Below are 72089 nucleotides of genomic sequence, written 5' to 3'. Positions count from 1 at the left end.
TTTTGGAGTTTTTGAAAGATGCACTCACAGGCTTTTTCGTTCCCCAATTCTTTTATTGCAATCACATCAAGGTTGAGGAGACAAACCGACACATTTCGCTATCCCTTATAGCTTGTTCATGGTTCAAGTTGGATACATTCATCTCAACTAATAAAAACAGTTGAAAGCATCATGTGACTTTTGGTGGTCATTTTGGTTTACATAGTGTGTTGTGGGAGATTATGTCTCCTCAACCTTGATGTGATTGCAACAAAAGAATTGGGGAACAAAAAAGCCTGTGAGTGTCTTTCAAAAATCCAAAAGGAATTGTTGTGGAAAATGTATATATATATGTATAGATAGATATATTACCTACTGGTGGTCGCCAGTAGGTAGTTATAGTTAGGACCTAGTTACCATAGGAAAATCGCAACATTCTATTCCCAATAAGTTTGGTGTCGAAATTTTCAAAACTTATGGCCCCCTTCGGTCCGCTCCTATCTTTAAGTTTTGGGGTGATTCGGCAGGCGGGCCAGAGAAAAAAGGGGGGTCCCAAAACATGTTTACCCCATGCCATTTTTCATAGGAAACTTTAGACACGGCTACAGCCCGAACTGCTGAACGGAATTACACCACATTTGGCAGAAGGGTATCCCTTGGTTCAGAAAGAGCCCTTTTTGGTAAATGATGTAAATTCATTGAGTGGTTTTTCAAATAATAATGGAAAAAGAAATAGATATAACTGGGCAGAGCCTAACCACACATCTCATTGTGAGATCTGATTGTCTTTGAGCACATGATCCAAGAAGTATTGTAGTGTTCTAATCTAGGACCCTGATCGATACTGTGACCTTATGCCCCTATAAGGCTATAAATCCATTTATTCCCTATATTGGCATAACTGATCAAATGCAATATTCAGAAACTCGTATCTGGCCTCACACGAACAGAGCCACATTTCAGAATCGCTTTCTCTGCCACTTCCTTTGCAGCCCATTAGTGCAATGACATAGCAGAAGTTACTATCTAAGATTCCTAGATTAACACTCTGAGTTCTTCAACAAGATAAAAACTCAGCAACCTGGAAAACCCTGCTTGCTATGTTTTGATTAGTAATAGAACTCTAATGGGCACTGATAGACGATCACTTCCTAGAGAGATCGTTTCTCCTGAGGCGGAAGCCGGGAGGTATAGGCAACAAGCACTGCTAAATTCTAAATTTTAATCTTTGAGAGTCACTTATTGATTTACTTGCTTTTAAAACTGTCACGAGTGTATGTGTGTGTGTTGAACAAAAACCTCACCATCCACATTTACAGCTTCTGGGCCACAGCCTCGCAGCGGATCTTAGCGCTGCCGAGGACACTCCGTTGAAACACATCTTGCCGCCATTCCCCGCCGCACCCCAGGCCACGCCCCTTTTTACGAGGCCACGCCCCCCTGGACTACATAAGGCGCACTAGTCTAGCGTCTTGCTAGAGATCCTTTCTCCTGAGGCGGAAGCCGGGAGGTATAGGCAACAAGCACTGCTAAATTCTAAATTTTAATCTTTGAGAGTCACTTATTGATTTACTTGCTTTTAAAACTGTCACGAGTGTATGTGTGTGTGTTGAACAAAACCTCACCATCCACATTTACAGCTTCTGGGCCACAGCCTCGCAGCGGATCTTAGCGCTGCCGAGGACACTCTGTTTAAACACATCTTGCCGCCATTCCCGCCGCACCCCAGGCCACGCCCCTTTTTACGAGGCCACGCCCCCTGGACTACATAAGGCGCACTAGTCTAGCGTCTTGCTAGAGATCGTTTCTCCTGAGGCGGAAGCCGGGAGGTATAGGCACAAGCACGGCTAAATTCTAAATTTTAATCTTTGAGAGTCACTTATTGATTTACTTGCTTTTAAAACTGTCACGAGTGTATGTGTGTTGAACAAAACCTCACCATCCACATTTACAGCTTCTGGGCCACAGCCTCGCAGCGGATCTTAGCGCTGCCGAGGACACTCTGTTGGAACACATCTTGCCGCCATTCCCTGCCGCAACCCAGGCCGCGCCCCTTTTTATGAGGCCACGCCCCCCTGGACTACATAAGGCGCACTAGTCTAGCGTCTTGCTAGAGATCGTTTCTCCTGAGGCGGAAGCCGGGAGGTATAGGCACAAGCACTGCTAAATTCTAAATTTTAATCTTTGAGAGTCACTTATTGATTTACTTGCTTTTAAAACTGTCACGAGTGTATGTGTGTGTGTTGAACAAAAACCTCACCATCCACATTAACAGCTTCTGGGCCACAGCCTCGCAGCGGATCTTAGCGCTGCCGAGGACACTCTGTTGGAACACATCTTGCCGCCATTCCCCGCCGCACCCCAGGCCACGCCCCTTTTTACGAGGCCACGCCCCCCTGGACTACATAAGGCGCACTAGTCTAGCGTCTTGCTAGAGATCGTTTCTCCTGAGGCGGAAGCCGGGAGGTATAGGCAACAAGCACTGCTAAATTCTAAATTTTAATCTTGGGAGTCACTTATTGATTTACTTGCTTTTAAAACTGTCACGAGTGTATGTGTGTGTGTTGAACAAAACCTCACCATCCACATTTACAGCTTCTGGGCCACAGCCTCGCAGCGGATCTTAGCGCTGCCGAGGACACTCTGTTGGAACACATCTTGCCGCCATTCCCCGCCGCACCCCAGGCCACGCCCCTTTTTACGAGGCCACGCCTTCCTCCCACAGCTCCCTCTTCCCATAAAATTATGTGTGTCTTTCGGACGCGCAGCGGGCGAGCGCAGCGGGCGCGACGGTTGCGCGCCGAAGGCGCGCCTAAGGCAAGCCCGTCTGCGGCCGTCATCGCCAGGACATCGCCTCTCGCCTATCCCCCTGGCCAAATACCATGAGAACCCCGTCAATATGATAAGAATTCTCTAATTGCCCTGAACTCGGTACAGAGCTGCGAGGAGATATCAGGAACTCTCGGACAAACACGTCTACAATGTAAGTCCTGCCATTTCTCCACACCCAGCCCGTGTCTATTAAGGCACCTCTCAGACACACACAACCTTACCCCCCTTACCATCCTACAACTCAATGTCAGGTCTCTTGTTAAACACCACCTAGAAGTAAATATTCTTCTACTTGAAGAGAACCCTGACATCCTCTTTTTATGCGAAACCTGGCTCCGTGACGATTCGGCCACTATACCGAACCTCACGCTACCAGATAACTACTCCATGAAATCGTTAAATAGAGACGCCAGAGGAGGTGGCATCGCTGTTATTTACAGGAAACAATTCACCTGCTCCTTTACTAAAGAAATTATCTCGAGCTGTGAGAGTGCCCAATTTAATATCACTACAGGCCCCCATTTCTCCCTATCTGGCCTATACATTTACAGGCCTCCTGGTCCGGCTTCTAAATTTATTGATGCTCTCCTCGAAGTGACAAGCTCCCTAGTTGTGAGCTCGGCCAACTTTACCATATTAGGAGACCTTAATCTCCACTTCGATCTAACTCAAGACTCCACTATTAAAAACCTCTTGGCGGACCTAGCAGCCCTACAACTCTACCCTTTGATCCAGGCCGCCACCCACTCAGCCGGACATACTCTGGATCCCATTTTCACCAACATCCTGGAGACTACGACAGAAGTTCCCAAACCCATGGGATGGACAGACCACTACCTTATTAAATTCACCATATTGATCACAGAAACATTCAAGAAAGCCGAACCCACTGGACACCTAAAAAGGCTATGGCATAAACTTTCCACCAGCGACCTGCACTCTGTTCTTGTAGAATTCCAGCATAAGGCTGACATAGATATCAACAATACTTATGCTGCATTCCATGATTGGATCACGAAAGGACTGGATGCCCTTATCCCTCTCAAATGGTCCAAGGGACGCTGTTCCCCTTCCAACCCATGGTATAACGACTCCTTAAAATCCATGCGGAAGGAATGCAAGAAAGCTGAGAGAGTCTGGAGAAAAGAATACAATAAAAAGGATAAAATTGTCTACTTGTCTAAACAAAAAAACTACCACAAAGCTATCCGATCCGCACGTGCCACCTTCTACGCGGACAAAATTAACTCTAGCGCCAATCCCGCTAAAGTCGTTTTTAAACTATTGGAAGAATTACAGAGCAGTAGATCTTCCTCCTCCAGTATCACCTCTGCTCAACATTGTGAAGATCTTGCTACGTTTTTTGTTGAGAAGGTGCAAAAAATCTATAAATCATTTCCAAAGACCGCCTCTGCTCCACTCAACCCCCTTAACTCCATCAGCAGCGGCACCATGTTGATGTCCATACCCGAAATCTCACAGGAGGATCTTGCGAAAATTTGTATAAAAATCAAATCTGGTTCCCCTGCAGACCCGATGAGACCAGCGCAATTCGTCGAATCACTAGATTTCTTCCTGCCTTCCTTGGCGTCCATACTTAATCTCTCCTTCTCCTCGGCCACTGTCCCGACCGCGTGGAAGCAGGCTTGGGTTTCCCCTATTATCAAAAAGCCGACTCTTGACCCCTCCAAGTTAGAGAATTTTAGACCAATTTCATTGCTCCCATGGACATCTAAACTTGCAGAGGCCCACGCTAACATCATCCTATCCCAGCACATGGATCATAAAAACATCCTAGATCCATCCCAAAATGGTTTCCGGCCGGGACACAGCACCGAATCCGCCCTCTTGGCCACGTCGGAGCATCTACGAACGATACTGGATGCCGGTCAAAGTGCTGCGCTGATTCTGTTAGACCTCAGCGCAGCCTTTGACACGGTCTCTCATACCATCCTTCTAGATCATTTGGCCAATGTAGGAATCTCAGGTCTTGCCCTGGAGTGGTTTCGCTCCTTCTTGAAAGACAGATCATTCAGGGTGTCTGCCCCTCCTTTTCTCTCCCAGCCACACCCCATTGGACAGGGTGTCCCTCAGGGCTCTGCTCTTAGCCCATCTCTTTTTAACCTATATGTACAACCACTCGCTTCAGTAGCTAAAGCATGGGACCTCTCCTTAGTGTCTTACGCAGATGACACGCAGCTTGCCATCACTCTTACTGAAGGCCCTTCCACCACGGCCTCAAGATTTAGAGATGGTTTAGCTGCCGTAGCCCAGTGGATGACGGACAACTGCCTGCAGCTCAACGCAGGAAAGACGGAGGTGTTGCTCCTCGGTAAGAACACCAATTACTGGAACGAGCACTGGTGGCCTTCGTCACTTGGCACTATCCCACCTCCTAAATCCCTGGTTAAAAACCTTGGTGTGTGGATGGACTCCGCACTCAGCTTCCAGACCCACACAAAAAAAGTGGCAGCTACATGTGTGGGCCTGTTAAGGAATCTCCATCCTATACTTGGATTCTTCGATCCCAAAACTCGCCAGCTGATTATCCAAGCTACAATCCTCTCCCGCTTGGACTACGCTAACGTACTGCTACTGGGCGCAAACAAAGCGGAAACTGCACGACTGCAACGCGTGCAGAACACTGCGGCTAGAGCCTTAGTGGGTCTCCCCCGCAGATGCTCAGCCAGAGCCACTATTCGGAAACTGCATTGGCTACCCATTGAATCACGTATCCAGTTTAAAACACTCATTATGATTTTCAAGATACTTAAAACTGGTCGCCCAGAATTACTTCGCCCACTTTTAACACCTTATGTGCCACAACGTAACCTTCGCTCTTTAGGGCAACATCTTCTGACTGTCCCTCGGACGAGACTTGCCCGCACTGGTGGACGCTCCTTTAAAGTGCTGGGAGCCAAGCTCTGGAACACCCTCCCTCTGCACATCCGCTCTCTGGATAACTTGACTGCCTTTCGCAAAGCCGTCAAAACACATTTGTTCCCCTTTCCTTAAACCCCCTAGCTCCTTCCTTTTCTTCTCCCTCAGGTGCTGACTTGGGTCTCTTAGCGCCGGGACACCTCTTTGCTGGGGCAGCTGTCGCGCTCTACCAAAAGCTAACATAACATAACATAACAGTGACATCTTTATTGACGTCTTATGTCCAAAAACTTACGTCAAACAAGGCACCTTTCAGGTATAAATATTACCAACGTTGCCTTAAGCAAACGCTAGCTGCCTCAATGCCATCGCTGCTGACGAAGCTGCTGTTATGCTGATGATACCATAGCTGCTATCGCTACTGCTATCGCTGCTAACGAGCGAACAATGGTGTGGTGAATTTAGGAGTTGAACAGCCGTCCCCCTGCAAAGAGCCCAGCAGATGCAAGCTGCCCACGGACGCTGCCCCTCCTCCTCTTCCTCGACGCACTGAGAGAGACGCTGTCTTTTCTCCTGCAGAGAAATCCAGCTCCGGCGTTTCCAAGCCACTCTTGCGAGTGACTGGGATATCGACCCCCTGAAGGAGATACCAGACCTCCATCATTCTATTCCAGAGGTATGGTGTTGACTAAACCCTTAGAGAGAATTCTTGAAGCAAACCTTGGCAAAACCAACTTAACTTAAAGCTACTTACTTACTCCCCTCCCAAGTATTAGGCTTAGGTCAGGTACACTGGGGTAGGCGTAGTTAGAAGCACCAGTTGAGTATTTTAGCCTAATGTATATATGAATGTATATATGTTTTATTCATTTTAAACCATTGTATGGCTAAGATACCATATCAATGCTTTTACAGTAATATTTCGTAATACTCATCTTACTGTACGTACTTTTTATAATAACAAGTCTTGCAATTGTGGCAATTCATTTCTCTTGTATGAGAAGAAAGACTGTTCAATAAATGTTACCCTTTATTGAAAACGCCCGTCTCTCAATTCTCTACATATTGTGAAAGTAAACTGCACAACCACTGACTGAGTAAAATAACTGTCTATTGTTCACACGACCCTAGAGATTGACTCTTATCTGAGGAGCAAAGTGGTCATGTTGCACGGTTGTTGGAAAACTGAATCCCTTCTTGTCTGTACCAAGGAAGCTGATCACTTCCTATTCAGAGAGGAAAGTTTCCAGTGACCTCTGAGCTAGTTGGTAACAACCCCAATTAAGTTTAGCATAGTCAGTAGAGGCCTGGAAGATCCGCACTTCTACGTCGATACTACTGTTTATGTTATTCCAATGCGCAGGGCCTATTGGGAAAATAGGAACTACACTACATGGCGCCCAAACGTTTGGTAAGGCGATAAACTAACGCAAGACGTTAGAGTAACTCAGTCGTGCATTTTTCACACAGACCCCTTTCTCCCGCAAATACTCCAATAGACGTCTGGAGTGGGTGAAAGGTTAAAATCCGCCCGAACTCAGTAGGAAGAGATTCCTATGTAAAGCTCTGGTTTATTCAACGTTGAAGGATACAGTGTTCCAAAATATTGTGCACCTAATCTTTGTCTCCTTGGAGACCTGCTCTGCAAACCTTGCATTTATACAATGCCAGGAGAAAACGGAACCACTGGGGCCGCAGTAGATGCGACGCAGCAGGGTCCCGACAATACTACTGAACCGGATGCAATAATCATCCCGGTACATTTAAGAAAGTCTATAACGTTAAAACTTATAGAAAATGGACTGACACCACAAGGTGGTACAGTAGTCTTCGTGATAGAGGCACATGAATATCGGCAGACAGAGGTATTCTATTCATGGATAAACTTTCCAGCGGCAAACGCTAGAACAAAAGAGTTTCACTATTACAAAATAGAGAAACCACCGGATGAGTACACTCCTTTCGAGGAGACTGAAATCTCACTAAAATTCCAAGAGCACCTGCTCTGGATTAATGGCGCCCTAAAACATAATGATCATATTACCAGGCTCGGTCCACTAGGTAGACCAGGAGCAACGTGGCCGGTTCTAGCCAGCTACACACCACATCCGGACATTGATAAAATGTCTAGAGAAGAACTTTTAGCACAGCTAAAAACATTAATTAAAATACATAGGCAATTAGTCCAATATGTAATGCGGACTGCTACAGTCCAACCAGCTGTTAATGTACCACAGCTGACCCCTCATCAGGGGAACACTAATAAAATTACACCACAGAACATACATTCATGTCTTGGTAAAACACCCGTAAAACGGGAACAAATTCCTTTCTGGTTAGCGCAAAAAATCACTCAAATAGAGGCAGTATTTCCGGATACTACCCCTGTTTAGAAACACAGAATCTTGACCATCTGCCTTCCTATGGGAATCGCACCACACGTGGAGGACTGTGACACTTGGGGTACAGTCTTTGCTTCCATTTACACAAAAACACATGGTGTTCCGTCTATGGCGGTAATACCAGATGTACTAAGACAGATTCAGAATGAATACGGTCCAGAACCTGCTTTAACTCTTGGTATGAAATTACTGAAAGACTTCAAGCAGGTCTCGGCTATATTATTAGCCAATATAAAGGGAGAAGCAGCATCTGTGGCGATCCGCCAGAAGTTGAGGGAAAGAGATATAACAGATCAGCCAATTGAGCTTGCCAGAATCATTGAAAAATGCTATGAAGAATTAGGTAGAGACAGCTTGGGTGGGAAACCAGTAAAGCCCCAACTGCTCGAAAATCCTGAAAAATGATTTATTAAAAATAATTCAAACACTCCTAAAAAGAGCTGGGATGGAAATAAACAATCCACTCCCAAGGAAAAAAAATTCCAGTCCAGAGGAAGGTCTCCTCGACGGAGGGAAAGAACTCCGACCCGAGAACACCAGTCTCCCCAGAGGGAGCCCTCTGAGAAAAGATACAACCTTAGAAATAGGGATAATTTGAAAAAACCTGATAGATATCAAAGTATTGATACACGTCCCTCTCGATCTTTTTCGCAGAAATCGGAAAGAAGAGGACGGTCAGACCCAGGAGAGCACACCAAGTCCAAAGACAAGGAACCTGCTCAGAGTAAAAAATCTAAATTTCCAAAAAGGAAGGTAGCCAGTATTAGAGTAATCAACCATGCCGAGAATACTGAGGACACAGTTGAAAAACGGGGAGTGGGCACAGACAATGTTAGACAGTGCAGCAGAAATCACTATAGCCCACAAGATCGTGATGAGTCATCTGGAGACAGTGGACACGAATGAATACATTCAGGTTGAAACTGCCGACACCAGACTTAGCGAGCCCCATAAAATATACGAAATAACATTGAGTATAGAGGGTGATAAGACTAGGAAAATAAAGGGTCTATTTTGGGATAAACTCTCAAAAGGCTATGATATTCTGTTAGCTGAAAAAGATTGGCCCCCAGAGTTTGTCAGGGAGTGCCCTCGTGGTGAAGAAATGATTATGCCTGCCTTCTCGAATCACATTCCGATTCACAAAAAATATACTTATGCAAGGAAATGGGCAGTAGCCCAGGCACCGGCATTATATAAAAATCATTTAGGATGGGATGAGGACTCTCCTCCTCACAAAATCCAGTTAAAAAGTGAACCAACTGCCCAACGGCAGTATCCCATTAAGCAAGAAGCTAAAAAACAAGTCAGGGAGATCTTAGATCAACTTGAAAACCAGGGGGTGATTGAAACATGCACCTCTCAAATGAACAATCCTTTGTTTCCTGTCTCCAAGCCAGACAATTCATATTGTCTAGTTTTGGACTACAGACACCTTAATGCATGTTGCAAAACATTTGCAGTACAAAATTCGCATAGTGCTGCACTAATGAACAACATAGTTAGGAAAAAATATAAAACAACATTAGACATATCTAATGGTTTCTTTTGTCAAAACATTGCACCAGAAAGCAGGTATTTGACCGCTTTCTCCGTAATGGGGTCTCAGAAAAATTTCTGTAGGGTCCCACAGGGGTTCAAGAACAGCCCAGGACTATTCTCAGCTAGAGTAACAGAGTTACTACAAATATATGATGATGAGGCATTATCTTACGTAGATGATATTTATATCCCAGACGACGACTTGGATACTCACCTGAAAAGAGTGAACACCATTATACTTGGGTTCGCAGCAGAGGGTTACAAATTCAACTTTAAAAAGTCTCGAATTGCCCATCTGACAGTACTATTCTTAGGATACGAATTATCAAGTGAAGGGAAAAGCCTAGCGGACAACTTCTTAGAGAAGTGCGCTGTAGTCCAAGCTCCAAAAACACTGTAGAATTTACAATCCATTCTAGGTTTACTGAATTTCGGAAGAACATACATTCTAAATTACGCAGAGAGGGTTAAACCTCTCTACGAACTAATTAAACCTGATTTTAAACAAATCAATTGGACTCAAAAACACACAGAAATTTTGAGATCACTGCAAACAGACATGTTAGCAAAAACAAAATTAGATACACGTGACAACACACGCGATCTTGTAATCCGAGTCATCCCAGGAAGATGCGGATTCACGTACCTGACCTCTAATGAGGGAGAAAAGGTATCAATTTCAATTAAATCTCACTTGTACACACAAGTAGAAGAAACATTCAGTCCCACAGAAAGAATTGTGAAAGCAGTGCAAATTGCATTACCAAATGAACGAGAACTAGCACACGGCAGAAGGATTAATATCCTCACAGCGGAATCCGCCTTCGAGGCACTATTCAGCCCAGTAAACCTGCCTACAGTGTCACTGGATCCGAAATTGATACAGTATGTAGATTCTCTTGGAGCAGAAGAAGTGAAATACTATTTCGCCCCGCAATTCGAAGAACTGAATGATTTAGAATATGAAGAAGAATATCCTCTGCCAATCGAACTTCTGCCTCTCCCACAGTACGCCTGTATAATTTATGCAGATAGATTTATACAGCATTTCAACGTAGAGAGCAAATCCTACGATGCAGCGTGTGCGATTGTTAAAGGTCATTGGCTTTGCGGTAAATTCAGACCGAAAGTAACAAAAACTGAATCAGTAAGAAACTGTTCGGCTCAGAGAGCTGAAATCAGATCTTTGAAGATGGCGCTCGAATATGCAGAACGTGAATTCCCGACACTAATCGTGTGTGATTCTCATTTATGCGTCAACTCTTACAATAATAAACTGCAGAGCTGGATTGAAAACGATTACAAAGATGACACAGTTGCCACAATAAAGCATAAATTGCTCTGGAAACAAGTAGCTCTTTTTCAGAAAGAACTACAAAAGACTCACGTGATACACGCACAGAGTCTTCAACGTGATGGCGTTCATGTTGCAGGGAATTCATTGGCTAATACAGCCACAGCGGAAGCAACTAAACCGGCTTCCGTAGCCACAAGAAAGCGTGCAGAAAAATACATAAATGGGGAAACCATGCTGGCAGTAAAAACGACCGTAAAAGGCGACTGTGCAGCACTACCCGTGAACTATCCACTCAATTATGCATACGTAATCAATGCAAACTCCGTTCCTTTTGCTCGAATCCCTGGAGTGGGGGATAGGGTAATTCCAAACAGGGACCGGAGGGGCTTCCTCACACAGGAAGCACACTTGGGATTGGGTCTGAGACACCAAACAATCAGGGACTCTCTGAGAGAATTAGAATCAGAGTACTGGTGGCCGGAAATGAGTGAAGGCATTCACGAGTTTGCAAAAAACTGTGAAGACTGCAACAGAGATCGCAGTGGAGAACCGGCCATTGTAGTGTCAGAAGCCCTAATAGAAAGCATCAGGCAATCTATCCGCACTATCAAAAAAGAGAAACGCGTCCCATTGTACATCATTAAGGCTAAACACACTTAAAAAATGTGGCCTCCAGCGCTCGGCTGACGCCAGGATGGTTATAAAAGATCTGCGAGTCTTTATCGGCACATACGCAATTGCCATGTTCCATTCTGACCAGGGTCCTGCTTTTAGCTCTCGAGCTTATAAGGAGGCCATGGCTAGCATGGGAGTTGGGTTGCGGTATTCTTGTCCGTCACACCCCGAAGGGAATAGTGTGGTAGAAAGAAAAAACCGGGACATAAAGCAATCTATAACAGCGAAGGTATTAGGTTCAGGCGCTGGGTGGGCCAAACATCTAATAAGTGTCCAAATCAGTCTTAATAACTTGCCAAGAAATTCTCTAAAAGGTTTCAGCCCATACGAACTATTGTTCGGAACTAGAATGAGAGTTCAGGACTTAGATAGTCAAGTATCAGTGGTACAAGATAAGAAAACAGACTGTGACATCAAAGATCGTTTGGCTGTGTTACAGGAATTGAATGAAACAAGAAAATCCTTAAGCAACATAAAGTTAAAGCAACAGCCAGCTACCACTGACGAGGCACCACAAGCAACAGCCCCAGCAAGGCCTGTCTGAATTCCAAAGATTGGGGATCTAGTCAGAGAAAAAATAGCTGTGAAGAAGGAATTTGGGCCTTCTTACAGAAAAGCAGTACCTGTCTTGGCAGTCACCGGAACAAGATCAGTAGTACTACCGCCCCTTGCTGGTAAAAAGGAGAACAGAGTTGTATCAATTGACCTGGTAAAACCACAAGCATGTGGCCTATAATCAACAGTAGGCCCAGTGGACTCCCAAGAAACAATAGAATACCCAAACTTGCAACAATCCAAGAGGTTCAAACTGAAAGACTAATCACATTCGATCAGCCTGCAGTGCACAGAGAAGGACTATGCAATAATGCCATGGAACTCGTGCCTCTTGAGACACAGATTGAAACAGTTCATCAAGAAACACCAGTCTACAATAATGTGGCATCAGAAAGTGCTACCGAAAGACAGATTGAAAGAACAATCCCAACAATTGACAGAACTGCCTCTGGCTATTTCATCGATTTCAACAACTTTTCCGAGGATCAAAGCAACCCCGAAGTGATGCCAGAAATAAAAAAGACTTTTAAAGAAAAAGCAACGGAACTCTTTCATCAACTGAAGGAAATCTACCTTATTTCCCCATGGTTAGAGTTCTGGTTCGGTCTAGGTATATTTTTCCTCCTGCTTTGGCTCATCATGGTACTTTGTTTGGGAAAATTCATTGAGGGAAAATATAGTACAATGGACACAGCAAGTCAGAACATCAACTTAGTCCTCAAACCACACAGATCATCCCACGTGAAGAAAAGAGAACTGTCAACAGTAAATGTCACAGCCATTCCAATACCCGGTGGAGTAGTATGGGAGAAAACTGACTATGAGATCTATGGTCCGGTCGAGATCCTGAAGTATCCTCATCAACTGAAGGTTTCCTTAAGTGACTTTGTAAAACCTAGTACATTCTCTGATGATTGGGACTTTAACAGTATTAATGACATGATGTCTGATTTAGTAATGTCAGCTAGATTCACAGAACATGATTATTTACAAGGTTCGTCTAGTTATGAACAGTTGTTCTGTTATACACATTATGGCGATCATTATTTGCATAAATCTGCACAGCCTAGAAATGTTTTTATAAGTACGTATAAAGTGGTCAGGTTCTATGGATTCTCGGTCAGGAACTAATCATAAATTACTTATTGCAAAAGGAATTATTTAACATACAGTCCCAAGGTGTAGTACACAAAACACATTTATTTCAACATTGTTGTAGGTTTATGATTAACACGAAAACATTTAGAAAACGTGAAAGCTAAAGAAGGACCAATTACTTCATTGGATCAAAAAGAGGACTAAAGGACATAAGTCTCAACTATTTACTTCTATAGCAACGTTGTATATAAGGACAAATGTTAAACATACAATGTATATAATGAATATTTACATAGTGCGCTCAAGGTGACATGGAAAAGGAGACAGTTAGGTAGGTTGGGGGTGAATGGGTAGAGGTGAGGACTGGGTAAAGGGTGTTGTGATTTTAAACAATCACAGTGGTTCAAAATGCAACCTTTACAGACTAATTATGTTCATTAGTTCCATTCATTTCTTTAACATAGGGTACGTGTTACTCAATGGGTTGCTTCCTATGTTAAGAAGGTCGGATGAGATCAAGTCTACGTTTCGACCCCTGAGTAATGGGTTGATTGGAACCTCAGGCTGGGGTCTTCTTCAGGACTGGTTGGAACAGGAGCGCTTCATATAGGGCCGTCCAGTGGCCTATTGAGAATGGACCTGCGTCGGTTCCATAGTGGTGTAGGAAGCTGGGGCGTCGATGGGTATCCAATCAAAATTACACAATTTCAGATCAAGTTGTGTCCGGGTATAATGGATTAATCTTCTCTGTATTTCAATTCTGGTTAGTCCTCGGAGCTGCCACAGGCGAGTTACTCGTTGCAGCGCTGCCCGGTCGCGAGTCTGTTTTTAAGTATAATCAATGGGAACATTGTGCTACACCACCTAAAAGCAGTTCTAAAACATTCTTTGAGAAATTCAAGTACTTCTCAGGGTTTAACACCAGTGATGCAGAAACGTTTTATTACAAACTGTTAGATAAAACAGGAATGAAAACAATGCTGACAAACACTAAATTAATATATTCAGAAGGATTTTTCTGAAAAAATGATGCCATTTGGTTTTGATTATTGGAAAAATAACATTGAAACAAAAACCATTTGGGGTACGAAAGATTGGCAGGTACAAGGCCTAGAAGCACTATTCAGAACCTGCATGATACCAGAACAAATTATGTTTTTAAATGACACAATTCACCAAGATCAAAGACCTAAACAAACCGTCTATTCCAAAGCCAATACCTGATAATGCAACAACAGATATTGAGATAGAGGTAACTCAAATTTTACATTTTAACAGAACACATCCTGATTGGAAAAAGTGGTTAATCTGGCCTACTGACACAAACAACTGTCAAGATAGATTCCTGAATAAGACACAGGGGTTAAAAATGACCAGACAAGACCCTAGATACTCCCAGAGACAACATCCAGGGATAGTAACAACATACAGTGTAGGGAAACTCTGCCTCGAATGGCTTGGATCATCCACACTTAAAGATGGTGCTGATTTGCGCGATTTTATTATGGGACCACGCAAACAGCGTCAAAAGCGTTTCATAGCGGCCAGCATCTATGCTGCGTACAACGAGGCTTGGAAAGTCACACAAATTGAAACAGCAGAAAAAATACGAGAAATTGATCGTATTAATTTGGAAAAATCACTTTCTGTAGTGGACAATGGGTTAATGACTCTGTCCTCCAGAATATATTTGTTGGACAATATTGTATCCTTTGCCTTTGATATAATAGACAGAGACTTGCTAATGTTACAGCATGGCCAGTCACAATTACGTTCTATTGTACAATTAGGCTGGACGCTGCAAAATCTTCGTTCAGGCTATGTGCCTTGGCGTTTAATCAACACAACGTCATTGTTTTCCTTTTTTAACCTTACTGATAAACAAATCAGCTTGGCACAGAAAGGAGCAGACTATACAATCCTGAGCATCGAGAAACTTGAGAGATTACCATTGACAATGTCATAAAGTCCTGTCACTGAATGGATAATACACAGAATTATCACTATTCCGATAACAACTTCCCGATTTAAAAAGTGCCTTGAATACATACCTACTGGCCAGTATGAACGATTAGGTAAAAGATATGTTAAATCAGCATGGAAATTACCATACACACATTCATGCTATAGTGACAGCGACAAAAATGTATTTCTTAGTGGTGAAAACTGTAAACGTTCACTAAGCGGTATACTTTTGTGCCAGGGTATTAATTTACACGGAGCCTGTGAAGGTAATTCTAACAACCTTTCATGCCACCAGCTTGTCACACCTGCAACGCAGATAGAGCCCTTCTTTATGCAACTCGCAAATGGGAGTTACATTCTTAGAACGGATCACAGATGTTGTGGCCTCTTGCCAGGGAAAGCGTATCTCGTAAGCGTAACTTCCATGGTCAAATGCTGTATGCAAGCATTGTTCCCGAGTGGCCCTGGAGACATAGAGACTTCCATCTGGCCTCGTCTGCATTTCTCTTCTATACGAATTGATACTTTAAGCAAAAGGAAGTCTGTGCTTTTGCAGACAACAGTGCCCATAACGTCATCAAACGAGACGTATGATCTCCTAGTTGCAAGGACAGCTACGGAGGTTCATGACCTTTTATCAACAAATTGCCCCGTGCATTTCATAGAAATGTTGAGCCAACTCCTTAACATGTCTAGTGCCACAGGCATCCCAGGCATATTTAAGACGATTTTTACGGGACTGCTAACACCGTTTCAAGCAATTCTGGGAATCGTTCCAAATTTTGTCCACTCTGTTTTTGGCGGCATACCCCTATTTTTGGGACTTGTAGCAGTGATTTTATTTTTGACCCTCCTGCTTCGATATGGCAAGCCACAGCTCAGACATGACTCCTATGGGAATGGAAGAAACAATCCTAGCAGTGCGCTACCGGGACAGAATAATTAGAGTCCTTGGATTGGCCAGGCTGAGAGTTCTAAACATGACCTTGTTCCTTTCATTCAGACCAATATGGCAAAATTGCATCTTACCTGTACTACGATGTATGCTATGCGGAGATGAGTGTGTGTTGGACACCTGTCTTTCACTTCCATCAGCAGTACTAATGGATATCGATACTTTGCTAAGTCCGATAACGGCTCACGCATTGTGTTGTCCCCAGCGGCTACCAATCCTGATGACGGCATTCGTTGAGACTCCTGTGCTACGACTAGGTGGTAAAAGTGGAGCGAGTGACAAAAGCAACATCACCCAGGTACGACCTTCTGTGAGCATTGCTGATCCAGACTTTGATGACAGCAATCATTCTCACACCTGCCAAGTTACAGCACTATCGAATTTGGTCGAACTGTCACCTGATTTTGTAGACCTATTCTTTGAGAGCCTGTCTGATATGATGTTCTCACCCGAACAGAAACAATAACTTCAGAGAAGCATTCCTACACACAGCGTTCCCATGAACTCTGAATTCGGCCTTCAGTTTTGAACAACAAAAACTGCTAAAACCGTTGGAACTCTATTTTCCCTGTTCAAGCAATAATTCTTTTGGATTGAACACTTTTTAATATTCAACTTTTTTGGCACGAAAAATTCTTTGCTTATGGTAGAACTATTCATAGAGAACAGAAGCTTATACGTCTATTTCTAAATACATCTAGAGACATAATAACTTTACACCAGCCTCTAGCACATTTTACTGCAATGCATTTATATGTGATGAAATTATCTCGCCCTTCTTCTGTATTCAGAGATATTTCATGTGTAATTCATTTTGCATAATGGGGGTGTGTACTAATCACTCGTTTCTGCTGCTACTTACTCGGAGGTCCTAGCCTTGACTGACCTGACACCTGGGGTCGGCGGAGCCGTGAGGAGAACGGCGGCGGCTGCATCTACCTTTGGTAGAGCAAGAGCATTGGGAGACTCTCAGCCCCGCAGGACCACATCCCCCAGCAGCCTCTGGGGCGGCGCGCTCGTGACACGCAGAGAGCGCCCGGAGGCACCATTTAAGGACAGTCCACCCAGGAGCCCCTGGGTGTGTACTAATCACTCGTTTCTGCTGCTACTTACTCGGAGGTCCTAGCCTTGACTGACCTGACACCTGGGGTCGGCGGAGCCGTGAGGTGAACCGCGGCGGCTGCATCTACCTTTGGCAGAGCAAGAGCATTGGGAGACTCTCAGCCCCGCAGGACCACATCCCCCAGCAGCCTCTGGGGCGGCACCCTCGTGACGCGCAGAGAGTGCCCGGAGGCGCCATTTAAGGACAGTCCGCCCAGGAGCCCCTGGGTGTGTACTAATCACTCGTTTGTGCTGCTACTGACTCGGAGGTCCTAGCCTTGACTGACCTGACACCTAGGGTCGGCGGAGCCCTGAGGTGAACGGCGGTGGCTGCATCTACCTTTGGCAGAGCAAGAGCATTGGGAGACTCTCAGCCCCGCAGGACCAAATCCCACAGCAGCCTCTGGGGCGGCGCGCTCGTGATGCGCAGAGAGCGCCCGGAGGCGCCATTTAAAAACAGTCCACCCAGGAGCCCCTAGGTGTGTACTAATCACTCGTTTCTGCTGCTACCTACTCGGAGGTCCTAGCCTTGACTGACCTGACACCTGGGGTCGGCGGAGCCGTGAGGTGAACGGCGGCGGCTGCATCTACCTTTGGCAGAGCAAGAGCATTGGGAGACTCTCAGCCCCGCAGGACCACATCCCCCAGCAGCCTCTGGGGCGGCCCGCTCGTGACGCGCAGAGAGCGCCCGGAGGCGCCATTTAAGGACAGTCTGCCCAGGAGCCCCTGGGTGTGTACTAATCACTCCTTTCTGCTGCTACTTACTCGGAGGTCCTAGTCTTGACTGACCTGACACCTGGGGTTGGCGGAGCCGTGAGGTGAACGGCGGCGGCTGCATCTACCTTTGGCAGAGCAAGAGCATTGGGAGACTCTCAGCCCCGCAGGACCACATCCCCCAGCAGCCTCTGGTGCGGCGCGCTCGTGACGCGCAGAGTGCGCCCGGAGGCGCCATTTAAGGACAGTCCGCCCTCTCGCCCCGCGAGTCGCGCGCGGAAGCGCCCGGGCTAAGCCCGGGACAAGGGCGGGACAGTCTGTGACAGTGCGGGACTGGCTTGCACTGGCCTGGGCCTGGGACCCTGCCCATTTCCTCAAATGTGAGTCTCCACTCCTAATAGGTACAATTTGTGATATTTGTTCTATCTTGGACATAGCAGTTCAGTTTTTAACGTCTTTATTTCGAAGATTTCCTTCATAAAAGACAAGCATATAAAATACATTCACAAGACACATGACTAATATATACAAATTTAAACAAGCAGTTAGAAGTTTAAAAATCTTGCTTAAAAAACAATTAAATGACAAAGAAAGACGTTTATGACCATGTTAATACAAATAAAAAGAGTCATTTCAGGAATGCTACCCTGCATTCAGCTATTGGCACTTAATGCAAGTAAAAACTTCACTACTCATACATTACAGTATTTATAAGATAAATCAAATCTGTGGTGGACTGGTAAGCTAATACCACCCCTTTCTAACAAATCTACTGTAGATCTCGGAAGAGGGAAGTGTGGGGTACATGGATAAAAATCATACAGATCCCAAATGGAAATGGGGCCGTCACCTTCGTGGGCCTGGAAGGATCGTAAAAAGGGGACAATGTTCCTTTTCCTAAATTTAACAAGGACTAGGTCCCCGGGAATGTCCTTTGGTAGGGACCCAAGCCAGCCCACCCTTCTGACACTCAGAATGCCTCCATCCTTGTTGGGTGGCAGGGGTCTATTTTTAGTTAACCAGAAGGTGACCTTGTGTAATAGGTCCTGGTAGCTCTCGGGTTTCCTACGTGATGGAGCTGGTACTCCTGAGAGAACCAGTACAAACGGGGCGGCTTCTGGGGGTAAGTCTATGCGTGCTGCTCTGTTTGGTTCTACTCTAGCAGCGGAGTGGTCCGTTACTAAGGAATTGGGGACAGTTTTGGTGACCAGTGGTGGATGTCTCTTAGGAGGCTCTTTTGTAATCGTGACATTTTTTCTTATGTTGTACAAAGGTTTGTGGGCAGTACTAGTATCTGTTGGAGGAAGCGTGCTGGGACGTTGTCTTTCAGCGGAAACAGTTTTAGTAATGTCTATCAGCGTAGGGCCTTCAGGTACATTTGGTGGCATGGACAATTAGGTGTTGCCAACTTTGCAACGGGAGAGGAGTTAGTTTTAATAGCCATCTCTATGCTTGTCAACCTATCTCCTAAAGAGGTAATTTGATCTAGCAGGGGTGCTATAACAGAATTTAACAATTGTTCTAGTTGTGGTAGTAGTTGCAATTGAGGCAAAGATATATTAACATCCAAGCGTTCAGCGTCCCCACTGGATGTGATGGAGTTTATGGCAGGCGTTGGGGGATCGATACAATATTTTTGTATCTTAGGTTGGAGATCGTGATCATTTGTCCCGTCATGTCTCCTTTTTACACTATGGCCCGGCAACCGCGCAGTGGCCTGCATGTTATCCTCATTGGGTGGTAGGGCAGGGGAAGTGTTAGTAATAGGGTCTTTTACGGGGGAGGGGGATGTTATTGGGATGAACTTGGTCCCGCACAGAGCATTTAGTTCCTCCCAGTAGGGCAGATTCGGCAAACTAATGGGGGTGTGAGACGGGGATAACAAATGGCAACGGTCATCAATAATAGGTGATGCATAGCTCTGGAGAAGATTTTCCATTCTCAGGCAGTAATATGGGAATTTGATATGCCCCCTTATGAGTCACTAACAATAAAGTATATTCCGTATAGGCAATAAATGACCGTGAATAGTCTTATCAATGGTATATATAACTATACCGTCTGTTGCTGTGGGTCAAATAACGTGGCCCGTCCCGACCTCCTCGTGCCTCTGAGGGCCACAGAGGGCCCGCCCTTTGCCCGGGCTTAGCCCCGGGCGCTCCCGCGCGCTCCCGCGCAGCTAGTAGCTGTCGCTCTTGTAGTTACGTCTAAAGGCGGGCAGTGGGCGGGGCTGACAGGGTGCGCGCAGACCAGCTGTGAAAGGTCAGGCAGGGACTCCTGGGAGAGCGAGTCCCTGCGGCGCTACACACCTGTACTCGATGGCAAGCCTCACCGCCCACACGCTCAGCAGGATCCACAGGAATGGCTCCAGGCACCGACCCTGTCCTCGCAGCGGCACCCGCGAAGCGGGTGCTGCAAGTTGTGGCGGATTTTCCAAAACACACGTCCCACGAAGTTCTCCTCCCAAGGGCTCCCACTTGCAGTGTAGAAAGCAGCCAATTTGTGCAGTATGCCGGGCAGTGGGCGGGGCTGACAGGGTGCGCGCAGACCAGCTGTGAAAGGTCAGGCAGGGACTCCTGGGAGAGCGAGTCCCTGCGGCGCTACACACCTGTACTCGATGGCAAGCCTCACCGCCCACACGCTCAGCAGGATCCACAGGAATGGCTCCAGGCACCGACCCTGTCCTCGCAGCGGCACCCGCGAAGCGGGTGCTGCAAGTTGTGGCGGATTTTCCAAAACACACGTCCCACGAAGTTCTCCTCCCAAGGGCTCCCACTTGCAGTGTAGAAAGCACCCAATTTGTGCAGTATGCCGGGCAGTGGGCGGGGCTGACAGGGTGCGCGCAGACCAGCTGTGAAAGGTCAGGCAGGGACTCCTGGGAGAGCGAGTCCCTGCGGCGCTACACACCTGTACTCGATGGCAAGCCTCACCGCCCACACGCTCAGCAGGATCCACAGGAATGGCTCCAGGCACCGACCCTGTCCTCGCAGCGGCACCCGCGAAGCGGGTGCTGCAAGTTGTGGCGGATTTTCCAAAACACACGTCCCACGAAGTTCTCCTCCCAAGGGCTCCCTTGGACATAGCGTTTTCCCTATTGTTATATCTAAAGGTGTTACTGTGGTTACAGAGTGCAACATCTACTCAAAATGTCAAAAGCCAAAACACCCCAAACTGTAAATACACTTGACAACTTTCTCGTCCAAGTTGTCGCTAAGATAAATAACGATAGGAGATCTTTCCTGGGCCTGAGCTCAAACCCTCGGACAGCCTGACCTTAGAACAGGGGGTACCTCAGGGCTCGGCCCTGAGCCCCACCCTGTTCAACCTGTATATGACACCTTTGGCAGAGGTGGTCCAATCGTTCGGCGTGGAGCTTGTCTCCTACGCCGACGATACACAACTCCTGATCTCCCTGTCTCAATCCCCCTCCTCGGAGGCCGATAACTTCAAATCCTGTATGTGCAAGCTGGCCATATGGATGAATGAGCACTGCCTCAAATTAAACGGAACAAAAACAGAGGTGCTCATTATAGGGGGAAACAACACCAATTGGACCAAAGACTGGTGGCCCACATGTCTGGGACCTATACCTACCCCCAGTCAGGAGGCCAAGAATTTGGGTGTCTGGATTGACAACAAACTCTCGTATGACAGTCATGTAAAAAAAACAGTTGGAAAGTGTTTTGGAGTTATGAAGACGCTCAGCCGCACCTTGGACCTACTCCCATTGAGTTCCAGGCGCACCATGATACAAGCTCTTATCACTTCCCGCATTGATTACGGGAATGTGCTTTTGTTGGGCACTTCTGAAAAAAACATTAGAAAGCTGCAGGTCCTGCAAAATTCAGCGGCACGCCTTGTGCTTAGACTCCCGCGCAGAGCTCCATCTAAACCTTCCTTGGATGCTCTGCATTGGCTGCCCATCAGAAAGAGGTTAATTTTCAAGGCACCTCTCTGGTGCCATAGGATCATTCATCAGAGAGCACCCTCCTATTTGTCTGACCTAGTCTCTCTCTATGAACCCTCCAGAATTCTTCGTTCCAAAGGAACAGGTTTGCTTAAAACCACGCGCCCAAAAAAAGCCAGACTTGGAGGCAGGTCCTTTCGCACTCTTGCGGCCAAGGAGTGGAACACCCTCCCTATGAATATCAGACAGGAAAAAAGCGAAACATCTTTTAGGAAACTTCTAAAAACACATCTTTTCACTAGCTAATTTCAATGTTTGCTGCCTGTTTCTTCCATCCAAGCAATACTCTCTCCTAAGCGCGGGGACACGCCGGGAGGCGTCACCAGGCGCTTTATAAACTCCTATAATAATAATAATAATAAAACACCACCTATAGAAATTATGCCTCAGGTTACATCTGAACTTAACACTAGCACCACGGTACCCCAGCAGTCAGCTCAGGAGAATAATTTTCAAATACAGCTAGTGGAAGATGCTGAAGTAATACCAGATGACGAAATCATATCTCTAGATAATGAGCCCCCAGTACCGGTTCCAGCCCCTAGAGGTACTAAGGGGGGGGACAAATATCTGCCAAAGAGGGGCGGGCTCCGCTCAGGCAAAAAACGCTCTGACAACTCCCCAGGCAAAAAGAGTAGAGAAGATGAAAGGGACATTACGGATGGGAAGGTAATGATGGATGATGATCAATTCAAAAGGCTGTTAGGTGCCTTAGAAAGTAAAATCAAGAACATAACAAAACCCCTCCTGAATAAAAATGATTACCTAACTGAAGAGGTAATTAGATTAGGGGGACTCCTGGATAAAGTAATTCAGGAAAATGAAAACCCACTCAGACAGGAGATCCTGAGAGTTGAGACTAAAGAAACCCAGACAACCCACAGGCTAGAACCCCTGGTTAACATCCCCCTTATCTCCACGCTGGGCAATACTCTTGGAGGGGGAGATCCGGGAGAGCAGGGTGAAAGTGGGGCTTCAGATGGGGGAGAAGGGATAGACCCGAAGAGTGTAATGTTGAAAAAGGCCCAGTAGAATTGATCGTCGAGGCCTCACCATTAGTATTGGTCCTTGCCAATGTCCCTCATTTGGAACCGGGGCACACAGAGAATTCATCATCCCTGATAAATAAATCACTGCACTGGCTTTCGCGAAATATGGCTTTTTCTCCGGGGGGTATGGATCAACTGGCCCAAGAGGTGGTAAAAGCTAGAAGGGTAGAGTGGATCGGGGAAGCAAGAAAAAATTTAAAGGGGACTGTGTGGTACTACACTTCTTAGACCCAGAGGTGTTGCCAAATGTCCTGGCCAATGTATATCCCCCACAGCGTAGATCGACAGAGATAGTCCCTCTAACTCTGGACTTCTTTTATGCAAGGAGAGGTGATAAACTTAATCCCACTGTGCTGAGAACAAAATGGAACACGGTGGTACGGAGAGGAAAGCCTTTTGATGCTAAAAGTAGTTGGAGTATGCCCTTGGAGAATAGATTCTCAGCCCTATCGGGCCTCAATGAGTGTGACTGACTGCATGAGAGGGAGAGTGACTTGATGGATCGTGCAGCCAACATCCCATTTGAAGAGGTTGTCATTGTAGAGAGGAGTGCAGCTAAATCCACCCCACCTCTTGCCATTAAATAAGTAGAAGGGAGTAAATACTCTTGGGGTAAGGTGGTGCATGACCCACCTAGGTATCTAGCCTCTACTGCTATTGGTCCAAATGAACATGCAGTAGCATGTAGCCCTCCACTTAACTTACAAAATCCTCTATGTAGGCAAAATTTGTTGCCACCAGAAGAGAGGGTTGGTGTAGTTATAGAGGATCTTCGGCTCTTATCATGGAACTTGGCGGGAATTTCAAGCAAAATTGAGTCCCCAGAATGGGGGGAGTTCATCCAGCTCCATGATGTAAATATGTTACAGGAAACCTGGGCAGTGCTTCCTGTTCATCAGCAAGGGTTCCTAAATTTCTTTATTCCTGCAAAAAAGAACCCCAAGGGCATCCATCAGGGGGATTAATTATATGGGTACGTCAATCTCTGCAATGTACCGTAAGAGTGAGGCCTGTGAATAACTGCGATATACTATCAGTTGTGATTACCTGGGGGGATAGTTCTGAGATGGCCCTTTTTAACATTTATGCCAGGGGAGTTCCGGGGGGTAAAGGCTCAGATGTGGTAACAGCATTAGAGAACAACATGGAAGCCCTGCCACAGCATACTACAATCATGGTGGGGGGTGATGTGAATACCACTTTTGAACCCCTGGGTCCGGAAGATAGCAAACTTTCCCAAGAAGAGGATGCCAAATGGGGAATACCGCAGCTAGACTTACCCCCGATAAAAAAGTGGTCTGAGGCAGCTGTTCAATTGAAGAGCATGTGTTTAGCCTGTGGTTGAGGGCTGCAAATGGACGCACTCTCTCAGACCTACATGGTGCTGCTACTTTCGACAACCTCAGGGCAAGTAGTAGGATTGATTACATCCTTGTAGATGTCAGAGACTGGCATAGGGTTAGGGATATGAGGGTCACCCCTAGAGTGGAGAGTGACCATAACCCGTTGTGTTTGCTCTTCCAATTAAATCTTGGGGTAACAGTGCCTGGCTTGGTCATGGGATTCCTGCCCTTGGATATAATTTCCACTAACAACCAACGTCATATGAAGTGGGCTGCACTGTTAGATAGGCCTGCAAAAATTGCAAGATTTAAAAGTGGTGGTGGCAAATGAAGTGAGAGGTTTGCAGAACCGATGCAACGACATTGATTTTGTTAAACTAATTGAAGAGGCACATCCCAAATTCTTCTAAAAAATACAGGGGTTCTTCCTAAAAGAAGTTAAGCAGAAAATGGGTGCGTATCCTTTGAAAATGGCAGGATGGTATGATCAAACATGCAGAAGGGCGAGACAGAATCTAAGCCTGGTATTAAGAAGTAAAAATAGAGGAGAAGTCCTGAAGGCTAGGGACGAGTATAGAAAAGCCCAGACTAGGGCGAAACGATTGTGGGATGAAAGTCAGTGGCAGGAACTAAAAAATGCATGTGCAGCTAAACAACAAAAAGAATTTTGGGCAATTATAAAATGGGATAGGGGCGGAATAGCTGAATGCCCAAAAAATCATGTGGCGAAAGAATGTTGGGTCAACTTCTTTAAGCCGCAATACTCCTGCTCAATGCCCCTTGAGTGCCAACCCACACCGCCCATAGTACTATACAAAGAGGAAGTATTCACTAAAAATGATGTAAGTGTTGCAACGGACGGGGTGACAAGTGGGAGGGCACCGGGCATTGATGGCATACCGGCCGATGTATTTTTATCGGACCGGGATAATTGATGCCTGTATTTTGCATGGCTCGGAAATTCTATAGCACAAGGATCAGCAATACCTGCCTTGTGGAAAGGCGCAGAGATCATTCTGGTCTTTGAAAAAGGAGATAAGGCCTTACCATCTAATTATAGACCCATCAGCCTTATTGATTCAGCGCAAAAATTGATGGGTAGAATGATCCAAAATAAAATACAAGACTGGATAGATGAAAATGGAGTTCTCTCGCCATACCAAGCTGGATTCCGCCCCCTAACTAGCTAGATTGACCAGGTTTTCCACTTTTTAACTCTATATTGGAAAAATGTCACCCTAGCAGATGGCCCATTGTATGCTGTCTTTGTAGACCTAAAACAGGCATTTGACTTAGTTCCGCGGCAAAAATTATGGAACGTGCTAGGCGAACTTGGAATGTGCCCCGAATTATTATCATTACTAGTGCGTATGCATGAGGGCAACTACGCCAAGATTAGATGGGGTATACATGGCGAAGTCACTGATTCCTTCCCTGTAGAGCGTGGGGTGAGGCAGGGATGTGTCCTGGCCCCCACGTTATTTTCTCTCTATATCAATGGAGTAGTCGACCATCTCAGGAAATCACCTACTGATGCCCCTATCTTAGATGGGGTGCGGGTCCGGGTACTTATGTTCACGGACGACACTCTGTTGATATCGCGAACGCCTAGTGGGCTACAAAAGACAATCAATGCCTTTGGGGACTTTTGTAAGGCTCGGGGCTTGGAATTAAATACTGCAAAAACCAAGTTTATGAATATGAACCCTACTAAGTCGTTTAAGGGAGCAATGTACTTTAACGGGGCCGTTCTAGAAGAGGTGGATGCATTTACATACTTGGGTATTAATTTGCAGGGGAATATGCAGTGGAAAGCGCATATTGTTTCCGCGGTTTTAAAGTTCCACCAGCTGTCAGGGGCTATAGCTTTGAAGCACAAATCTTCATTGACAAAACCTATCCAACCTATTATGGAGATTTATAGCATGAAAGTTCTTGGTGCATGTCTTTATGGAGCAGAACTATGGGGGTTCGCCAACATCAGCGGGTTGACTGTTGCAGAGAATACATTTCTACGTAAGCTGATTGGAGTCCCGCAGAGTACTCCATCTATTCCTCTCCTTTATGATCTAGGGAGGAAAAAAATTGAGGACCAGGCAAGGCTGCGCCCATTACTATTTTGAAGGCGCATAAAGACCACGCCTGAACTGGCCCCCTACGCTGCTGCACTCATGGACATCGTCAACTCTGATCGGTTCCATAAAATTACGTGGCTAAAAGAAATCAGGAACTTACTTAATAAACTGCATCTTGATCACTTATGGACAATTACTGATCCTGCAGCTTTTCCCTCCAAGGATTTGTTAAAGAAAATGTACTGGGACATGATACATTGCTTGGTTTTGTCATCTAACCAGCCTTCGGTGCTAACAACCCAGTATTTGGAACACAAATTAGTCCCAACCTGTGAACATTATTGGGACCTGATCTCAAAACCATTGGACTGAAAGCTGTACTTTCAGTTCAGGGTGGGCTGTTTACCTCTTAACGCATTTACATTAAAATGGTCCCCTGATAATGTCAACACCTGTGTTTACTGTAAGGACCTTGTTGAGGATATACCACATTTTCTGTTCGCTTGCCCCCTCTATGCGGCTCCAAGGCAAAGATGGTTAAAACCCGCATGTAGAAATCTAGGGACTAGATTACATCAAGAAGCGCTTAGAATTTTAAGAACAAACTGCTCGCCTTGTCTCGCCATTGCACTAGCCAAATATTTGGGCTGGGCATGGATTATACGCACCCGCACTTTATCCCAATGAATTGTGTTCAATACCAGCAAAATGTTTTCAGATGATATTTTATTCATTTTTGTATCAGCTCTCTATTTTTAAGAGGTTGTATGTTTTAAAAATGCTTCCGACAGCACGGTATGTTTAATGTGCATTTTAATTGTTGTTAATTAGATATAGTATTTATTATGTATAGAGCAGGGCGAAAATGCTTTTATGACAATGCTGTCGAATTAAGCTTTGAAACTTGATATTCGTTCATTAATTACATATGCTATAATTTGAATGATTTCTATGCTTCAAAAACATACAGTACCTAAATTTTCACGTATTACAAATACGCCTATTTCGAATGCATATATGTATTTTGGGGTGGGCAATGTTACACATGCATCTTATTGCTCTACGGCTATAAATCCATTTATTCCCTATATTGGCATAACTGATCAAATGCAATATTCAGAAACTCGTCTCTGGCCTCACACGAACAGAGACACATTTCAGAATCGCTTTCTCTGCCACTTCCTTTGCAGCCAATTAGTGCAATGACATAGCAGAAGTTACTATATAAGATTCTTAGATTAACACTCCAAGTTCTTCAACAAGATAAAAACTCAGCAACCTGGAAAACCCCGCTTGCTATGTTTTGATTAGTAATAGAACTCTAATGAGCACTGATAGACGATCACTTCCTAATGACATCTTTATTGACGTCTTATGTCCAAAAACTTATGTCAAACAAGGCACCTTTCAGGTATAAATATTACCAACGTTGCCTTAAGCAAATGCTAGCTGCCTCAATGCCATCGCTGCTGACGAAGCTGCTGTTATGCTGATGATACCATAGCTGCTATCGCTACAGCTATCGCTGCTAACGAGCGAACGATGGTGTGGTGAACTTAGGAGCTGAACAGCCGTCCCCCTGCAAAACGCCCAGCATATGCAAGCTGCCCGCGGATGCTGCCCCTCCTCCTCTTCCTCGACGCGCTGAGAGAGACGCTGTCTTTTCTCCTGCAGAGAAATCCAGCTCCGGCGTTTCCAAGCCACTCTTGCGAGTGACTGGGATATCGACCCCCTGAAGGAGATACCAGACCTCCATCATTCTATTCCAGAGGTATGGTGTTGACTAAACCCTTAGAGAGAATTCTTGAAGCAAACCTTGGCAAAACCAACTTAACTTAAAGCTACTTCATACTCCCCTCCCAAGTATTAGGCTTAGGTCAGGTACACTGGGGTAGGCGTAGTTAGAAGCACCAGTTGAGTATTTTAGCCTAATGTATATATGAATGTATATATGTTTTATTCATTTTAAACCATTGTATGGCTAAGAAACCATATCAATGCTTTTACAGTATTATTTGTAATACTCATCTTACTGTACGTACTTTTTATAATAACAAGTCTTGCAATTGGGGCAATTCATTTCTCTTGTATGAGAAGAAAGACTGCTCAATAAATGTTACTCTTTATTGAAAACGCCCGTCTCTCTATTCTCTACATAGTGTGAAAGTAAACTGCACAACCACTGACTGAGTAAAATAACTGTCTATTGTTCACACAACCCTAGAGATTGACTCTTATCTGAGGAGCAAAGTTGTCATGTTGCACGGTTGTTGGAAAACTGAATTCCTTCTTGTCTGTACCAAGGAAGCTGATCACTTCCTATTCAGAAAAGAAAGTTTCCAGTGACCTCTGAGCTAGTTGGTAACAACCCCAATTAAGTTTAGCATAGTCAGTAGAGGCCTGGAAGATCCGCACTTCTACGTCGATACTACTGTTTATGTTATTCCAATGCGCAGGGCCTATTGGGAAAATAGGAACTACACTACAGTATTGGCAAGCATCTTGGGACCAATGTACATGATAGCACCTAATTAAAAAGCATTGCAGTTAATAGAAGGTTTTAAGACTTTAGTTACATTATAAATAGGCTGTCCTGTTTTCAGTTTCTATTTTTAGTAAATTCTGGTGGGGTTTATTCAGTGTTTTCAATATCTTAAAAAACAGTGGTTATCAGTGGTTACACATTTTCACGCCACTAAAAACAACAGAAAAAGTGTTTTTCCGGTGTTTATGGAACGTTTCATTTTCATCATTGCTTGCTTTCTGCACTGAAAGAACATGGTATATAGAAAGTGTACGTATAGTGCATATGAGGTCCAAAGAGATTTTTGCAAATTAATCTTATTGTAGTACACCATACAATACTTCTTCAGTGAATGTTTGGTCATGTGCGCTTGCGCATTCCTTCCCATGTAAACTTCTGTGAAAAGGCCCTCTCAGCATTCATAGCCCCTTGGGTTGAGAACCGTCAGCTAAGGGACACAGTTGGGATGACTCTTTCTTTGATGCCACATAAAGCACAAAATGATAAATATTTGTGTTTTTGTTCCTGGGCATAAGAAAAGAGTGCACCAGAATGGACTAAAAAGTCAATAGAATCCCTCATTAACTCTGAAGATTGTAAAGATGCTTTCAGCATACCATCTAACAAGTGGCAAGGATCTCCTACAGGGAATCACTTCAGCTCGGGTATCAATTTTGACAGGTCATCACACAAATTTTGTATATACATAGCTGAATCACTGCAAATACCCACAATATCACCCCAATCTTTGTTGAACTTGGAAAGAACCTTTTTTGCAGAGTATAACAAGTGACACTGCGTTCCAAAAGTCTGGTGTTACTTTTTCACCACTATCCCAGATGCTTGGTGATATATATACTTGTCACTATACCTTGCATTTAATGTTTAAAGCCTGAGGTGTTGGCAATTCACCTACTATCAATACTGACCCACTAGAAACTATGGTCTCATGTATTAAGGGTGTTTACCCATTCTCTGTGGGTAAATGTGATGACACATATTAGGAAAGATTTGTATGAAAGTAGCCATTTTACCTATCAGTGAAAGAATCAAAGGCAGACAAAATATCAAATAAGAGTTTGATATGTACTGATTCTCTACAGTTTATAAAATAATTAAACTAGACCTAAAACATGAAACTAAACCCTGCATCTTTAGACCAAAGGCCATACAACTGAAAAAAGTAAAAGGAAGAAGAAACAATATTTTAGTGGCATCCCTAAAGAACAAAACTCAAGCAGAATAATGTTAGCCAGTCTTTCTTACTGCTAGCTTATATAACAAAGTTACATTTTATTGACCCCTTCAGTAAGAACAAAATGACTATTTCACTTTCTTTTTCCTTTCTTTGAATGGCATTTAGTTTGTGGTTGTGCAGGTGTTTTTTCAGTGTTTATATGTTTTCACCGGTGAGGGCTATTTTTCTTTCAGTGGGGTTTTATCAGTTATTATAGGTTTAAACCTAAAACCCCACAGCCTAATTATAAATTATTTGTTGGTGGTACAATACTCATTTTAGGAATTGTGGTGTGGTCTAAGGTGATTTTATCATGTGAAAAAGCCTTCTGCTGGGATATCATGAATCATGTTTGAGAGAAAACTATTTTCTCATGCTTTTCCTACAGAGGTTTGGAAGGTGATTCATAAGCTAAACTGAGAGCATATATTCTGTAAATTCACATTATCTTTCTCAGTCATAAGAGAATGAAGCCTGACATTCTCAGTAAAACATGTACATCCAACAAGGGCAAAGACTGTCAGTTCATTCCTTTGTGTTCTACTGCAGCTACCCAGAGTGTTCTAAAGAACAACTAGAGTGCTAACAGTCCTACATATGACAAACGTATAGCACACCTGAAACCATCTTTATTGGAATAATGTGGTAACTCTTAAAACATTTAATTTAAAAAGGCACAAAATGAGGGTGTTCATTGTGCCATAGAAAGTATGATTAGTACTGCAGAAAGAAAAAGATTAGAGCACATTTTGAGTGACTTCTCAAATCCTCTTCTATTTCATTAAAAAATTCTGACATGCAGACTAAAACATGCACTTTGAATACCAGCAGCAGACTTCCCTGGTGAGCAGAAGCTTTGCTACAGTGAACTAATGCGCAACTAGAGTGCTAACATTTAGAATGTATGGCAAATGTTGGACACATCTGAATGCCTTCTTGATGGAACTAAAGAAAAACACTGAAAGTATTTCCCACTGAGGAGACTGCAGTAAATGAGGAAATTAGGAAATTTCATAAGAAATAGGTCACCCAACATGGCCACCAGAGACAAAAGAGCCCAAATGTAGCACAAATATTACCCAGATGTAGCCCACGAGTAGCCCAATGACAGAAGTGTGCAAAACACTTATTATTTTTTGTGTTTTTGTAGTGTTATATAGTGCAGACTTGTCAGATATTATAGTGCTTTACATGAGCGTTGGTTACATCACACAAGAACAAATTCATTTAGGTTGTAGACATGGGAAGATTAAGTGATTTGACCAGAATCACAGAATGTCGAGCTGAAGCAGAAACTCCAACCTGGTTCCCCAGTTGCAAAGTCTGCAGCTCTGGAAGTAACACCACATCCTCTCCTCTAAGTGTAACATTTAATCAAGTGGTCAACTGGATAAAAAAAAACATATTTATTTATTTATTTATTTATTTTATGTAGTTTGTAGAGCGCGCAGCTACCCCCGAAGGGGTGTCCCGGCGCTAAAATTCAGGATTAGCCAAGGGAGAGGGGGAGTGAAGAAAAGGAAAAAAAATGGAAAGACTAGAGTCCGGAGAAGAGCCAGGTTTTAAGTTTGGCTCGGAAGATTGTTTCGGAAGGACAGAACCTCAGCTCGAGCGGAAGGGAGTTCCACAGTCTGGCAGCAATGACACTGAAACCTCTGCCACCGGTTCTAGACAATCTGAACCGGGGCGAGATCAGGAGGCGGAGGTCATTGGATCTCAGGGATCTGGTGGAGCAGGATAAAGAGACCCGTTTTTTCAAATAGGTAGGTCCGTAGTTGTTGACGGCTCGGTAGGTAAGAGAGAGGACCTTAAATTGAATACGGCTGGCCACTGGGAGCCAGTGGAGTTCCCTCCGGTAAGCAGAGACAGATTGACGGTACGGGATATTACCGATCAGTCTGGCTGCAGCATTCTGGACAATCTGCAGCCGGCCTATCAGGTACTGTGGAGCCCCTGCATAGAGACTATTGGCATAGTCTAAGTGGGACGTGATGAGAGCCTGGGTGACTGTGCGGCGGGAATCCAAGGGGAGAAAGGGTAGAATCTTTCTTATCATGCGAAGTTTCATAAAGCAGGCGGAAGTAACTTTGTTGATCTGGGTTTTGCATGACAAGGAATCATCAAATTGGAAGCCGAGATTCCGCGCCGAGTGGACAGGGGACGGGGCAGGATCAAGCGCTGTGGGCCACCACCAAGAAGAGGGGACAGGGGTTTTCTGATTGAAAAACAGAACCTCAGTTTTATCTGCATTCAATCTGAGGTGATTCGCAGTCATCCAGCCACTGATGTTATTGAGGCATTGGCGGAAATTGAGGAATGCGGAGTCCGAGTGGTCCCTAAAGGAAAACACCAGCTGTGTGTCGTCAGCGTAAGAGACCACCCTGACTCCGTAAGACTCCACAACGTCAGCCAAGGGGGCCAGGTAGACGTTGAAGAACAGGGGGCTGAGGGCAGAGCCCTGCGGCACCCCACAGGACAGAGGTTTTTTCTCTGACTTGAAAGGACGTAACAGTACCTTTTGACTTCTATGTGAGAGAAAGGACTCGATCCAACTGAGGGCAGTGCCACCTATGCCTATCTGCTTGAGACGATCAAGGAGGATGGGATGAGAGACCGTGTCGAATGCAGCGGACAGGTCGAGGAGAACCAACATGGCCTCCTCGCCCCTGTCCACGCATTCTCGGATGGATTCAGATACTTCTAGCAGGGCCGTCTCCGTGCTGAATCCGGCTCTGAAACCGGATTGGGATCCATGTAGCAGAGAGTGATCTTCTAAGTATTCCGCAAGCTGGAGCTGTACGGCCTTCTCCAGAACCTTGGCGGGTTTAGGAAGAAGGGAAATGGGACGGTAGTTAGTAAAGACAGCGGGGTCTGCGTCTGCCTTTTTCAAAATGGGGATCACTAGTGCCTCCTTCCAGGTGGTAGGGAAGAAGCCATGGTGAAGGGAGGCATTCCAGACGGACAGGAAAGGGCAAGCAAGTGAAGGCGCCAGTTCTCCCATGACTTTAGCGGGGACAGGATCAGAGGGGGCACCAGATTTACAGCAAATGAGTAGTCTGATGGCCTCGTCCTGGTTGAGTTTGTTGAATGAATGGAAGGACGGAGACGCTGGGGGATTAGTGAAAGAAGACTGGGTGACAGATACAGAGGGGAAGGAGACACAGAGTTTATTGATTTTTTCCAGAAAGAAATCTGAAAGTCCCTCGCAGAGAGCCTGACTAGCGGTGTTCTGGGGGGCCCTAGCCGGAGGGTTAATAAAGTCTTTAACGATGTTAAAGAGCGTTTTTGACGAATTTTTGGCTTTATTAATTTGAGCGGCAAAGTGATCTTTCATTGCGCTTTTTTTAAGTTTAAGGAATTGTTTTAGGGCCGTTTTGTAATGATGTTTGGCTTCAAGGTCGTAGTTAAGTCTCCACTTGCGTTCGAGAGCCTTACATCTGCTTTTCTCCTCCCGAAGGGGGGTGGTGAACCAGGGAGCAGAGGGTCGCGACCTAGTGGAGGAGATGGTTATCTGGGGGGCAATAGAATCAATCGCTTTGAGGAGAGTGGAGTTTAACCTAGAAACATTTTTATCAATGTCCGGGGAGAGGTACTCCGACTGAAAGAGGAATATTGGGTCCAAGGTAGCGCAAGTAACCTTGTGCCACTTTCTTCCCAGCTCCTTCCTAGGGGCCATTGGGGCAGATTTGCGTCCCAAGGTGAGAGAGAATGGAATGAGGTAGTGATCAGTCCAGGTTAGAGGGAGAGGCTGAAGAACAGCGATAAGTGGGAAATTAGCGAATATAAGGTCCAGAGTGTGGCCTGCCACATGAGTGGGACCTGCAACCAGTTGTTTAAGATTGAGGCTCTCCATAGTATTTACCAGGTTGGTAGCCTTAGCACATAGCGGATTGTCTATGTGGAGGTTGAAATCGCCCAGGACAATGAAATTATGGTGTTTAATAGATAGGTCAGCCACAAGGTGGACAAGGGCAGTGAGGGAAGGGGCAGTGACGGGGGGGGGAGAATAAACTAGTATGCCAGCCAAGATAACTGAAGCAGAGTCAGAGACAGAGAAGTACATGGCTTCGATTGTGCCTATATCAGTAAGCTTAGTGAAAGTCAGCTGGAAGGAGGATTTGAATATGACGGCTAGACCGCCTCCAGACTTACCTCCAGCCCGATTCAGGCATTTGATGTCATAACCTGGGGGGATAGCAAGATAGATATCCGGCGAGGAAGAGTCTGTGATCCAAGACTCGGTTAGAAAGAGAATATCCCATTCGTCAGACGAGATGGACATCCAGATGTCATTGGCGTGACAGGGAAGAGATCGACAATTAACCAACCCAGCTCGCAAGGTGTACTGTTTAGAGGAAGGTGGCTGTGGAGGGGGACAAGGGGAGAGTCGAGGATGGCAGGGCGGGAGTGAGAAGCTGCATAGTGAGCAGTAGTAAGGAGCAGTTTCCAGGTGATTAGGGATGCAGCGATGGCTGGTCGGGCAAAGGCACGTATTGAGTGAGTGAAGTTGAGCAGTAGTCCAGCAGATGCGGGCAGGGCTAGTGGAAGAGGCAGGGGAACTGGCCCTGGGCCCGGTCCAGGCCCGGACGGGCCCAGACGGGCTTGCCTTTGGCGCACCTTCGGCGCGCTGACGGCGCGCCCGCTGCGCCCGTCCGCTGCGCTTCCTGGCGAGACACATCGTTTATGTCCGTGTGAGAGGGAACATGGGGGTGTGGCCAGCTGAGGTGGGCGTGTCCGCCGTGGCGCCTCGCCCTCAGTGATGGCGACAGGTAGCGTTCGTTGCAGCGCTAGGAGCGCTGTTTAAGTGCACAGGGAAGTGAAGTTAAAAATCAAAGTATCACACAACAAAGATTTTAAAAGCTAGAGATTCACTCCCGGCTTCCGCCTCAGGAGACTCCCAAATTAAAGTGTCGCGCTTTTCCAGCTGCGCGCACTTTATAGTGTCAGGGGGGGGGCGTGGCCAGCTGAGGTGGGCGTGTCCGCCGTGGCGCCTCACCCTCAGTGATGGCGACAGGTAGCGTTCGTTGCAGCGCTAGGAGCGCTGTTTAAGTGCACAGGGAAGTGAAGTTAAAAATCAAAGTATCACACAACAAAGATTTTAAAAGCTAGAGATTCACTCCCGGCTTCCGCCTCAGGAGACTCCCAAATTAAAGTGTCGCGCTTTTCCAGCTGCGCGCACTTTATAGTGTCAGGGGGGGGCGTGGCCAGCTGAGGTGGGCGTGTCCGCCGTGGCGCCTCACCCTCAGTGATGGCGACAGGTAGCGTTCGTTGCAGCGCTAGGAGCGCTGTTTAAGTGCACAGGGAAGTGAAGTTAAAAATCAAAGTATCACACAACAAAGATTTTAAAAGCTAGAGATTCACTCCCGGCTTCCGCCTCAGGAGACTCCCAAATTAAAGTGTCGCGCTTTTCCAGCTGCGCGCACTTTATAGTGTCAGGGGGGGGCGTGGCCAGCTGAGGTGGGCGTGTCCGCCGTGGCGCCTCGCCCTCAGTGATGGCGACAGGTAGCGTTCGTTGCAGCGCTAGGAGCGCTGTTTAAGTGCACAGGGAAGTGAAGTTAAAAATCAAAGTATCACACAACAAAGATTTTAAAAGCTAGAGATTCACTCCCGGCTTCCGCCTCAGGAGACTCCCAAATTAAAGTGTCGCGCTTTTCCAGCTGCGCGCACTTTATAGTGTCAGGGGGGGGCGTGGCCAGCTGAGGTGGGCGTGTCCGCCGTGGCGCCTCACCCTCAGTGATGGCGACAGGTAGCGTTCGTTGCAGCGCTAGGAGCGCTGTTTAAGTGCACAGGGAAGTGAAGTTAAAAATCAAAGTATCACACAACAAAGATTTTAAAAGCTAGAGATTCACTCCCGGCTTCCGCCTCAGGAGACTCCCAAATTAAAGTGTCGCGCTTTTCCAGCTGCGCGCACTTTATAGTGTCAGGGGGGGGCGTGGCCAGCTGAGGTGGGCGTGTCCGCCGTGGCGCCTCACCCTCAGTGATGGCGACAGGTAGCGTTCGTTGCAGCGCTAGGAGCGCTGTTTAAGTGCACAGGGAAGTGAAGTTAAAAATCAAAGTATCACACAACATAAAGATAACAAATAATGTAAAAGTGCTTTGTCGCTATTTGAATTTTTTTTTAGAGCACTAACCATATATTTGATGCAAATATGACCCTCTAATATATGTAATCTCTAAAGGAAATGCTCTAGGTAATACAGTTTTGATTACATCAAGATGACATCTGGCGTTCCACACTTTTGTAATAAATATAGAATGTTAGCAATCTAGTTTTTCATTAGGATACTGTTGAGAGGCAAAGGCCAGGGGCACGGCCTTAGGAAGTAGGAAGGCAGTAGGAAGGGTGCAAAGGTAACAATTTGACCACACTGGGCAGGCACGAAGGGCCGTAGCAGCACAACAGACTATGGAGGGCAGTGGAAATGGGGGCAGGGCCAACAAGCCAATGAAATAGGGCTGGCAAGAGAGGCTGTGCCGATAAAATAGACCATTGTGGGTAGAAGGAAGAGACAGTGGTAGTACAACCGTACATACCAACAGACCTGATTCAGCCAGGAAACGTCCAATGTTTTTAATCCCAAATGGGCTTTATTTGATCTGTCTCCTGTCTACAATCTCCTCTTTTTTAATGTAAGTCAAAGGGGAAAATCAATACCCCAGTTTTTTTCATAAACTCCCTCTTACCAAGTTCAAAATGTTAGAAAGTATGGTACATTGGATCATGGAAGGCAGGAAAAATTGGGGTAGGGACATGGACTCGGATTACAGAGGACCAGAGGGACACGGAGAGGTGCACCAAACTGACCCTACAGGGCAGGCATCAGGGTTTGCAGCAGCACAATACATCACACAGGGCATGCTGGATGGGAGTGCAGCACAACAATCCATAGAAAGCAACAGGGAGGGGACAGGACCATGCACATAGACAATAGAGAGCAGAGATTCAGTGGTAGCTAGCTGGCCATAATGGAGAGACAGGAGAGAAAGCTGCATAATGGACCATAAAGGGCAGGAGGGATGGATCGGGGGCATTACAATTAAACAGAGAAGCCAGGAGGGAGGGAATAAGGGTCTGCACATGCAAACAGAGGGATGGGGACAAGGGGACAGGGTAGGAGCAGCAAGATGACCATGGATATCAGGCAGGATGAGCACTAGAAGCAAGACACACCATGGAGAGCAACAGTAAATGTAAATGTAAATGTATAGGCATTTATATAGCGCACTACTTACCCGGAGGGTCCCAAGGCGCTTCGACCGCTGCGAAACCCTTCCTGGATTCCCTGAGAGATGGTCCCTTAATGGGTATCTCCAGGGTGAGACCAGGCATCCCCGGCGGTCTGGTGGGGCCGTTAGTGAAGATGAGGCAAGCTAATGCCCAGAGTTGCCGAGTGTGATCGCTGATCAGAGTGGGCACCGAGGCGAGAGAATTATCGAGTCCGCTGACCCTGGTCCAGAAACCTGCCGCGCCGGGAATCGAACCCTGGTCCCGGGCCGTCCTCTGCTCTCGGGTCTGCCGCCTCTAACCAGTGAGCCACACTACTTCACAGTGAGACTATAATGGCATACACTGAGGTTCTTTATTTTCTGACTTCGTCCCGTATTTGGCCGCCATTTTGTGTCTCGTCGCCATTTTGTGTTGCCCTCACTCGGGCACAATGGCGAACGGAGTGTTTTTGCTTTTCTCAGCTGCTACGTGTCGCTTCTGTTAAAGAGTAACTCCCTGCCCTTGTTTACGAAACAAACCAATGTCAGGGTCTGGCTGAGTTCGTTAATCCATGTCTGGGTTGATTGATACCTGTCTCAACTGACTATTTGGCTTCTCCAATTCTTTCCTTACATTATCTTATCCGACTGGCCTTCGCTATTCTCTCCTTGTATTCTCTTGTTACACAACTATCCTTTGAGGCACACAAATATGTCCTGCCACCTGCAAATTGGATTGTCGGTACTAGCACTGATTAATTTGTTGGGAGGGGTACAACACGGGGTTTGAGAAAGGGGCGTATTTGAGAAACATGATAGCTTGTTTTCCAACTTTTCCTATTGGCTTGCTTTGTGTGTGTTGGAAGTATATGTCGTAAATATGTGTACTATAAGAGATTGTGCGCCACGGACAAAAGTGGCAGTCTCCTTAGAATCTTCACTGTGTATGTAACTTCTAGGACAACTGTGCTTAGTTGCAGCTAATAAACCTGGTTTTCTACGCCCAACAGAGTGTCTCGTGTCTCTGTTCGACAAGGCAGGTGAACTCGGGGATTTAAGGCGTGCCTTGCGCCGCCAGGCTCATAAGGCCTGGTTCTCCAGCTGTCGCCCAACGTGGGGCGGCTTCAGAGGTAGCGGTTCAACCCGAGGGTCGTGAGAAGTCTCGCAAGAAAATTCTGGAGAATTTGCGAACCACGTAAAGCGACCCCTGTATGTCGAAGTGGACTGAAGGTCTTTTTCAGAGCGGCTACTCCTTTCCGACGGCTGCTGACGACTGCTGCCCTGACTGCCGCCCTGCCTTGAACCGTCTGGTGATGACTGGTATCGCGAGGCGTTAGAGGGACCTCTGTTGGCGTAAGAGACCACTTAGTTAAGTATTCGTGGGTAGCGCCCACTTCTTTGTTTTGTTTTTTGTTTTTGTTATTTGACCATTGCAATAGCCGAAGCCAAGGGGTGAGTACGATTGTGCTGTGTTCTTTGCTTTTAACCTCTTGAAGTTCGTAACCAAACCAGTGATTTTAAGATGCCTGGTCTTAGCAAATTTAGGAAGTTTTGTTGTTTTGGTTGTAATAGGGATTCCCAGCTCGAGGACTCATGTCAGATTCCTATGGTTAGAACTCCCACTTATGAGCTCTATTCTAAACATGGTGTTGGCCCCATTGCCTTTAATGAGGCATGGATCCGATACACGAAGAAAGATGCAGTGGCCACAAAATGGTAGCTTTGAACCCGATATATTAGACAATTTGGAAGGAATTTTATTCAAAAGAAAAGCCCGGCCGGCAATGTTTGACTCTTTTCGCCTTTGGCGTAAGGAAGCCAAACAGAGAGAAATTAATCAGGCAAAAAGAGATAGAAAAGTGAAAGATATGACAATCATGCAGGCTGCCCAGCAGTTTGAGGACAATGAGACTGATCGAGCGATTGAAGTCTCAGACAGACAATATCGTATGGCAATAGATAGATGCTACCCTGTGTTGCCTATTTCTCCACAGAGTAAGGATCTTGACGAAGATCCCTTAATGTCCCATTTGTTGAGATTACCTCCTCCTTATGTACCAGGTGCTAATGCACCCTTATTGTTGCCAACTGCCCAGCAACCTGTTGTTCAGCCAGCTGGTCCGGCTCCTCCGCAATTGTCCCTTCCTGCATTACGATCTGCACCTCCTTTGCCACTAACTTCGGTACCTCAGTCTCCTTCATCTTCGGTTTCTCTTGTTGCGACTAGTCCTTCTCTTCCTTTGCCTAATACCGCGTCTCCAATTTTATTGTCTGCTTCTTCCCCAACTCGCAATCGGTTGGTTGATACTGTTTCCGGTCTTTTCTCCCCCCTCTTTGAACCTTTTAATAGGACTCCTGCTTTTTCTTGAAGGCAATCCCGTAGTCAAATCCCAGATTCTGACGAACTAGTTGCATCGGACTCTCTTGCTCACAAATGGATCATGAGTGGTCCGCAGTATAGTGTACCTGATATTCTGAGTACCTTTCTCCAGTGGAATGTGCCCAAGCAGAGATATACTTTTAATGTCATGTGTGACACTCATGTTAAAGGATGGGAGAATATGGAGTTGGATTTAACTCCTCAGAGTCTGTTAGATAAGTTTGATAAAGGACTTATTGTGGGTTCTGAAGTTGAGGACGCTGTAAGGACACTTTTCACTTTCAGGTCTTTATATTCTTCTCAGACTGTTCTTGAACCTGATTCTGCAGTTAGACAGAAAATGAAACATTATCCTATGAGGGAAGTTCCTCCAGTATGGAGTGAAGTGGTTCCACAGGCCGGCAATATTCCGGGTGCCCCTGCTCATTTCCAGCATATATGGGTACTTTTCCCCTGGAAACGATCTGAAGTTTTGGCGCTCAAACAGTCTCTGCCGAACCGTCGTAAAAATCCTGCTGTGTATTATAAAGGTTAAGGAAAAGTACCAGTAAGGGATTTATTAAAATAAATCCCTTGCTGGTACTTTTCGTTAACCTATATATTGTTTGGCCAAGCCCGCAAGGGTATATTGGGTTACCCACTTCTCTAATCAGTGTATTATAAAGAGCTGTCCCAGACTGTTGATGTGTGTATCATGAATCTGGCTGATATTGATATGCTGATGGGGAATGTGGTTCCGCAAGCGTTGTGGGCTCGGATTCATAGGGAAGACCACGACCAAGCATTAGGCGGTAATTGGACCGCTATAAGTGCCGCAGATGCAGCGCAAGTGGGTGGTGCTAAGCCAGATGATTTGATTACACAATTGCCTGGTAGAATCATCGCTTTAATGAAGACAATGATGCCTGCCTTACGTGTTAACTGGGATAAGATGAGAGTGTTTCTGATTTCTTTACTCGTTTTGAGGAGATGTTTATCGATCACAGTGGTCAAGATATGAGTACTGAAGGTGGACAGTGACTATTTGTGGATAGATTTGTATTTCATTTACTTCCAGAATTATCGCATAAGTTGAAAGACTCAGAAAGTTCGTGGGCTTTTTCTTCCTCTGCACATATATTAGCTACTGCTTAGTATTATGAGAATAGGGATAAAGAAGAGAAAGATAAGATTGAGAAGAAGACTAAGGAATTGAAAACGAAGGTTCTTCTTCAACAGGCTTATCCCCCTCGTTCTGCCGAGCGCCAGTTTCAAAAGCCTCCCCAGCTTCAGAGGTTGTTACAGAAACCTGAGCCTTTTGTTCTGCGACCTTTGCTTGGACCTAATCAATGTGCCCATTGTAAAGAGGAAGGCCATTTTAAGAATAGCTGTCTGGTTTTATTGCAGCGGAATGGTGGATTCCCAGGGCCGCGAGGTCGCGGTGGTTTTCAATCTGCACCTAGGGGTAGAGGGCGAGGTGCGTTGCCTCAAGGACAGCGTTCCTTTCCCCGTCAGAATTCTTTGAATTATTTTGATCAGCAGAATACTCCGTCTGCGCAATATTACAATGACAATTATTGTGTTGAGGATGAGGTTAAGGATTTTCATTCTATTTAGGACAGCCATGGACAAAGTAAGGGAGTCTTATCAGTTCCAGTGGATCAGAATGGGCCTTATGTTAAAGCTGTTGCATTGGGTGTTGCAGAGCCATTTCTTTTGGATACTGGTGCAATGAGAAGTTCTCTAAACTCCCTGGGGCACCTTTGTCTGGCTTAACTAATGTTTCTGTAGGATTTTCTGGTGCCCCAGTTACTAACCCGGTTTCTTGTCCTTTGCCTCTTTTGATTGGTCCTTATAATTTGGAAGCTACGCTTATTCTAACGACTGGTTGCGGAGAGACCTTGTTGGGTTTGGACTTGTTGAAACGCCTTCATGCAACATTGTATTGTTCCCCCTCTGTTGTGCATATTACCTTAGGTGAGAAACTGGTTTCTCCTATGTATTTATCTAAAGACAAACTCCCACCTGAATTGCATTCTCTTCCTGCCACGCTTTGGGCTACAGGTCCGAATGATGTTGGTCTGCTTCAGATTCCGCCTTACGTGGTTACTATTAAGCCTAATGTTAAACTACCACACATTCCTCAGTATAAGATTTCCAATGATGGTGAACGTGCTTTGTTGGCTATTATTTATGATCTGGTTCAGGTTTGGTAGAGTGCTATAATGGCACTCTCAAGCTTAAATTGGCGAAGATTCAGGCCAGCACGGGTCTTGCTTGGTCTGATGCTTTGCCTTTGGCACTTTTATCCACGAGAACTACTGTACATTCTCGTTTAGGACTCAGCCCATATGAGGTCGTTTTTGGGCGCCCAGCCAACGTCTGGGAAGTCCCTCGACCTAAAAAGTATTCTGACATACCATACCCAATGTTGATTGACTACTTGCATGACCTCACCACTAAATTACGTGTTCTTTATCAACAGGTTCAAAACGCTTTGCCGGAGGCCTCTGCAGATCCAGGACACTCCATCCAAACCGGTGACTTGGTCTCTCTGAAAAATTCCTAGCGGAAAAAGAATCTGGAACCTCGTTGGGGCCCGCCTTGGCAAATCTTGTTAGCAACACGTTCAGCAGTAAAGGTCGTCAGGAAGAAGAACTGGGTCCTTGAAGAAACGAGAGGCAATGTTTGTAATAGTCCTGTTCTACCTGTCCTTAAACACACTGATCCTTCTCAGCCTCCTGTATATCGTTTTGTGATTGATCTTCGGGAGGTCAACAAGATTGTTGTCCCCCAGTTTCCTGTTGTCCCAGATATCACTGACTTGCTTACTATGATACCCGCTTCGGCGGCATGGTTCTCGGTTATTGATCTCAAAAATGCCTTCTTCAGTATTCCTCTTGCTGAGGAAAGTAGAGATATTTTTGGCTTCTCCCTCAGAGGCCAAAGTTTCCAATTCAAACGTGCACCTCAAGGCTATCGTGAGAGCCCTTCCATTTACAATCAGGCTTTAAAAATCTCAGCTCGATGCTTTCATTTTGCCCCCAGGTGCCACTCTTATTCAGTATGTGGACGATTTGTTAGTAGCTGCTGATTCAAAGGATGTTTGTAAGAATGTGACTGTTTCATTGTTGTGTCATTTATCTGACCTGCATCACAAGGTGTCACCCTCTAAGTTGCAATATTGCCGCCAAGAGGTTACCTACTTTGGTCATCTCTTGTCAAAGGAGGGAAGACGATTGACCCCAGAAAGAATTCAAGCAATCGCGCAAATGTCTGTGCCACCCACACAAAGAGAGGTGTGTGCCTTTCTGGGAATTACCTCTTATTGTAGACAGTGGATTCTGAATTTTTCTTTGTTGACTAAAACCTCTGCTGGCACTTACTCTGAAAGACACACCCCAACCTCTTCCCTGGACTGATGAATGGCAGAAGAGTTTTTATGACTTATGTACTGCCTTGTGTTCTGCTCCTGTGTTAGGTACACCAGATTACAGTAAGCCTTTTACACTTTACGTTCACGAAAGGGAAGGTTGCGCGTTGTCAGTTTTAACACAACAATTTGGAGACAAACAACGGCCATGTGCCTATTTTTCGACTTCGCTGGATCCAGTAGCCTAGGCATTGCCTAGTTGTCTCAGAGCTACAGCAGCAGCAGCGATCTCTATTCGCCAATCTGCTGGATTGGTACTAGATACCACGCTTGTTGTTATGGTACCACATGCAGTGGATACTCTTTTGAACAGAATGAAAACACAACACCTCACAAGTGCTCACTTGTCTGGATATGAGCTGACGCTCTTGGCTAGCCATATACACATACACACATCAAGCGGTGCAATACTTTGAATCCAGCAACATTGTTGTTGATTCCAGAAGAGAAAGACTTTCAAGAACAGCGTGATTGTTTTCTCCGAACAGAGGAGGAAACAAAAGGCAGAATAGACTTAAAAGACACACCACTTGTGGACCCGGATCTGATCCTATTGGTGGATGGGTCTTGTTTCAAACTTCCAAATAGCGAGACGACTGCAGCTTATGCTGTTACCACCTTGAATACGGTAATGGAGACAGCACGCATTGTACAGAATTCAGCCCAAGCAGCTGAATTAATTGCCATGACGAGAGCGTGTGTGTTGGCTAAGGGAAAGAGAGTGAATGTTTACACTGATAGCTAATATGCCTTTGGCGTGGCTCATAGCTTTGGTCGTTTGTGGAAGGAAAGAGGATTCTTTACTTCCCGTGGGACTAAGATACAGCATGGTCAGTTGGTAACTGACCTTCTCAAGTCACTTGCTTTGCCTACACAAATAACAATAGTCAAGTGTAGTGCACATAAGAAGATCACTGATGATGTAGGTCGCGGCAATGCTTTTGCAGATGAGGTAGCGAAAGAAACGGCTAGAGATGCTGCGAGTCGCATGTGTGTTGCGGGCCCTGCAAGATGGGTGAGAGAGGGAGGAATGTGTGAGGACACAATAGAAAGTGTGAGAACGATTCGAGAAGAGGCTACTGACAAAGAATTGAGTAAGTGGAAAAAAAGTACGGGAATGTTGGACGCGACAGGGTGTTGGACGGAATTGTCGGAACATCAGTGTTGGCTGCTACCAGGCGCCTACATACTGCCTGTAGTTACTATGGTGCATTGTCCAGCTCACATTAATTCAAAAGGGATATGTAAACTTTTGGCTCCCATATGGCAGAATGAAGGAATTCCTAAATGTGCGGAAAATGTGGTGAAGCATTGCATTGTTTGTTAAATGCATAATCCAGGAAAGGGAACCTTAACTCCAGCAGGTCATTTTGCTCCCCCTACGTACCCTTTTGAGGTAATACAAATCGATTACATTCATATGGACCGCTGTATCAATTTAAAGTATGTTCTGGTGGTGGTGTGCGCCTTTTCCAGATGGATAGAGGCCTACCCCCTAAAGGACAATACTGCTTTGTCTACGGCCAAAGTCCTTTTGAAGGAGCTTTTCCCGAGGTTTGGTTTGCCGCTCATTGTCTGGAGTGACAATGGAAGTGAATTTGAAGGCCAAATTATGCAGAAAGAGTGTGCGGGTTTTGGTATTAGGCAGAAATTCCATGCGGTAGACCACCCTCAGTCAGCAGGTTTGGTAGAGTGCTATAATGGCACTCTCAAGCTTAAATTGGCGAAGATTCAGGCCAGCACGGGTCTTGCTTGGCCTGACGCTTTGCCTTTGGCACTTTTATCCACGAGAACCACGGTACATTCTCGTTTAGGACTCAGCCCATATGAGGTCATTTTTGGGTGACCAGCCAACGTCTGGGGAGTCCCTCGACCTAAAAAGTATTCTGACATCCCATACCCAATGTTGATTGACTACTTGCATGACCTCACCACTAAATTACGTGTTCTTTATCAACAGGTTCAAAACGCTTTGCCGGAGGCCTCTGCAGATCCAGGACACTCCATCCAACCCGGTGACTGGGTCTCTCTGAAAAATTTCCACCGGAAAAAGAATCTGGAACCTTGTTGGGGCCCCCCTCGGCAAGTCTTGTTAGCAACACGTTCAGCAGTAAAGGTCGTTGGGAAGAAGAACTGGGTCCTTGGCGTGCATTGTAAGAGGGTACCTTTGCCCTTACCTTTTGATCAGTGGGTTAGTAAGGGTATGAGTGACATTAAAGGCGAAAGGGTCCCTCGATTTGTACCTTTCAGTAGTGCACGCCTGGATCGAACGAACTCTGAGAAAGAAGACGAAGACATGTTGCAAGAATCTGTACCATCACATCTGCGATTGAACATAGTGAATCCGGAGACTTTTGTTTCAGGAGCAAACGATCCCTAATAAGACTCGGTACAATTTAAGAACCAGATTAACAAAAGACAATTGATTTTTCTTTTTTTTAATTACGTTTTTTGAGAGACATTCTCCTTTTTTTCGACTATCCATCAAGTTGCAGGTCACGGTAGGAGTCTTAAGCTGTGACCTGAGTAGTGACAGTTGGTCTGCAGGACTTGCAGTGTCATAGAATGCTTAACAACCACAGCTAAGTGATCAAGGAAGATTGCTGTCAGCAACGCTTTAGAGAATGGATATTAAAGTGGAAAGCAATGATATGAATGTTGAAACGAAAAGTAGATATAAGAGATTATTGGTTAGTCCGTGTGGCATAACCTTGTGTATATTAATATGTTCATGTATTTTATTGGCTTGTGTAAGTTGGGTTGTTTACACTATGCAGCAAGCACCTGTTCCAACTTCAGTTTCCTTGTCTTTTCCTACCTCTGCCTCCGCACATCGGTTTCATACACTCCAAGAACATGAACAAATTAGGAGAACGGAATACTTCAATAATTCATTTATTTAGTTATTGCATCAGCATCAACTGGTAATGAACACCACTGATTGTTGGGTCTGTGGGCTCATGCCCCATAACACAGAGAGAGGGATGGCATATTTAGTCCTTCCGTTTTCCTATGAAGGCTCCGCTTGGGCCTATTTGGCCATGTTTTCTAATGTTCATCAGAACCAACTACGGTATCTTCCTGGTAGTCCATATGGTGGTGGAGCTGATTTTAGTCACAGTTATTTGATAAAGGGAATAGTGGCCATGGCTAGAATTGCTGAGATTAGTAAGATTCCCGTTGACGAGAAACGAGCATACGATGGCTGGAATGTGACTCGTTATGTCACTAGCCTTACAGATAAGGCTAGACGAAGGAGATCCCCAACAATTTGAACTGTACCTCATCGAGGTAATTTCTGTTTGCAGATCAATGGCCAAAATGTTAAAAATCCACAGGAGAAGAGTGTCTGTTCCCATACGTACATTTATTCACCTCAGATTTAGTGCCATCACAAGGCACATATTTCTACATGGGGCAGGCAGGAGGAGCAGTTGCAGTACAATAGACCAGGGAGGGCAGAAGTCTGTGGCAGTAAAATAAACCATGGAGGAAAGGAGGAAGGGGATAGGGGCATGGAATGTGGACAGGAATTGTAGAGGTGGCAGGGACAGGTTACAATCATCACTCATACACAACCAGTAAAATTCAGCAGTTATAGTTACCAGAGCTAACTATAACTTACGCCCCCGCAATGTACTGTTAATGACCTCAGACATTATATCATTCATGACATGGTCAGGTACATCACTCATGACATCACTCATGACATCTCAAATGAGCTGTGAATGGAATGTAACTATAATAGCTAGAACTTTATTTAGGGATAGTGTGTGTATATAAACAGCCCTTTTTGCTTTCATGTGAGAACCATTATAATACGCAACGTGCCCGGATTACTGTGGCTGATAGCCTTTCACTTTAAAGTAATGTGTAGTCCATTGTTTATGTTGATATTTGCAATCCTAAGTATGTTTATTATGAATAAGTCACGTTGCTGAACATACAGGTATGGCGGTCACGAGGCAAGATATGTTGAAATGACATTGTGTGCATATTAACGCTTGTTTTTGTTTCTTCATTGTATCAATTTCTGAATTTTCATATCGTGACCAGGCCAATATGGCTGCCAGCTTTTTGGATTAAAGTAATATGTAGTCCTTTGTTAATGTTGGCAACTGGAGGCATTTGTACATTTAAATAAGGATGCTGTCATGAACCTCACTTTGTGGAACTCGGAGCCACACACATAGGTGGTCATCTATTAGACCCTATTTTTCCAGCATTCTCCTGTTACATTGTTTTCCAGCCCTGCCCCAACACTGGTCAGATCACTTTCTCATCAAATTTAGCGTGTCTGACCCGATGGCTTCTGTTTTTCCTAACACTTTAGTACAGTCCGGTAAAAGGAACTGGAAGAAGCTGGATATAAATCTCTTCCCTTCCGTCTTAGACTCTACACCCCTTGGTGAGATATTCGACACGGACAATATGGAGACAGTAGCTACGAAGATAAACAAGTGGCTTTTGGGAGCCTTAAACACATGCCTGCCACCTGCTCCCAATAAAATTAAAGCACATAACTCACCAGTGTTGTGGTATAACGATTCATTGAAGGCTGAAAAGTCCGAATGTAAACGTCTGGAACGCCTCTGGAGGAAAGATTATTCCCCAGCGGCTGGCCTGATTTACAGGAAGGAACTCAAGCTCTACCACAAAGCCTGTATCACAACTAGAGCCAAGTACGTGGCAAAGACAATTTCTGAGGCCACAAATAAATCAAAAACATTGTTCAATCTAGTAAAGGAGTTAGCTGGCTCCAACACCATAGCTAAACCCCTTCCTTTAAATAACGTTCAATGTGAAGAATTGGCGCGATTCTTCACTAGCAAGATTGAGATCATATATCATGATATCACCAAACAGCATCAGGCACACGCTGCGAGGAATCCAGATCTTGGCCCTGAGGAGATGGCAATTGTTGGACCCTGGGATGTCAGGTCACCTAGGGTAGCCTGGCCTAGGGTAAGACATAGATACTAGAGACACAAGTGTGAAGGTTGCAAACCACCCAGCAGTAAATTCACGCAATAACACACAAAAAATAACACTACACCAAAGTATGGAAAAATATGAGCTGTTTTATAAAAATAAAATTCTCTTTGTTTTAGCTCTTAGTATTCACAATAGAAAATTTACACATAGATCAGGAGAAATAATAACGCTTTTCTGTCTGTGGAAAGAAAATTACAGCTCAATACATTCAGATGTCATGAAGTCAGAAATGCTACTTCCAGATATGCTAACTTATCTCAGTAGAATTATTTCCAGCAGTGTTATCTTACAGTAATGATCAACAACAATAGAACATTTCAGTACATTAACCTCCCAATTCCACTGGCTTTGACTTCACTACAGTGTTTAAATCTTTTACTCCCTTATCTGTACCTTTATACACAAAGTGAGAGCATACCCAGTGAGAAGCGTAGGAAATACCCCAGTTCTATGTTGACACCAGTAAGCTTTAAGAGGAATTTATAACTTCCCTCAAATCATTAGTCCTTTCAGCACACTCCGTGCAGGTCGATTCCTCAGTCTACTCCCCACCTCACTAATCACAGTTGAGGAAGAACGACCCAAGTCTAAGTCATCACCCTGTAGGCTCTGGCGCCACCTTCCCCCTTCAGATCACCTCCTTACTTGAGGACGAATTGTCAGGTGAAGCCTTGCAAAGCCAGACGGTGGGGAAGTTCACTCGGCAGGTCAAAGGTGCCCAGCGCTGGCAAGACTCATCAGCCTCTCAGGCCCCTTCGCTCTCCCCACCCCGCTCGAGCTAGCTCCTTTGTGTGGCGCTCGGGCGGACAAGGGCTGTTATTACTGCACTCCCAAGCCGCTGTTGGTTTCCACCGGTCTCTCCTCCCGCACTCGCCGGCTACCGTGTGGCGCTCAAGCCGGGGCGCGGAAATAGAAGCAGCTTGCGAGCTGCTGTTGGGCTCCTGACGCTCCTCCTCAGCGTCGGACGGACGAGAACACTACCTCCTCGGACATGCGCGGTTCTCCCACGCTGGCGCCGCCTCTAACTTGAGCCTCCGGGCACTTCCTCCAGGCCCGCCCTCACTGCGCAACCACCGCGGGGAGACGCCTCTCCCTCACTCAGAAGCGGCACAGTGACACTACCGCTCGTTGTCCTCACGAAGTCTTCCACAGCCTCAAACTGGCGTCGCACACCACGCGCCAACACAGGGGCGGAACTGCCCGACTTCTCTCGGCCTCTGCTCCCTCAGCGACCGCCGCTCTCCTCAGACAGCGCTCAGCCACCAATCCAGCACGGCTCACCAGGCGCTGGTCTGGGGGGGGTTTAGACAGGCTCCGCTTCACCCCGCTTACACCCCTTCCAAGGTTGGCTCCTCTCCACAACAGGTAAGGGTTGACTCTCTGTGGGATTGTGTAACTGAGGAAAGTCACAGCAACCAGGGGCAGGATTCAGTTGATGACTGAACAAGGGGGACCACAATGTTAGCCCTATTCCCTCTCAGCTCTTGTTCAATAAAAGCCTCACAAGTCTCTCTACTGGGCAGAGGACTGCGCTCCGCAGCACTGCAGTCTCCTTCTCCTTCTCACACCCCCTTTATTTCTAGACTAGGGGTTGGTCAGGCGCCCAGGGTCTCCAGCCATCCAAATCAGCAGGGTCAGGTCAGATAGCCCAAGGGAGGAAGGGTGGTGAATCAATAGGTCAACCCTCTGACTATCCTACCCCCACCTTCAACTACAGCCTGTCCTCCAGCTGACTCTCTCCAGTGAGACAAAATGGCTGTCCAGCATTCCGCCTTTTATAGGCTGACCCTCAGGAGTCCAGAAGGGACCAGAAGGTTCTGGAACGCCCTATACTACTCTATGGGACAGGTTCTGGGTTTGGCAGTTAGGGCAGTTGGTAGCCACCATTTTGTGACTCCAACTATTCCTGTCAGAACAGGCCTCTGGGCCTGAGGTGAAAAACTATGAGGGGGAGGAAAAGAACACCTATCCCCTTGACCAACACCTAGAAAAAAGTTAGTGGACAAAAATTATTAAAGTTATGAGGGGCAAAAAGGAGACAAAATAAATAATAATTTGGAGGGACTACGCAAAAAGCCAGACAGGTCTAACACGCGTCCCCCCCAGCTGAAAGTGGGGAGAACTACCCAACCCCTTGGGAGTCCTCATCACTAAGGCGGAAATACCTGGAGAGACCGTCTGCATTGGCGTGGTCCACTCCAGGCCGATGTTCCACCTGGAAGTCCATTCCCTGTAGGGAGATGGACCACCTCAACAGCTTGGGATTTTCCCCCTTCATTTGCATCAGCCAACGAAGGGGGCGGTGGTCAGTCTGAACCAGGAAGTGCGAGCCAAACAGGTATGGCCGCAGCTTCTTCAGAGCCCACACCACCGCAAAAGCTTCCCTCTCAATTGCACTCCACTTCTGTTCCCGGGGAAGCAGTCTCCTGGATAAGAAAACCACAGGCTGATCCAGGCCCTCTTCATTTAGTTGCGATAACACTGCCCCCATGCCATGTTCTGATGCATCTGTCTGGACAATGAACTCCTTGGAGAAGTCTGGGGCCCTCAGGACCGGTGCTGCACACATTGCCTGCTTTAGTTTCGCAAAAGCTTGCTGACAAGCTCCCGTCCAAACTACCCGTCGAGGTTGTTTCTTAGAGGTGAGCTCCGTGAGGGGCGCTACAATAGTGCCATACCCCTTCACAAAGCGACGGTAGTAGCCTGTGAGGCCCAGGAAAGCTCGGACCTCAGTCTGTGTCTTGGGGGGTTCCCAGGCCATGATTGCCTCAATTTTCGCCTGTAGGGGCTGCACAGTCCCCCTACCCACCAAGTGTCCAAGGTACACAACCGACCCCTGCCCAATCTGGCATTTGCTGGCCTTGATTGTCAATCCAGCTTGTTTCAGGGCCTGGAGAACTGCTTGCAGATGTTGCAAATGGTCCTCCCAACTGCTACTGAAGACAGCAATGTCATCCAGGTAAGCAGCAGAGAAGCTCTCCATTCCAGAGAGGACCTGGTTCACCAGCCGCTGAAATGTGGCAGGGGCATTTTTGAGCCCAAAGGGCATTACACAAAATTGGAAGTGTCCCTCAGGCGTGGAGAAGGCTGACCTTTCCTTTGCTCCATCTGTCAAGGAGATCTGCCAGTACCCTGAAGTGAGGTCAAAGGTACTTAGGTATTGGGCAGCTCCTAGCCGGTCAATTAATTCATCCGCCCTAGGGATCGGATGAGCATCAGTCTTTGTCACTGAGTTCAATCCTCGGTAATCCACACAGAACCTCAGTTCGGGTGTGGTGCCTGGTGGCGCGGCTTTTGGCACGAGCACCACCGGACTGGACCAAGGGCTGTTAGAAGGTTCGATAACTCCCAGCTCTAGCATCTTCACAACCTCTCCATGGATGCTAGCCTTCACCTTGTCGGACAGCCGGTAGGTCTTCGACTTCACTGGTGGGCTGTCCCCTGTGTCCACGTCATGGGTACACAGGTGAGTCCTTCCCGGGACAAGGGAGAACAACGGAGAGTACTGCTCCAGTATCTGGCGGCAGTCTTCCCGCTGCTCAGGAGTTAGAGTGGGAGAGAGAATCACTCCCTCCACTGACCCATCCTTCTCTTGAGACGAGAATAAGTCTGGGAGAGGTTCGCTTTCCGCTTCCTCTTCCCCATCAGTCACCATCATCAACATGACCTCGGGCCTCTCATGGTGGGGTTTGAGACGGTTGGCATGCAGCACCCGTAGGGGCTGTCGAGGGGTCTTAAGGTCCACCAGGTATGTGGCCTTACCATTCTTCTCCAACACTTCAAATGGGCCTGTCCAGCGATCCTGAAGGGCACTAAGCTCTCCAGGCTCCATCACCCACACTTTCTGGCCAGGCTTCAATTCCACCTGGTGAGCATTGTGGTCATACCACTCTTTCATAACTGCCTGGCTGGCCTCCAAGTTGTCAGAAGCCTGCTTCCACAACTTCGCCATTTGGCTCCTGAAGGCCAGCATGTAGCTCACCACATCCTGGGGGGGTTTCCTGGGAGACTTCTCCCAAACATCCTTTACCAGGCTGAGAGGACCGCGTACAGGGTGCCCATACAGAAGCTCAAAAGGGCTGAAGCCCACTCCCTTCTGTGGCACTTCCCTGTAGGAAAAGAGCAGACAGGGTAGGAGGACTTCCCATTTCCTCCGCAGGGTTTCGGGCAGACTTCTGATCATGCCCTTCAAGGTCTTATTAAACCTCTCAACCAGTCCATTTGACTGGGGGTGATAAGGAGTGGTGAACCGGTAGGTCACTCCGCACTCCTTCCACATTGCCCGCATGTAAGCTGACATGAAGTTGGTCCCCTTGTCGGACACAACTTCCTTGGGGAATCCCACTCGGGTAAAGATCCCCATTAGGGCTCTAGCCACCACAGGTGCAGTGACTGTCCTCAGAGGAATTGCCTCTGGGTACCGTGTGGCATGATCCACCAGAACCAGGATAAACCGGTGACCTGCTGTTGTTGGTGGATCTAAAGGCCCTACAATGTCGATGCCCACCCTCTCAAAGGGTGTGCTAACGACTGGAAGTGGTTCCAGGGGAGCCTTCAGCTTCACCCCTGTTTTCCCACTGGCCTGGCAGGTTACACATGTCCGACAGTAAGTGTTGGACGCCACTTTCATCTGAGGCCAGTAAAAGTGGAGGACAAGCCGAGCAAAGGTCTTGTCCTGGCCTAAGTGTCCTGCCAAGGGTATAGCATGAGTCAGTTCTAGCAGAAAGGCTCGGTATTGTTGCGGGACTACCAAGGCCCTTGATGAACCAGGTAAGGGTACCTTGGGTTCACTGTAGAGGAGTCCATCCTCCCAGTAAATATGGTAGTGTCCCGTAACATCACCTGCTGCTTGGGCTTCAGCCTGTCGCCTCAGTCCCTCAAGGGTGGGGCACTCCCTCTGCCCCTTACCGAATTCCTCTCTGGTAGGACCTCCCTCCACATGCCACTCAGCAGGGATGGGTAAATCCTCCAGAGAGTCTACTTCCCCCTCCACGGACTCCTGGTCCACCACCGCAGGTGGCCGATCTGTCACATGGGGTGTGGAAGCCGAAGCAGGCTCTTCCTGTCTCCGGGTCTGTCCCTTCTTGGCAGCAGGTTGGGCCATTGTTCCAGGCTCCAACCCAGGCGAACTCCCTTTCCGGGCAGTCGCAGACCATGTGCTTGCACAGGCCCAGTCAGGTGTACCCAGCATCGCAGAATGCGTCCGGTATTCCACCTCTCTCCAAGTGTTGTGCTCCATGTCATTCCCCAACAGACAATCGACTGGCACGGCAGGGCTTACGGCAACTCGAAGTGAACCTGCAACCCCCTCCCACTTAAAGGGAACCTCAGCCACTGGATAGTGGCCCATTCTGCCGCCAGCCATCGCGGCGGGGTGGAGTACATTGGGAACCACCTGCTCTGGAGACACCAGTTGACTTCTCACCATAGTCATACTGGCTCCTGTATCTCTCAGAGCCTCCCCTCTCTGGCCATTGATGGTGACCCACTGCCCATACTTTGTAGTATTTGGGGGCACCTGGATCTTTGGAACCATCTCCCGCTCTCCCAGGGACACTAAGGTGACACCCGCCCACTCACCCCCCTTATCTAAGGGCAACTCCTCCCCGAGCGCTACACTAGCTACTCCCGGTGATTTTCCTCCGGTGGGAGGGGGTGGTCTCTTTGGGCATCTGACATCTCCCTTATAATGTCCAACACCACCACACTCAAACAGTGGAGAACCCTTGGCTGCTGGCTTTGGCCAGGATTAGGGTTTCTGGGCGGGTTTGCCTTAGGGGTGAAACCTGCTCCCTTTCCTTGGAAATTATTTTGGGGACCTTTAGAGAACTCCTTCTTTTTATCCCCCCCCCTCCTTCTTCTGGGGGGCGCCCTGTCCGGCTTTTTGAGAATCCCCTCCAGTCCCCTTTGAGGACACCCGGGTACTTGCCCAGATGTCCACCTCCTCTGCAAGCTTCCGGGGATTTGTCAGCTTGCTGTCCACCAGGTGTTGGCGCAGCTCGGCAAAACATTTCTCGAGGAGGTGCTCTTTCAAAAATAGATCATACAGCCCCTCATAATCCTTCACCTCACTGCCCTTGACCCAACCCTCTAAGGCCTTCCTGGCGTAGTCAAGGAAGTCCACCCAGTTCTGGGTGCTTAATTTGTGGCTCCCCCTGAACTTCTGACGGTACCTTTCTGGGGTAAGCCCAAACTTCCTTATCAACGCCAGCTTCATGGTGGGGTAGTTGGTTTGTTCCTCTGGTTCCAGGGCCAGCAAGGTGTCCCGACCAGCAGGAGGCATGTATTTATACAAACCACCCCCCCAGAGCTTTTCCTGCACCCCATGGGCTCTTAGGGAGACCTCATAAGCAGCCAGCCACTTAGCTATGTCGTCCCCCTGACTGAAGCTAGCTGTAAGGTCTTTCGGTAAATAGGGTCTGGACTCCCTGGCGGTCTCTTTTGTCTCGCTGCCACCATTCATTTCAGGGGAGGACCCCCGTCGCAGGCTTCTGAGTTCTAATTCCTTCAGCCTGAACTCATGGGCCATCCTCCTCTCCTCCTTCTCCTGCTCCAACTTAGCCAACTCCCATCTCAACTGCCTTTTCTCCCTCCTATCAGTGAGCTCGGCTTCAGTTAAGCTTCCCCCAGAGGCGCTACTGCCCCTCCTGGAGTAGGACACTGGTCCTGGGAGTAAGTTTTCCCCCTCAGAGTGGAATAACCCATCTATCTCCACCACCGTGTCCCGGTCTGCCCCTTCATCCTCCTCCTTCTCTTCTCGTTGTGCCTCCACCCAAGCCCTAAGACTGGTCTGGAGCTCCCCCTTCCTGGCACCATGCTTGAAAAATACCCCCATTTTCTGGCAGAACTCTTTCAACTGAGCCACAGAATAGACATCTAGGTTTTCTAAGGCAAACTCCATTTTGAAATAGGCAAACCTAGATCACACAGACCAGAAAATTTAGATTTGCAAGGGCAACCTAAAGCTACCTCCACCCACCACCAGGAACAAATTTGGAAAAATAAAAAGACAAATTAGGAGGGCCGCTAGGAGAAAACTCCTGGTGTAGGCTTAGTGTATTACGTTTAATTACTACTGAGTAGCTGCAACCAAGTCAGTATCCCACCGCTAGACACCAATCTGTTGGAACCTGGGATGTCAGGTCACCTAGGGTAGCCTGGCCTAGGGTAAGACATAGATACTAGAGGCACAAGTGTGAAGGTTGCAAACCACCCAGCAGTAAATTCACGCAATAACACACAAAAAATAACACTACACCAAAGTATGGAAAAATATGAGCTGTTTTATAAAAATAAAATTCTCTTTGTTTTAGCTCTTAATATTCACAATTGAAAATTTACACATAGATCAGGAGAAATATTAACGCTTTTCTGTCTGTGGAAAGAAAATTACAGCTCAATACATTCAGATGTCATGAAGTCAAAAATGCTACTTCCAGATATGCTAACTTATCTCAGTAGAATTATTTCCAGCAGTGTTATCTTACAGTAATGATCAACAACAATAGAACATTTCAGTACATTAACCTCCCAATTCCACTGGCTTTGACTTCACTACAGTGTTTAAATCTTTTACTCCCTTATCTGTACCTTTATACACAAAGTGAGAGCATACCCAGTGAGAAGCGTAGGAAATACCCCAGTTCTATGTTGACACCAGTAAGCTTTAAGAGGAATTTATAACTTCCCTCAAATCATTAGTCCTTTCAGCACTCTCCGTGCAGGTCGATTCCTCAGTCTACTCCCCACCTCACTAATCACAGTTGAGGAAGAACGACCCAAGTCTAAGTCATCACCCTGTAGGCTCTAGCGCCACCTTCCCCCTTCAGATCACCTCCTTACTTGAGGACGAATTGTCAGGTGAAGTCTTGCAAAGCCAGGCGGTGGGCAAGTTCACTCGGCAGGTCAAAGGTGCCCAGCGCTGGCAAGACTCATCAGCCTCTCAGGCCCCTTCGCTCTCCCCACTCCGCTCGAGCTAGCTCCTTTGTGTGGTGCTCGGGCGGACAAGGGCTGTTATTACTGCACTCCCAAGCCGCTGTTGGTTTCCACCGGTCTCTCCTCCCGCACTCGCCGGCTACCGTGTGGCGCTCAAGCTGGGGGGGTGGAAATAGAAGCAGCTTGCGAGCTGCTGTTGGGCTCCTGACGCTCCTCCTCAGCGTCGGACGAACGAGAACACTACCTCCTCGGACATGCACGGTTCTCCCAGGCTGGCGCCGCCGGGCACTTCCTCCAGGCCCGCCCTCACTGCGCAACCACCGCGGGGAGACGCCTCTCCCTCACTCAGAAGCGGCACAGTGACACTACCGCTCGTTGTCCTCACGAAGTCTTCCACAGCCTCAAACTGGCGTCGCACACCACGCTCCAACACAGGGGCGGAACAGCCCGACTTCTCTCGGCCTCCGCTCCCTCAGCGACCGCCGCTCTCCTCAGACAGCGCTCAGCCACCAATCCAGCACGGCTCACCAGGCGCTGGTCTGGGGGGGGTTTAGACAGGCTCCGCTTCACCCCGCTTACACCCCTTCCAAGGTTGGCTCCTCTCCACAACAGGTAAGGGTTGACTCTCTGTGGGATTGTGTAACTGAGGAAAGTCACAGCAACCAGGGGCAGGATTCAGTTGATGACTGAACAAGGGGGACCACAATGTTAGCCCTATTCCCTCTCAGCTCTTGTTCAATAAAAGCCTCACAAGTCTCTCTACTGGGCAGAGGACTGCGCTCCGCAGCACTGCAGTCTCCTTCTCCTTCTCACACCCCCTTTATTTCTAGACTAGGGGTTGGTCAGGCGCCCAGGGTCTCCAGCCATCCAAATCAGCAGGGTCAGGTCAGATAGCCCAAGGGAGGAAGGGTGGTGAATCAATAGGTCAACCCTCTGACTATCCTACCCCCACCTTCAACTACAGCCTGTCCTCCAGCTGACTCTCTCCAGTGAGACAAAATGGCTGTCCAGCATTCCGCCTTTTATAGGCTGACCCTCAGGAGTCCAGAAGGGACCAGAAGGTTCTGGAACGCCCTATACTACTCTATGGGACAGGTTCTGGGTTTGGCAGTTAGGGCAGTTGGTAGCCACCATTTTGTGACTCCAACTATTCCTGTCAGAACAGGCCTCTGGGCCTGAGGTGAAAAACTATGAGGGGGAGGAAAAGAACACCTATCCCCTTGACCAACACCTAGAAAAAAGTTAGTAAACAAAAATTATTAAAGATATGAGGGGCAAAAAGGAGACAAAATAAATAATAATTTGGAGGGACTACGCAAAAAGCCAGACAGGTGTAACAGCAATCTCCCTTTCGCCAGATCTGTCCTATGAGCCATTAACATCCTGGCCGGGATGTATGTTCAAGGCCTTCAAGAGATCTTAGGGAAAGTGAAATTTGGCTCTCCAGCCGACCCCCTTCCAATTTCCATTCTCAAACTCTTGGACACTCCACAACTGTCAGTAATTTGCCAGGCGTTGAATCTATCCTTCTCCACTGCAAAGGTCTCGTCCATGTGGAAACACGCCATGGTCTCACCATTGCTAAAAAAAACAACGGCCGATCCTAAAATCCTGGCTAATTTTCGTCCCATCTCCCTCCTACCTGCTTTCTCCAAAGTTTTGGAGAAATATGTTCATGGTCATCTTGCTCGGTATACGGAGGTGAATGACATACTTCACCCCTCTCAGTCAGGCTTTCGCCCTGGTTTTTTGACAGAGACAACACTGCTTGAGGTGATAGAAAACCTTCGCCTTTTGGTAGATAGAGGAGACTCCGCTGCACTGATTCTACTTGATCTCAGTGCAGCGTTTGACACCATCTCCCACAACATTCTGTTAAAGTCAATCTCTGCCATGGGCATTAGGGGTAAAGCATTGGATTGGATAACATCATTTTTGACACAAAGGACATTTCAGATCACTTCCAACACCTCGGCCTCAAATGTCCATCTATCCCCTTATGGAGTTCCTCAGGGCTCGGTATTGAGTCCTTTGCTTTCCAATCTATATGTAACCCCTCTTGCCCAGATCGCCAAAGCAGCAGGTCTAAATATGTTCACCTATGCAGATGACTCTCAGATTGTTTTTTCACTCTCTAATGATGACCAGGACTCCTCCTCTCTTCTGCAGTCAGGCCTTGGTGTAATTGCAACATGGATGAGTGACAACCTGTTAAAACTGAACTGTGGCAAAACGGAGGTTTTAATACTTTGCCCAAATCAGGGTATTTGGAGCCCAAGACATTGGCCCATAGAAATGGGTTATTTGCCCGTTCCGTCGGACCAAGCACGTAACCTTGGCATTATCATTGATATGGGCCTAACTATGGAGCCCCAAGTTATTAATTTAACATCAACCTGTTTCACCATCCTGAGGTGGCTCAGGAAAATCATTTGGATGTTGCCTGATGATACACAGAAGTCTGTGGTACATTCCCTAATAACCTCCCGTTTAGACTACGGAAATGTCCTCTACTTGGGGTCATCACAGGCTGTCACGAGACGCCTTCAACTTGTGCAAAATGCCGCTGCAAGATTGCTTTGTAAGTGTCATAGAATGGAACGTATGTCTGGCCATCTTAAGGCACTCCATTGGCTAAGGGTTGAAAGCAGAGTTAAATTTAAGACACTTAGTCTTATGCATAGAATCAAATGGGGCAATGCCCCACAATACTAACAATCCCTCGTTCACATCTATACGCCTGCCCGCTGCCTGAGATCTTCATCTCAAGGCCTTTTCAGTGTGCCCAAAGTGTGTTGCGCCAGGATCGGGGGAAGGTCCTTCTCCCTTCTGGGCCCTTAGCTTTGGAATTCCCTCCCTCTGAATTTACGCATGGAATCCTGCTATGTTCACTTTCGCTGAGCCATAAAGACCTGGCTTTTTAATCAGTAACTCGCTCCTGCCTCTTATCAGAGTATTGCGATCCGCTCATTTGCTTATTATCTCATCAGCGCCGGGAAACCCTTTTTGAGTAGCTGTCACGCTTTAAAAGCCCAATAAATAAATAAATAAATATAATGATGTATTGTATCGTTATCAAGGTTCGGACGAGCTGAAACTTGTGCATCACGTCCTTTGAAGAATAAATACTTCCAAACTACAACCTGAGTGCTGATTCCTCCCTTGTAAGAGTGAGAGATTAAATACATGTATATAAAATTCCCTGAAAAAACCACAAGTTTCAGGGTCATTATAGCTAGAAATTATCATTTAAAAAACCTCAGAAATTCACTTAAAAAAATCACAGGTTTCATGGACCTCATGGTTAGTTGCACATTTCACTCGTAAGAAACAAGAAAAATTCTGCCGTTATAAGTAGTTGTGTTAACTATAACTCGCGCCCCGGCAATGCACTGCTGATGACATCACAAAAAAAAAAAAAAGACATCACATATTACATCACTCAGGACATGGACAATGGCATCACTGATTACATCATTGACGACATTTCAAATGACATCACTGATGACATCATCCACGTGATCATCTGATGCACCTCCTCATACCCTAAAATACAGACAACCATTCTCGAAACCATAGACACACCAAAACTAGTACAGCTACAAATGTCTGTGCACTATGCATGCAGACCTCTAAACAGCTATATAGCATTGATACAGTATTTTAAATATTCAGTTAGTACCTATACAGTCTAGGAATCCTTCTGTCTGTCCCATGCAGTTCTCCATTCACAATCCAGCACTATCTACGTATCCTATCACTTCACCAATACCCAAGCACTTAATAATTGATCATGAACTCTCTTTGCAGCACTGAAATTACTCCAGCTATTAGTCATATACTTAAAGAATGGCCTAGCCACTAATACAAGTGCAGGTACAATATTTTGTACACTATGCATGCAGACCTTTACCCAGCTACATACTATTGATATGCTCTTCTAAATATGCAGTTAGTATCTACGCAGTGTAGGAATCCTCCTGTCTGTCCCATGCATTTCTCCAATCACCCATCCAGCACTAGCTACTTATCCTATTATACCACCAATACCTAACCTCTTACAATAACTGAAAAAAATGTTTAGCATTTGTACTACAGTCAAGGTAAGATTAAGTAATCCAAACACTATCAATGCAAAACTACATTCAGCTGTGCACTATACATATAAACATTTAAACAGCTATTTATTAAAGTACTACCCATGCAACCTAGGAATCCTCCTGTCTGTCCCATGCACTTCCCCAATCACCCTTCCAGCTCTATCTACGTATCCTATCACTCCGCAATACCTAAGCACTTATAAATTCAACATGTACTCTCTTTGTAGCTCTGAAATTACTCCAGATATTAGAAATATACTTAGAATATTGTGTACACTATGCATGCAGACCTCTAACCAGCTACATACTATTGATATGCTCTTCTAAATACTCAGTTAGGACCTATGCAGTGTAGGAACGCTCCTGTCTGTCCCATGCATTTCTCCAAACACCCATCCAGCACTATCCTAATACTCCACCAATACCTAAGCATTTATATATTTACTATACACTCTGTTTGTAATACTGTAATTATTCTAGTTACTAGTCATGAACTTATGGAATGGCCTAGATACTAACACAAGTACAGTTATAATATTTTGTGCACTATCCAAGCAGACCTCTAACTATCTACATACTATTGATACACTCTTCTAAATACCCAGTTAGTACTCATGCAGTGTAGGAATCATCCAGTTTGTCCCATGAACTTCTTTAATCACGTATCTACCATTATCTGATTCGCCTATCACTCCACCAATATGTAAGCACTTATACATTAAGTGTTCACTCTGTTTGCAGCACTGTCATCATTCCAGTTACTAGTGGTATTTTTATAAAATGACCTAGGCACCAACACAAGTACACATAAAATAGTATATGCATAATTCCTACAAATCTCTAAGCAGATACATTCTATTGGTCCACTCCATTAAATATTGTAGTACACATGCAGCGTAGGATACCTCCTGGCAGTCTCAAGCAATTCTTCAATCACCCATCCAGCACTATGTTCTTTTTGTTTCAGTTTGCCAATAACTAAGCACGTATGGGTCAGATTTACAAGCACCCTACGCCACCAGTATGTCACTTTTTGAAACGTAGTGATGGCGCCAGGCACTCCTTCATATTTACAGGGAGAGGAAAATCCACCCTGCATGGTTTTTCCTTTCCTTGTAAATACAACCCCTTCATACACAGGACTTTGCGTTGAGTTTGCTGTGGGTGTTCCCACGCAACACCCATAGAACAAGACACATCTCCAGATTTATGAGAAATCGTAAATCTGGAGATGTGTGTGAATGCTGTGCCATCCTAGAGAAGGTGTAGCAAGGTGGCATGAGGAGATTTGTTTTAATTTCTCCTCAGGTGTCCCTTTCTGCACAACAACAATCTCCACAAGACACAGATATTCTTGCACCATGGTGCAAGGGTGCCTGTGTCACTGCATGGCTGCAGTTCGTGCATCAGTGCAGAGGAAAGCTTAGAATTTCAACATATTCATGTACATATGTCACATCCATGTGCTTCAGAAGTGCCACAGTGCCATGCAGCTAGAGAGCTTGCAGTGTCACGCTGCAGTACTTCCTCATAAATCTTCACCTATAAATTCACCATACACTACTAATGCATTCTTTCTGTCAATCATGCTGTATACATATATTCAACCAAACTTTCCCACATTACCTTACAATTATAGTTCTTTCTTTAACAAGATAAGATAGTTCTGATAAGAACTTTTTTCTTTTTTCTTTTGTATTTTTTTATTTTTTTGAACAATTTTGTATTTTTTTGGTGTTTTTTCAAAAAATGAAAAAAAAAGAATGAATAAAACAGGAAACTTTTGGAATTACTTATCATTCCAAAAACAAACAAAAAAGAAATTAACAACGATGGTTGCGTTGCGCCGCACAAACTGCATCCACTGACTGCTCAGTGAAGCATATGCTTCTAGCACTTCACGCAGTGTTGCTCGAGAAAGGCGAATTCTGGCCTAATGTCCATTGCAAGTGTTCCTGAGGGCGCTCCAGACGTACTTGCCACAGCAGGTGAGGGGTTCAAAGCAGCTTGCCTCATTTCTTCCCGAGCAAGATTGAGAGGATGTGTGGTCCGGAGATGCTTGTACATAGAAGCAGTGCCACAAGAGATCTTTTTTGCTGCCTCTTGACAGGACTCAGCCACACATTTTGCACATCACCTTTCTCGCATTTACTTTTTTCTCTCCAGATGGAAAAGTGAAGAATTTCCACACAACAATTTTGGCCTCTGTGGACATGGTGCCGCCTGCAAGATTTCTTCTTCAGAAGATACTTCCTCCTGGTGCTTCTGCTGTTAAGATGCCTTTTTGTTTGATATTTTTTGATGAACAAGCAAAAAGGGTTCTTGTAGGAAAAGAGATGTCTCTCTACAGATGCTCCAACAAGAATGATTTAAATGAGTGGGATCCTTCAATAGTTACAGTGGGAAATGTTATGAACCAATGAAATCTTTTTTTTTTAGGTCGCATGGGATCCGCGCATTCTGCGGTCACAAAGCACGCAACTGATGCGACTTTGCGAAAATATCTTTAAAAATAATATACTTTTATTTTATTATAAGTACAAATATATTATTTTTATGAATATCTTAGATATTCTCTTGCCCTAATATGTATAATAAAGACACATAAATATCATTTTAGAACATAACATTTTTTTGCGAGAGTCACGCACCCAGCGCACCCCAGCACGTATATAACATCACGCGGGACCCACCACCGCGCAAGAGCCGCGTACCGTAATGCGCATGTGTCACGAATGAGCGAGAGTAGGATTCGCGGACTGGTGGCATACCAATCATGCACATCACCTAATATTAAATGTACATGATGTAACTGAAAAACACACAGCCGTCGCACACCGTACGCAGATCCTTCATGACTTTTCTAAAATGGCAGCTAGAATCTGCACACCCACCGTGATGGGTACGCTTTGGATGCGCGACTGAAAAAAATGTGAACATTTTTTAAAAACAAAATATTCTAAATATATTAAAATAAAAAAATAAAACAAAAAAGTCAACAATATTTCAAGTAGAATTTAATAAAAATATATTTTGCTGCAATTTTCAAAAAATATATAATAATATTTAATAAATAAAATATTTACAAATAAACAGTTAAAAACTGTAGAAAATCAGTACAAAAAACAGGTATAACTACTATTACACCTAAAAAGTAGCATTTAAAAAACCTTTGAAATTCACTGAAAAAAACCATAGGTTTCAGAGACGTTATCGTTAGAAATTAACATTTCAAAAAGCTTTGAAATTCACAGAAAAAAACATACGTTTCAGAGACGTTATAGTTAGTAATTAGTATTTAAAAAACCTTAGAAATTCATAGAAAAAAAACCATAGGTTTCAGGGGTGTTATAGTTAGCTGGACATTTCACTCGTACAAAACCATAGAAATAACTCCGTTATAGTTAGTTCTGCTAACTATAACTTGCGCGCCCGCAATGCACTGCTGATGATGTCACATATTACATCATTCATTACACGGTCAGTGAGATCAGTGATGACATCTCAAATTACATCACTGATGACATCACTGATGACATCATCCATGTGATAATCTGATACATCTCATCATACACTTATATAACTTTTCATCACTCACTGTAAAATACAGAATAAAATATTTAAAACCATTGACACACCAATACCAGTTACTACATGCCCACTCACTGATTCCTAAGTCTACACACACAACTACCCATTCAACAACAGAAACAGAGGAACAGGGTAAAGGTGTTTGTTACAAAAATATAATACACAATACATACAAATTGACCTTTCCAGTCTATATAAGGTCAGTTAGTGCCTAGATATACATTGGTCATAGGTACATTTTCAATTGATTCTTTTTGTTCTATGAGCATGTGGGAGTTTCCTACCAACAAACTTCACATGTTCATAGAACAAAATGTATCAATTGAAAATATACCTATGAGCAATGTATATATAGAAACTAATTGACCTTAGATAGGCTGGAAAGGTCAATTTGTATATATTGTGCATTGTATTTTTGTCACAAACACTTAGGGGATTGGCCTGCAGTGGTTGCCTGACTGCCAAAGGAAGGAGAAAGGAACTTTGTGTACTTTGCTTTCAACTTGAGAAGGATCTCTAATGGTTTGGAAAAGAACTTGCCTTCTGCTGAAGTCTCAGGGATGACAGACTTCACCCCACAGCTCCCCAGAATTCTTTGGAAGTGCCTACTGCTGTTTTGGGCCTTCCAAGGGACTGTGTGTCACAAGGAGCTGGAAGCACGACTCAATGAGGAAGAAGCGTGTTGCTGCTGCTGCCGTCGCACCTCTGAAGAAGGGTGTCCCGGCTGGAGCGGTCCTATTGCACCGCTTTGAGAGAAGCGTCTCGCAACGAAGAGGAAGTGTGTCGCCGTCGTTGCTGCTGACGTCGCACTTCTGAACAAGGGTGTCGCCGCTAGAGCTTTCGTATTGCACTGCATCAAGAAAAGTGTCTCGCAATGAGGAAGAAGCGTGTCCGTGTCGCTTTGGCTGGTGTCGCATCTATGAAAAAGTGTGTCACCGCTGTCGCATTGCACCGCATTGGGGAAAGTGCCTTGTATCCCTGGAGAAGCGCGCCGTGGTCAGAGCTGCTGCCATCGCATTTCTGAACAAGGATGTCGCTGATGTAATTGCCGTATTGTGTGGAATCTTCTCGCAACCATCGAGAAGAGTGTTGCAGCTGAAGGTGTTGCCATCACATCGCTGAACAAGGGTGTCGCCGCTGCAGCTGATGCATCAAATCAAGACTTCTCCCATCATCGGAGAAGCGTGCCACATCTGGAAGATCTTCACATCTTTATTTCTTTGCACCGGAACTTTGCCGTATTTCCATCGCTGCAACATTACTTGTTGTGGAAGCACAAAGCATCGTAAGGTACATTGACGCAAAGTGTCGCATCTTAAGAACTGAACTAAACTAAGCTAAAACTACCATTTTTAAGTACAGTATTGTGGATTTCTGTTGTGTAATGGTCTTGTGTTTAATCTATATAAAGAATACTTATTTTTTATATAAACCTTGTGTGGTGTCCATTTGTAGTGTTGCTACTGGATTACTGCATGTCGTCACAAATGCTTTACACACTGCCACTGAGATGAGCCAGTCTGCTCGTGCCAACCCACCAAGGGGGTGAGCAGGGGTTATTTTAGGAGTGTGCTCCCTAACCCTGACTAGAAGCAAGGGTCCCTATTTGTCACAAGTACCTACCTCTGCCAACTAGAGACCCCCAAACCTAACAGGGAAGATATAACTGGGGTGTAAGCATAAAGTTTAAAAAATAATATGTGCATAAATAATTTTTTCAACTTTTCAGTAAATATAAGGCATAGGAATAAATCATACTGTTTGCTTCTAATTTCTATGGACACCATCGAACAAAAAGACTACAGGATCCCTTGGCACTCACTTGCTAATTCCATCCCTTTACTGTGTGAATAATATTAGTAGAGGTATAACAGGAGTGCAAAAGTCTTCATCACCAAATGTATTAAGTGAGAAACTGGTGTGGGAGCACACTGCTTCACCTCCCAGCAGAGTCGCCCCTAGGCATCATGGGAGATGCAGTTCAGTTCGCCAAGCGAGTACACTTGGAAAGTCTCTTGAGTGTTTCACCAGGTGGGTGCAGATTAGTGCTGGCCATCTCTGGACACGTGTTTCCGGATTATTATCCATCATCATCAGACATTCGGCAAAATTATTTGGGGTTGCTGAGCAGGCTGCCGTATTCTTGGATCGCAGTAGCTCTCCAGGCACGCAGGTGCCTCTCCACTAGCTCGTCATCTCAAAGTAGCTCGAGGGAGCCTTTAAACAAGAAACTGGTGTGGGAGCACACTGCTTTACCGCCCAGCAAAGTCGCCCCTAGGCATCATGGTAGATGCAGTTCAGTTCGCCAATCGAGTACACTTGGAAAGTCTCTTGAGTGTTTCACCAGGTGGGTGCAGATTAGTGCTGCCCATCTCTGGACACGTGTTACTGGATTATTATCCGTCATCAGTAGAGATTAGGCAAAAATATTTGGGGTTGCTGAGCAGGCTGTCGTATTCTTGGATCGCAGTATCTCTACAATTTTCTAAATGTTTGTCATGTACGTTCTTAACAACTGTTTGGACCTCGATGACGTAATTGATGAATACAGCAAAGAGGGAGAGGTTCTTCATTTGTCATTTCTTTTTAATTACTCCACAGTAGTCTCACTCGTACATTTGTGGGCTTCACCTTTACAGCTAACTTTTAGAGGCAAGGCTCCATGCCATTGAGATCACCATCACTCAAAAACTTAAAGATTACATGAATATTATAGTTAGGAAACATATTTTATTTTTAAACATAGAAATTCACTAATAAAAAGAAAGGTTACAGGGTTGGTATAGTTAGGAAATAGAATTAAAAAACCTTAGTAATTCACAGAAAAAAACAATGGTTATACTTAGGTACTGAATCTACTTGCACAAAACCAGAGAAATTCAGCAATTATAGTTACCAGCCCCAAGTATAACTTAAGCCCCACCAATGCACTGCTTAAGACCTCATATATTACATCATTCATGACATGTCAGTGACATCATAAATGACACCATTGATGACATCCGAAATGACATCACTGATGTTCAAGAATTGGTATTTCAATGGTATCTTCTACCCTCACGAATAAACTATCTAACATAGTACCAAGATTAATTACCTCGTACAATTGGAAATCCTTCAAACTAAAGACCATATGAAGGAGACACTGGGGTCTTATTAAAGCAGATCTGATGATTGGTAAAAGTATAGGCAATTCTCCCTTGTTTACATATATATAAGACCTAATTCCATCAAGGACAAGCTTATTCACAGTTTTCAGGAGGCCCCTAAGCCCACTACCTGGTTGGGATCACAAAAGTTTTTTTTTCACATGCAGTTCATACAAAACGTGCAAAAATAGCCATAGTTGCAAGGATTATATGACCTATGATTGCAGAATTAGACTAATCCGCAAGTTTATTACTTACACCACAGAATTTGTAGTATATATTCTGGACTGCCCATGTGGCCTTAGATATAGAGGGAGTACCAAGCTACCATTAAAAAAACTAATTTTTTAACATCAATGTCCCATAACAAATTGGCATTTTAATTTTCCTGTGGCAAGGCACTTTCACAGTACACACAATGGCAATAAGAAACTAATGAAGTTTTTTGGCACAGATTGAGCTATGAAGAACTTCAGGGGAGGCTATAGGGAAAAGCAATTGTGTGACCCGGAGTTGTGTTATATGTATCATTTTCCTGATCCACTGTGCCAGTGTGGGGAGATCCGCCGTTCCCCATTTCTGAGCGATATCTCGTTTGGCTGTGATAAGTCCTATTGTAGTCCACACCCTTTCATAGAAAGTAAAATCTGTAGGCCCCCACACATTCAGTAAACATACCCTTGGGTCCAGTGTGAATGAGGTGTGGAGTGTCTGAGCGATAGTGCGTAGTATCCCCTGCCAGTAACTAACAATACGTGGGCATTCCCAAAGCGTGTGTATGAACGTGCCCTCTTCCCCGCAGCCCCTGAGACAATACGGATGGTCTGCTCTCTGCAGTTGTGTAGTGTTGTTCGGGTGTTGTAAATCCTATGTAAAATTTTAAGTTGTACCAAGCGGAATTTAGATGATATACCCGCCTCACGTGGAGACGCTATGGCTGCGTTCCAGTCGGACTCGTCCAGGTCTCCGACGTCGATCACCCATTTGTCTTTTAGCTTCTCCAGCGGGTCAGGTAAATTGTTGAGTAGCTTACGATATGTTAAAGAGGTTGCGCCTTCCTGCATGAAATCTGTGAGCAGACGGTCCTCTAGCGGGGAGGATTCTGGTGGAGACGTGTCTGGTGGGATTGCCGCCTGTAGGGGGTGTCTAATCTGTATGTATCTATACAGCTCGCTATCCCCCAGTTCGTACTGTTCTTGAAGGGTCACGAATGATATCACTCCCTCCCTAGTCCACATGTCTCCCACGGTCGATATCCTAATGTTGTCCCACTGAGTGAAGCCCTTAGTGCGCCGTAGGTGACCCAGCGCCTTGGTGTCCCACAGAGGTGTGAGCTTTGTGATGGTCCCATCCCAGTGTAACTTCGCTTGTGCCTTGTACCACAGTTGAACAGTGTGTTTAGTGGGCCCTATGAGTTTCTCCACAGTGCCCCGGTGGTACAGAGGTGCCAGTAAGCTATTTGTACCTAGTTGTAACCTGTCCGCTTTGAATGCTGGATCATCCTGCGGGGCGTGCACCCACTGATTAAGGATCTTGAGTTGGGCCGCCCAATAATATAATTGCATATTAGGCAGTGCAATGCCTCCATCATACCAGCTCCTATTTAGCTTTGTGTGCGAAATCCGAGCTGGCCGGTCTCCCCAGAGCAGACTCGAGATCTGTGCTGTTACTCTCTGTAGGAAACTGGCAGGTATCAAGCGTGGGGCGTTTTCAAGGACGTACAGAAAGCGTGGCAGGGCCATCATTTTAAATAATGCTGCCCTGCCCAGCAATGTCAGTGGGAGTTCTTTCCAGTGTTGCACATCGTTACGGAGCCGGAGCAAGGGAGGCTGCAAGTTGAGCCGTGATAACTCTGTTTCATCTCGAGTGATGTGGATTCCCAGATATTTAAAGGAAGATGGAGCTATCTCCAGCGGACAGGAGTCTGGCAGTGGCGGGAGTGGGCCCTTGAGCTCAAAAAGTATCGACTTTGCCCAATTGATGGTATAGCCTGATACTCGCCCATGTGAGTTACAAATTGCTAGGAGGTTGGGAAGGCTGTTCCTTATGTCTGTGAGGTATATTAACATATTGTCCGCGTAAAGGGACACTCTGTCTTCCCACTGTGGATCCCATCGTACCCCCTTCAGAAGTTGCGTAGTACGGATAGTGACTGCCAGCGGTTCTAGGACCAGAGCAAAAAGGAGGGGCGAGAGTGGGCATCCCTGTCGCGTACCACGTCCTAAACGTATGGCCCGAGATATGTGGCCATTCGCTACTACCCTGGCCATGGGATCCTTATAAAGCATCCTTATCCAGGAAATAAAGACTGGACCAAAGCCCATACGGGTGAGCACCGCGAAGAGGTAGTTCCACTCCACCAAATCGAACGCCATTAGTGATAGTATCGCTGCCGGTTCTCTCAACATTAAGAGTCTTGCCACAACTCTGTGTACCCTGCGAAGGTTTAGGGCCGTGCTTCTATGCGGCATGAAGCCGGACTGGTCTGGGTGAATCAGCTGACTTAAGCATGGCATAAGTCTGTTTGCCAGCACTTTTGCTATTATTTTGGCCTCCGGGTTCAGGAGGGAAATAGGCCTGTATGATTTACAGTCACTGGGCGGTTTACCCGGTTTCGGGATGGCGACTATAGTTGCCATCCGTTGATCTGGGGGCAATGGTCCCTTCGACCTACTCTCTTCATACATTTGAAGAAGGGGCTTACTCAGGGATTCAGACATGGTTTTAAACCACTCAATGGGCACCCCGTTGTGGCCCAGAGCCTTACCCGAGTGGAGGGAGTTAATGGCCGATTGAATTTCGTCAATTGTTAAGGGGGCGTCGATATCCTTCGCCGCCTCTTCCGTCAGTGTTGGCAGAGGCACACATTTGAAGGCGTCTCGGGCCTCATCTTCTGTCACCACTATCGTCGGAGTGTATACGTCATGGAAGTGATCAGCCAGGGCTTCTACTATGTCCTCCGGTTGGGTGTGTACATTGCCACAAGAGTCCGTAATTTGTAGTATGTTCCTACCCTTCCCCCCTTGTTTCTTGTCTAGCCATGCCAGGAGTTTACTAGCTTTATCCCCTATTTCATAGACCCTGTGTTTAGTCGCGGCAATGTCCGCCAATGTCACACGCCTCAAGTGCTCGTTGAGGCGGCGCTGGTGTATCTGTAGGTCATGAAGTGTGTCTTCCGATGGGTCTGCCATATGGGCAGTGTTGGCCCTCTCAAGGCCCAACTCCAATTCCAATGCCTCCTTCCTGTGTGCTTTTTTGTGATTCGTTATCGCTACAATAGCCTGACCCCTGAACACCATTTTGTAGGCTTCCCACAGTATTGAGGGGGAGTCCACCTATGATTGGTTCTCCTCAAAATAGAGTCGGGTCACTTTCTTCAGGTCTTTACTAATCTGTGGGGCTTTGAGATACCCTGGAAAGATCGGATACACCCTCCTGCGTTTGGTGCCTGTGCTAGCTACGGTCAGAGTGACCAGCGAGTGATCCGAGATGCCTCTCGGCTGTATCTTTGCCTCGCTAATGTTGAGGAGACCGTTACCCAGTGTGAAAAAGTAATCTATCCTTGAAAGACTATTGTGAGTCGCTGAGTAATAGGAGTATTGTTGTTGATCTGGGTGCAATGTACGCCACACATCCACCAAACCCTGTGTGTCTAGAAAGTTCTGTAGCTTGCTAGGGCCATCTGCGTGTGTTCGTGTGGGGAACCGATCGAGGGTGTCCGTGAGCGTCATGTTAAAGTCTCCGCCTACAAGCAAATCCCCTTCATGAAGTTCCAGAAGGAATTTGCCGAGGTCCGGCAGAGCTACTGATTGTAACGCCGGCCGGATATAAACGGAGACCACATTTAGCAGTCTACCCTCCCACTTGCCATGTACTGCCGCAAAGGGGCCTTGATCATCTATTTTTGTGGATTTCACTATGTATTGGGAGGATTTTCTTAGCAATATACCTGTGCCACGTGACCCTGAGGTAAATTCAGCGTGTGCTATCATACGGTATCCCCTCCTATCCAGCGCCCGTGTGGCCGCCCCCAACAAGTGTGTCTCCTGTAAAAGAACTAGGGTGGGTCCCTGTCTCTTAATGCCTTGCAGTACCAGGCCCCTCTTGATCTTGTCGCCCAGGCCCCTAACGTTCCATGACATGATTTGCAACGGGGCTGGTGTGGTGTGGTTATCTATCCTGGTCATAGGAAGAGTTGGTGGGCGGGCCCGGAGGAGCCCGTTGGATACAGTCCCTCTAAATTGTAACGGAGGGATCACTATAGACTGCGAGGCCTTCTTGCCATGAGTGAGGTGGTGTGCGGAGACGAGTGTAAGGCAGATGTGACTCCTCCCAACCTCCTGCCATCTGGCTGTCCCAGTGACATACGATGCTTCACAAATGCTGAGTCATACCAATAAACATGTGTGTGTGCAAAACCAGAACTCGCAGGACCAAGTGGTCCCAAACTTTAACCATTCTTGTGCCCCTACCCACCCCCCTCCCTGCCCCCCTGCTACACGGACTCCAAACTGCCCGCCCCCCCCCAACTGAGCAGAGTGCATACCTCAACCCCAAAACAGTGTACTTGCGCGTTGGGGTGAGGGACTCTCCGCTGCCAGCCGTCTCTCATTCACACCCTCGGAGGTCCATCACCCAGTGTCCAATGGCGGGAAGTGCGTGTACAGCACAATAAGTCTAATAAAATACAGAAGCCTGGAGATTACTGTTCCTCATTTTCTTCTTGTCCGCCATCTGCTCCCAAGGACTCGCTGCTCTCTGGGCCCCCTCCCGACGCCTGGGAGTCCGGATGTTTTCCCGCATTTCGGCCCTTTGGGGGTCGGTTGGTTCGTCGAGGGTGGTGTCCCAGTCTCCACCCCTCCAGCAAGTCCTGCACCGCCTCTGGGTTGTCAAAGAACCAAGTTTTGTTTTCTGCTACTACCCTAAGCCTCGCAGGGAAGAGCATGGAGTATGGTAGTTCTCGTGTCCTCGGTTCCTTTTTAACCTCAAAGAAGGTTCTTCGCCTGCGTGCGACGTCCGCCGTATAGTCCGGGAAGAAGGCAACGGTGGAGTTCTGAAGTTTAAGTTAAGGAGGGGAAGTCCTGGCCGCCTGTAAGATGGCGTCTCGGTCGCGGAAATTGAACAGGCGGGC

Source organism: Lissotriton vulgaris, chromosome 3_1, assembly GCF_964263255.1.
Source record: "Lissotriton vulgaris chromosome 3_1, aLisVul1.2, whole genome shotgun sequence".
Lineage (NCBI taxonomy): Eukaryota > Metazoa > Chordata > Amphibia > Caudata > Salamandridae > Lissotriton > Lissotriton vulgaris.
The sequence above is the reverse complement of the archived record's forward strand: the minus strand, read 5'-3'. Positions refer to the sequence as shown.